Genomic DNA, 72,089 nt, shown 5'->3' on the forward strand with positions numbered 1-72,089 from the left:
CAAACATGCCACCACAAGGAGCCATAGAATTCCTGACAATTCCCTGTGAGCGAGATGCTGAGATCCAGAAATGCATTATTTATCTCTTATTTCAGTGTTACAATGCAGAGATCAAACCCCTCTGTTAATTAAACCAAACACCCAGAAAAGCTCACCTCGCCTCATAATCTGTTAAAATATGAGTGACAGATAACTCCCAAATTCCACTCTTTAAAGAAAGAAAACAATTTATTTTCTTAACTCTAATAGTGAACACTAAGCAACAACTATTCATAAATCCAAACCCCCTTTCTCTTAACTAGTCACCATCTGACCCCAACTCTATTAAAATAAAGCTGTTCCAATAACACACTTATTAAATTCACTTAATTTCAAGACCACACAGTCTCAGTCGTCTCCACTGTCTTCAATTGTCTGGTTGCTGATGTCTCTGGGTTGTCTTCTTTCTTTTTTATTGTGAGTATGTTTTACATGCAAAGGTACCTTTGATAGAGTGTCTTCTAATTTCTTTGAGAGCAAATGTTAGATGGGCAGTTAGCTTTCCAGCTTTCCAGCTCTACAGCTGTTGCTCACTGTTCACCGGCAGTTGCACTCCTTCTAATTTTCAAAATATTGAGTTTGTATACCGCCTATGACACATTAAATTCTTATCATTAGATTGGTTTTCAGGCATCAAAACAATAAAATTCTGAATCCTTTAGCTTCTAGTATCCTGGGATTAATTTAAACTAATTGATTAAGTTTGAACTGTTGTCAAAACAACAACCAAAACTCAGGTATCCATTTAACAGCCAATTGTTACATTTGTAACAGCTCAACCTTTAGCTGGCAGCTGTGGCTATATATTAAATTCAGAAAAGCACTTTCTAGCCTAAAGTGACCTTACATGCTTTCGACTTTGCAACAATATTATTTATGTCTTATTCAGGTCTAGTGTCATGGGCCCCTTGAGATGAAAATATCCTCTATTTATATATGCATGTGAGTGTGTTGTTGGGAGAACATGGAACACACATGGTGCTGTCTGCTTTATCTGACATTCTTCCTTGTAAACAATTCAATTATGGAGATTGCTGCTGAGAAACCCATTGATTTGACAGAGAGGAAAAATTCTGAAGTGACAGTTTAAAATAAATAAGGAGTGTAATCAATACTGTCCAAGTGAATCTTTTTACACATTTCCTTAATACATTTGGGGTCATTTTGACTTTTGTATCCATGAATACAGTCTAAATCTGTTCCAATTGTTTCTTAATGAAGTCAGAATTAGTTCCATATGTTTACAACTGATGCTTATGTGACTTGAATTATTTTGGGTTAGAAAATCTATGCTCGGTTTAACATGAATATTTTGAAATAGTATGCAGGACAAACAGAAGTTAATACCCTCTAATTCCCAAAGTAATATAGATCTCCGAGGAGAAAGTGAGGACTGCAGATGCTGGAGATCAGAGCTGAAAATGTGTTGCTGGAAAAGCGCAGCAGGTCAGGCAGCATCCAAGGATCAGGAGAATCGATGTTTCGGGCATCAGCCCTTCTTCAGCCCTTCTTCTCTCCTGACGTCGATTCTCCTGTTTCTTGGATGCTGCCTGACCTGCTGCGCTTTTCCTGCAACACATTTTCAGCTAATATAGATCTCCATCTTATATTCTGATCAGAAGGTCAATGATCCAGTATTTGTACATGGCTAGAGACAAAAACCTCAGTCTCTCTATAATAACAATTTTTAAAAATCATATTTCAACATAAAGTGGTTGTAGTTATTGTGAATATCTGAAAAAAATGTCAATTTCTTCAGCTTATATCTTTTCATCATAACTTCAATGGATGAGCATCTGAAATCCTGTTTCCACACAATGGGGATTGGAAGCCACTCAAGTGGCTAAGCGAGGCACATTATAAATTCTCAACAGTTTTACTGAAAATGGTGATTTAAAGAACTTATGAACATTAAAATAGCAATTGTCACATGTGGTTCTTGTCATACTCCAGTTCATGATTGTTGCAATCTCAAAGTAATCTGCTCTTCTGATGTTGTAGGCAATTCCTGAATTTTATCAATAATTTTAAAAATATCATATTTTATAGGTAGAAGCTTTCTCCTAAATACAAATGAGGCCAGATGTGAGAACATGATAATTGAAGTTAAGGACAGCAACATTGTGAGAGTTTTAAATGGAAAGAGTTGCTGATAGGTGCCATTCTCAAAGGAAATGCCTGGATATTGAATTAGAGGTGGAATTTGAAGGAATGGCTCGCCAGCTAATAGTCTCAAGGTTAACCCAACAAAATATCCTGCAGCTGATCCATATGTATTTGTGTTTGGAATGAAGAGGGCGCAGACAAATTGTGGAAACAATATGGCATACACTAATTCTGAACTCAGGAACCACAGACCATAAATCGAGTTTGTTAGAAGAGCCAATGTTGTAGCTGCAGCTCCAAATAGAACCACTGCGGTTCGCATAACCCATATCACCTCCTTCTCAGCAGCCTGTAGATTAAATAATTTGCTTGATTAGTAAACTATGACAACATTTTGCTCTTATCATTTAACTTCAGTATGCTGAGTATGATTCATGGCAATTCGTCTCCGTTTCTCAGCCACAGAATGCTTCCCTGCAGGGAAGGCAATGAGAAGGAGCCATCAATCTGTGGCCAGTGTAAGCATTGTAGTGACAGCTTCCTGTTATTTCAGTAAAGGAACATTGTACATGATAACAGCTGGGAATAAAAGAAAATGAGCTCAAATAGGGGCAACACAATTAGAATAATCAAATAACATGTTAGAATGAGATCTTTCTACTACACAATGTTATATTTACTCTTAGAACATGGGCAGCACCAGAAAGTCTATGCTTATTACTGCTCATTCCTAATTAACTTTGAAAACAGGGAGCCAATAGCCTAATAGTATTATCACTGGATTATTAATCCAGACACTCAGGCAATGTTCTGGAGGCCTGGGGGCCAAATCTCATCATGGCAGGTGGTGGAACATGAACTCAAGAAAAATCTGGATTTAAGACTCTAATGATGGTTATGAACAGAGAGCACAGCTGAGAAGCAACTGAGGAGGATTCTGGGAGGAGGTAGTTCAGTCATCAGCGACTGTCTAGGAACAAACAAAAGGGAAGCAAGCTCTGGCAGAGTGGCCATTTTGAGATGGGCTGCTTTGTGGTTGAAGTGTTGCTACAGGTTTAAGTGTGGGTCTTGGTGAGGTAAGGATAAGGTAAGATTCTGTCCTTTGTCTTACCATAAAAGAGTAGAGATGGGAGTTAGGGCAGTGGTGTGCTCTTTCTACCAAATGTGGGAGAAAAGGGAGCAGTCTGATGTTCCTGATGATTATGTCTACAGGAGGTGTGGCTGTCTGCAGCTCCCACAGGTTGCATTGTGGAGTTGGAGATGCAGTTAAACACTAGGGGCATACAGAGGGATAGAGAGAGTGATAGGCACTATTTACAGTGATGTGGTCACACTGCAGTCAGGTAGATAGGTAACCACAAGGAGAGGTAGGCAGGTAGTGTAGGAATCTCTTGTGGCTATTTTCCCCTCCAACAGGTATACTGTTTTGGAGACTGTTGGGGGGATAGCCTGTCAAGGGAGTTTAACAGCAGCAGGCATGCCTGTCAACCAGGACTGGCTCTGCTGTAGGGCAGGGTCAGGCAAGATCAAAGCGAATGTTAGTAGCAGAGGACTCGCTAGTCAGGACAAAGTCAAGCATTTCTGTAGCTGCAATTGACACTCCAGAATGGTGTGTTGGCTCCCTGGTGCCAGGGTCAAGGATATCTCTAAGTGGTTGCATGAAGTTCTTAAGGGGGAGGGTGAGCATTCAGATGTTGTTGTATGTATTGGTACCAATAATATAGGAAGGAGAAAAGGGATGAGGTCCTCAAGAGTGATTATAGGAAGTTAGGTAGAATTTTAAAAGGCAGGATCTCAAGGGTATTAATTTATAGATTACTTCTGGTACCATGTGTTAGCAAGAGTAGGAACAGGAGGATTTGGCAGATGAATAATTGGCTTGAGAGTTGGTGGGGGGAGCAGGGATTCAGCAACTTGGATTATTGGGATCTCTTTTGGGGCAGAGGTGATCTGTACAAGAAGGACGGGTTGCATCTGAACTGGAGCTGTACCATTATCCTGGTGGGGATATTTGCTAGAGACCTTGGGAGAATTTAAACTAGTGTGGCGGGGGGATGGGATCCAAAGGAATAGGGAGACATAAGAGAAAGTTGAGGACAGTGCAGAGATTAATGATAGCAAGTTAAATAGTAAAGGCAGTTTGGTAATCCGAGTACTAGACAGGGCAAGCAAGGGTATGACAGGAAACAAGGAAAGTCTGAATTAAACTGCATTTATTTCAATACAGTCGAAGAGGTCTGACAGGTAAGGCAAATTAACTTGGGGCATAGATGGGTGCATGGGACTGAGATTTTATAACTATTACAGAAACATGACTGAGGGAAGGACAAGACTGGCAGTTCAATGTTGCAGGGTACAGATGCGATAGGAAAGATAGAAGAGGAGGCAAGAGAGGACGGGGAATTGCATTTTTGATTAGGGAAAATATCACGACAGTACAAGAGAAGACATTCTTGAGGATTTGTTCACTGGGTCTATATGGGTAGAATTGAGAAATAAAATGGAGAAGATTACTTTGATAGCATTGTATTTTCGGCCTCCTAAAAGTCAGCAGGGGATTGAGGAGCAAATATGTAAGGAGATCATAGACAGCTCTAAAAATAATAGAGTTTTAATAATAGGAGATTTTAACTTTCCTGACATTGATTGGGACTGCCATATGTTAATGGCATAGATGGAGAGAGTTATTAAATGTGTTCAGAAAGAACTTCATACAGTGTGTAGATGGCCTTACTCAAGAAGGGGCAAAAACTTGACCTCCTGTGGGAATACTGTAGAGTATGTGACAGAAGTGGGGGGGGGGGGGGAGGGTACTTTGGGACCAATGACAATAATTCCATTAGTTTTAAAAAGCTATGATAAAGGATATATCTGGTCCACAAGTTAAAGTTGTAAATTGGAATAGTCCAATTTTGATGATCTTAGCAAAGAATTTTCAAAACTTGATTGGGGGTGGCGGTTTGCAGGCAAAGGGGCGTCTGGCAAATGGGAGGCTTTCAAAAGGGAGTTAATGAAGGTTCAGGGTCAGCATGTTCCTGTTAGAGTGAAAGGTAACTCTGGCAGGGGTTGGGGATCCTGGATGGCTAGAGTCATTGAGGCCCTGGTCTTGAAAATGAAGGTGGCATATAACATGTATAGGCAGGTGGGATCAAGCGAATTTTCTGAGGAGCAGAGAGGGTATCGGAGTCCACTTAAGAAAGAAATTAGGAGGGCTGAAAGAGGATATGCGATGGCATTGGAAGATAAGGTAAAGGAGAATCCAAAGAGATTCTACATGTACATTAGGGATAAAAGAATAATTCAGGTAAGAATAGGGCCTTTTAAAGATCAACAAGGTCATCTACATGCGGAGCCACAGAGATGGCTGAGATTCTAAATGAATATTTCTCATCAGTATTTACGGTCAGGAAAGATATGGATACTAGGGAACATGGGGAAATAGATAGTGATGTCTTGAAGAGTGTCCACATTACAGAAGAGGAGGTGCTTAAAACACATTAAGGTAGACAAATCCCAGGGATTGAATGAAGTGTGTCCCAGGACTTAGTGGGAGGCTCGGGAGGAAATTGTGGGACAACTAGCTGACATATTTGTATCATCAACAGCCATGGCTGAAGTGCCTGAAGATTGGAAAGTGGCTAATGTTGTACCATTACTTTAGAAAGGCTGCAATGAAATTCCTGGGAACTATGGGCCTGTGAGTCTTAAATTTATGGTTGGTAAGTTGTTAGAGGGGATTCTGAGAGTCAGGATCTACAGGCAATTGGAGAGGCAAGGACCCATTTGGGATAGTCAGTAAGGCTTTGTGCTGGGAAAATCATGTCTCACAAATTTGCTTGCGTTCTTTGAAGGGTAACCAAGAATGTAGGTGAAGGCAGTGTGGTAGGCGTTGTTTACATGGACTTTAGCAAGGCCATTGACAAGGAATCGCATGGTAGTTTATTGAGTAAGGTTAAATCTCACCTAGGGATCTAGGGACAGCTAGCCAACTGAATATAAAATTGGCTTGATGGTAGAAAACACAACAGGGTGTTGTTTTTCAGATTGGAGGCTGTGACCATTGATGTGCCATAGGGAACGGTGTTGGGTCCACTGTTCAAAGGTAAGAGTTGGAACGTATTGCTCCTACATTTCCCTCTAAATGATATATGTTGGAACTGTACTTTCCCTAGTTCCTTCATAAATGCCCCCATTTCTCTGTTGTAGATATACCTGGAAGGAGCTGTCCCCTATCTACTGTGGCCAGATCCTGTTATATTTTGATAAAATCTGCCTACCCCCAGTACAAAAATGTCTTTTGCAGGCCATCTTTTCCCTTGTCCAGAACAATTTTGAACTGTACTATATTGTAGTCACTATTGCTAATTAAAGTTAAATTAATTAAATATTTAAGTACTTGAATTCAGATGAGAGTTTGTAATGTTCTCCAAACCCTTTGTATTCAATGCTACACTGGGGCACAGTTAGTATCCAGTGATGCTCTGGATTCCAGTTCAGATATATCAAGCACTCAGCATCATATTTTCAGTCAGACTGAGTAATTAGTAATTAGTTTTCAGAAAAATAATGTTGTCAGGTTCTATGACAATTGCTCTGAGTTGTGGTTCATTTGTGCACTGAGTTGCGCACTTGATGCACTTGAATGTTGTGAATTCAAGTTGCACTCCAAAGAGATTAAATTCTAGGCTGCAAGTCCAGTACTACTCAGTGCAGCACCCCCTTGGTACTGTCAGAGGCCCTGCCTTTTCAGATTGGATGTTAAAATTTGCTATATTGGGTAATTTTGAATACTCCAATGACACTGTATTAAAGAAGAGTTGAGGAAAGGAGTTATCCCCTTATCTTGAGCAATATGTTCAATGTGTAGAAGTGATTCCTTGGTCATCATTATTTTGCTATTTATTGGAGTGTGTTGCACGTAAATCGGCTCCCACATTTCTCACATTAAAATAGTGACTACACTTCAAAAGATTTTCATCGGCAATAAAATGCTGGGACAGTTTGTGGCTGTGAAACGCATGATTTAAATGCAAATCTTTCCTTTTTCTCACTGCATATACCACACCAACCCCAAAAAGATTTTTTAAAAGCCTTCAGATATTGCTAGGATTCACTTCAGTGATGCACAGTATGTCAGGTTAACCAGGGTGGGGGCAAAGGATGTAGCTAATGGGTGTCATGGAATAATTACCCTTCTTTTCTATAGCTTATATTAAGTATAACGTTAGGATCATGAAAGCTTTTCTAATTAATTGCCAATTTGCTTTGTATGAAGATGAGTATTTTTAAGAAGTACATTTGCCGCCCCTTCCAGACAAATTCCTTTTCACATGTCGTAGTTAACAAAAGTCATTTCCAATAATTGCTGGCGCAATACACAATTACAATCTTCTCAGAACTATATACCTGAACAGAATGTAGGAGTCAGCAACCTAAATCCAAAGTTGTTCTGCTATTTCTGATACTGACATTGATATGTTTTACCTTTCTATTAGCATAATCTTTCCAGATAAGTGAAGCAGAAATCTTACATTTTGATTTTCATAACAATGGTTACTTAAGCAATAGTATGCCAAATAGCACTTGTATAACATGGGTCTGCTGTATCAGATTTTCTGTTCATACATTGTCAGCCCATTATGTTCCACCCAATGCCCCTTACGAGTGTTGTTGTAATAAGTAACCTCTATTGTCTATTCATTTTCTAAATAGTTCAAACTGATGCTCACCTTTTTCCTAATAATAGTCTTGTAGAGATTACGTGCAAACATTGAACTTGCTGATAAAAGTGATGAATCTGCTGATGACATAACTGCTGCTGCAATGGCACCAATTCCCAATATGGAAATGTAAATAGGGCACAGATATTGAAGGACAATTGGTAATATCATGCTAGCTTCCTGTCTTTCGTTTGGAGTTGGCAAACCATAGCTTGTCTGATTCCAATCTGGAAGAAATTAGATATTTGCATTTAAAACAGTTTTTATCAGTTACCTCATGTGATATCATGAAACCTGAAAATAATGAATTTTACTTCACTTGTACAAAAACGCCAATGCACTATGTTTTAAGGGTTGGAAGAGGTGTTTGTTCAGGATTATCACACATTATAGGGTAGTATTTAATAAAGGCCTGCCAAATGTAAGCTCCACTATTTAACTGGGCAGATTGGGCTTTCCCCAAGAATATGGACTTTGGATGTTTAAGTTCCCATCTGTTCAGCTGCTGGCCAATCTGAGAGCAGCAATCTTAGATTGATGGCTCCATTAGGAGAGACATTGTCTGCTGCCAGTATCACATGGAACCAGGCACAGGTGAATGATGATGGGAAGGGGTTCATACGTGGGGTCACCAGGGATAGGAATGGTTAGCATCAAGGTCAGACAGATGGCTTCACCAGGGCCCAACTCCTTTACAATCCCTGATTCATTGAATAGACACAAAGGATCCTTTCTGGAAGCCAGCAAGCAAACCTGACAGAGTTTACTTTATAGCATCCGACCCTGTGAGTGACTTGCAGCCTTTGGATGAATGCCAATGGCAGCAAGATCATACCCTTAAGTGGGTAACAATTATCAGCATGGAAGCTGCTTCCATAGGCCTTTCTACCTTGGGCATAATTGGGCAGTAAGAGAAATAGGTTAGGATCTCCACCTGCTATTGTCCAACATTATTAAATGTTCTCTTTCTGTTAAAATGATCAAAAATTGTTTCTAGCCTTATATTAAGGGTCTGGATCAGAGACAACTCTGGTCTCCAGCATCTGCAGTCCTCACTTTCTCCTAGAAGAGTGTAGGCAATTTAAGATTGAGGTGAGAGGTTCCTTCACTTAAAGTAGTGAATCTTTGGAATTCTCTACCCAATTGAGCCTCCACTGCTCCATGAATAAGAAAGAGATCAAGCATATCTTCCCACTCCATCAAGAATATGCAGGTCCTGGGCCTTGCCCTCCCACTCTTTCAAGGACAAGCAGGTCCTGGGCCTCCTCCACCGCCAAATCCATTACCACCTGATGCCTGGAGGAGGAACACCTCATATTCCGTCTTGGCAACCACACAGGATAAATGTGGATTTCAACAGCTTCCTCATTTCCCCTTCCCCCACATTACCCCAGTCCCAAGCCTCCAACTCGGCACCAGCCTCTGGACCCATCCATCACTGTCCCCTCTGACCTGTCACCTTCTCCCTCACCTTCATCCACCTATCACTTTCTCAGCTGCCTCCACCAACCTCACCTCCTCTCCCATTTATCTCTCAGCCCCGACGTATAAGCCTCATTCCTGATGAAGGGCTTATGCCCGAAACGTCAATTCTCCTGCTCCTCAGATGCTGCCTGACTGGCTGTGCTTTTCCAGCACAGCATTCTGGCCTATACTCTTCCCCTATCTAAACTTACCAACCAGAGAAATCATCCATTTGACATCCACCCCATCAAGCCCACATTTTGAAAGTTTCAAATGAGACCAAATCTCATTCTTCAAAACTCTGAGACCCAAATTTCTCAATCTCTCCTCATAAGACAAATGCTTCATCCAGTAATTAGTCAGGCAAACATTTGTGCACTTCTATGGTAACTATGTTCTTTTTCAGATACAGAAACCAAAAATGTACACAATACTCCAGATGTGATCTTACCAAGGCTCAATGCAATTGCAACAAACCAACATTACATCTATACTCAAATCCCCTGTGGTGAAGGCCAACACACCATTTATCTGACTTACTGATTGTTGCTTCTATATGCTAGCTTTTTACTGACCCATGAATAAGGACACCCACATCTTTTTGGATTTAAAAATAAATGTATCTTTTGAATGAGTGTTTACATGCTTCTTACAAAAGTTGTGAATGTCGTAAATTCACTAGAGATGGATTGGCAGCCGCCTCCTTCAGCTTTCAGCCCAATTCAATTACAGCTTGGGAGGTGGACCAAACATCTATAGTTCAGCAGCAAAGCTAATAAATTAGGTGTGGGGGGAGGTTGGGGGTGAGGGTGGGCGGGGGGGGGGGGGGGGGAGCAGGGGATAAGGAGATTATTTCATATTAAAAATCCCTAAGATTTCCTTGCCCATTGCACTTGGGTTAACCTGAGCCATTGTGACTTCGTCCTGGCACAACTGTTATATTTACTGCTTATCTTCGCTAAATCACAGATTTGACTATATATTTTGGTCACATCAATTCACTTCCATGAGACTTCAAGGAAAATTTAAATAGTGACAGTTTGAAGAGCTTTACGGTCACCTGCAAATTTGTAAACCTCACCCACAGCAAAGAATGGACTGGATAGCATTGCCTTCAACACAAAGGTTTCACTTCCTGCAATGATGAAGTTAGATCTTGTGATCAAAGGGGAATAACTGAAGACAATGGCAAAATTAAAGGAAGAGAACTATTCACAATCATCCCCTACCCCAGACAATTCTTGTTAGTGTATGAGCAAAGGCTTCAGGATTCCTTTTATACTACACAAAGGAAATTATGGTGACCACATGCCAGCCTCTATACACAGATGTGTAGTCTGGCCAAACAATTCAATTAAAGTGGCACTCTTTTATGAAATTGGACAAAATTTAACTTGAGTGTTACAAAGGCTCATCATTCACTATGAAGTCTATTGGCACCTGCACTAACTCCATATCTGTAGGCTCTGATACTGTTCCTAATTGTTAGCAGAGATTCTGCCAGTGGTACTCCCAGCACTCCTGAGATGATTTAATTCCTGCATTGCTCTAACTCAGGTGTATATTCTGCCCGTGAGAGCTGACAACTGCTCACAGACCAACTGGTGTATGAACCGGCATCCATTTTATGAGGACCATGATAAGGCTAGAGTCAAGAAGTAGCATGAAAGGATCATGGGTTTCTAAGAGTTCAGAAGCAATAAATGGGATCCAGATTTTACTAAGAACCAATTGAATTTCCTAAATAGAAAATGATTCCATATCTTAGATGTTCAAATGACTATCACCAGAAAGAGCAAAGCCTTTACATCAGAAGAAGGTTTGTAGGGACTTTGCAATTATTTTACAATGCGGTTGTCCAGTCTCAGGTCTATACAGAAAGGATAGTTAAAGATTTGCTTGACCAAAATTCACCTTTACATGTAATAAGTGCACTTTATTTTGAATGCAAATATGGGCATTACACAAAAGTTATGGAGTTTTAGACAGAAAGCTCTGTAAACCTGGCATCCCTGCATGCTTTGGAATTTAAACTCCTTAGTATTCAGCTTTAATTTTTGACATGTTCTAAACCTGAAATTCAGCCTGATTGATAATATTGGTCTCTAATCTGGTGGGGAAAACTCTGGAGCAGGACATTGGACCAGGAAGGCTTGAATGCCAATTCTGGGGAGAGAGACATAGGACCAAGATCTGAAGTCTAACCAATGCTTTCAACGCTGGGTGGAATATGATCCTCAATTTAACCTGACTGTGAGAGAAATCCAGAAGTAGATGAATAGAGATACATTCTACTTGATTAAAACAATGATCTATCATTATATCTCCCTAACATATCATGCTTGCAACAATGCTAAACTGAAATTCTCCTCAGCAAGAGATCTTACATGCAATGCTGTCTGGACAGACAAATACAGCATTTCAGTTGGCTATGCTACTGGCACTTGGCCCACCTTCAAAATTTCCATTGATCAAAGATGAACTAATCGAATGGTTCCTACTAGCTTCTGAAAATAATGAGTTACTTGTAACCTGATTTCAAGCAATTGAAGATGAGAAAGCTGTCCTCTTTCAAATCCATTCTTATGATCTCAAAGGACTGAACTCTACCCTTATAAAATTAACTGCCTATATAACTACTATAGATAGCTCAGACTAACTTAGAGGATCCATAATACCCAAATGAACAGGTGATGGTAACAGTTATTTCCTTAGCACCCCTTTTTCAGATTTTTGAATTTTTCTGATACTGACCTGGAGACAAGATCACCCTTGCTATTTCCCTCCAGTTGGCTCTGGTTACTTCCTTCAGGTTTCTCCCATGCAGCCCCAACAATCACTTACAGAGCTATTTCCTCTTTGAGGATCACATGATGTACATCAGAACAAAAGCACTTGAACCTTCCAGCATGTTAGACAATCCATACTTTAGAACACCTTCCAACTTACAAACAAGAGAAACAATTCATGAAAGGATAGAATAGACTGGAACTGCCTTCCATGAATTGATGGGAATGAAATTATATGTGTTGGATCCTGAAAATTCTTATGCTGTTGTTAAAATGGTCTTCAGAAACTCAGAATTGTTTGGTAATAATTTGTTATAGTTCAACACACTGACTGAAGTTAAATGAAAGTAAATTGTTTGTTTATCCTTCAAGAAGCTGCCATATCTGGAGGTACTACAGACTTAAATTCTCTCCTCCGAGTCCAGTAGGCCAGTAGTGGAGGAAGAAGAGCAAAAGGATGGCGATTTACTTATAGGTGATGTTCTTCAATGGACTTGTGCCTTTGACTCATCGGCCATTATGGAAAAGGTTGACCTTTATTTAAAGTGATAGTCTCAGCTATGCATTGAAGTGGTAGATGGCACGGGGCAGGGTAACACTAGACACACGGACACATAAGATGTCAGCTGGACCACAATATGCAGAGAGACACAGATACTGCCTGGGGCCATCAAAATGCCAGCACAAGGCACTCACAACCTAGTTGATTAGTTTAAGGTGGATGGGAGAGAGAATACACATAAGTAGCGTATACTGGGTGGCACGGCGGCTCAGTGGTTAGCACTGCTGCCTCACAGCACCAGGTTTGATTCCAGCCTTGGATGACTTTCTGTGTGGAGTTTGCACATTCTCCCAGTGTCTGCGTGGGTTTCCTCCGGGTGCTCTGGTTTCCTCCCACAGTCCAAAGATGCACAGGCCAGGTGAATTGACCATTTTAAATTGCCCATAGTTTTAGATGCATTAGTCAGAGGGAAATGTGTTTGGGTGGGTTACTCTTTGGAGGGTCAGTGTGGACTTGTTGGGCCAAAGGGCCTGTTTCCACACTGTAGGGAATCTAATCTACTGCCCACTGAGGTGTCTGGGTACAGCCAACACTTTTGATAGAATTGCTAACTGTTTGATATGGACTCAATACAAAGTGCTAATAGCCAGGAGTGCAATAATCATCCTTCTCAGGAAGAGTGATTAGTACCCATTACTGCAGTAATGGACTTTCATCCAGACAATGAAACTGACAATGTCTGCACTGAAACTGACAATGACCGTGCTGAAATGAACAAAGGCAGCGCTGGAACTGACAATGACTGCATTGAAACTATCAACGATTCTGCAAAGTTTACAACAACCAAACTACGTTACAGAGACAATAACCTCATCACTGACTGATTATATCACAAAATGTATGAAAGTATCTTGACATCTGCTCTGGGTTGAGAGAAGACTCACAGCTGACCACTCTGCTGATGGTGTCTTTCTTTCCCCAGAGCTCTGGTATTTCCTTGTACAATCAACTCTCTCATTGAACCCTGACTCTTACTCCGAGGCTGGTGATTTTCCCCACAACAACACCATCATAATTCATATCTTGTGCAGATACTTATATATCTTATGCCAGTACTTATATAACTATATAATATCATGGATTATATTTCATACCTGTAGAAACTGCAACGGCACCAATAATGATGGAAGGTAAAGATAAAATGAAGCAGAGAACACCAGCAACATAAGAAGTTTTTTGTGCTTGAGAAACTGATGAAGCAGCAAGAACCCTCTGAAAATATACTTGCCAAGGAATACCTCCCAGACTCTGAAAGAAATTGAAGACAAGCTCACATTTTAGAACAAATTAAAGACAAAGAGGAATTCAATTATTTAGCAATTATTATGTCTCAAACATAAGACAATTACCAATGAGCAAATTTAAATTCCAGATGAACCTGACAAATGTAACAACGCCATCTCTTCTCTGTCAATGTTTTGTATAAATGCTTTACATCCATGATTGTTACATACTAATATATAAATTAGGAGCAGGAGTAGGTCATTTGGCTCTTTGATCCCGCTCTGTCATTCAGTAAAATCATGAATGATCTGATTATGGCCTGAACACATTGTTTGCCATTGTAACACACTTTAGCTCAAAAGTTTGAACATTTTCAATTATGGAATGTGGAGAAGACCTTCAATACAAATATTTGATTTGTACAGACAGTTATGGAGCAGGCCAGACCCTCTCAAAATATTTCAAGAAAGTAGCCCGGACCTTAACTTTGCTGGTTGTTTTAAGCAGGTGATTAGTAGATATTCCAGGACTGATAAAGCTGATCAAACAACTTAGTTTTAAACAAAACAAAATTTATTTACAAGATTACTGAATTAAACACAAACTAAAAAGAACAGAACATAGATTATCTGAAAACCCAACAGAGTAGCCCAACTTAATGATACGGTTCCAAATACTTGTGACAAGAAGCCACTGGCAAAAAAAGATAAAATCAACACAGGGTCTTACAGGAGAGAGAGAGATGGCAGAGAGAAATTCAGTATGGAATTTCTTCCATGTAGCTGTTTCTTGGACCAGCTTAAACTTTGGAATTTGGTAAGCAGTTACAAGAAAATGTTCTGATTTCAGTATGTGGATGTACCTACAAGAGACAGTGCAAAACTTGACCTGCTTCTGTGAAATAAGGCAGGGCAGGTGACTGAGGTGTCAGTGGGGGAGCACTTTGGGGCCAGTGACCATAATTCTATCAGTTTTAAAATAGTGATGGTGAGGATCTAAAATTTGAATTTAGGCTGTTGTCAAAGCAACAAGATGTAGATTTTTATTAACCACAAAATGGCTTTTCAATTTAAAATAACACAACAAAATGGCTGCAAGTAATGATTTGACTCTGTGAAGTTGAACTGATGCTTTGCTAATTTGGTTGTATTTAGAGATAAGAGAAAACAATGGAGTTTTCATAATATGAATCATAAGATGATTCATATGATTTGGTGCTTGAACTAACCTTGAACTGATACCATGACATGACGATTTATGTAATTAAGACCCCTTTCCCAGGGAATATCATTGGATTAGCCTGCTGTCAATCATGTCACGTTATTATATTTGATTGGTTTTTTTTGTAATTAAGGCTGTACTGTCTCTTAAAAAACATATAAGTAATGTGTAATTTTCAAATGTAATTGCGCCATTTCTCCACAAAATACAAAAGCTTTCAACCTCTGTGTTGCTGGACAAATCTGCGCCAGGCTGCCTTAATTTATTAAACTGGCAACCTTGCTTTTAACCGACCATACTCCTGGTGATTCTTTTGACCGATCTCCAAACAAGAGACCCCTTTGGAGGGGTCTAGATCTTCAATAGAAAAAGATAGACCATATCTAAAAGTTGGAGCTCTAAATTGGAGGAAGGCTAATTTAAATGGTATTAGGCAAGAATTTTCAAAAGCTGATTGGGCACAGATGTTCGCAGGTAAAGGGACACCTGGAAAATGGAAAGCCTTCAGAAATGAGATAATGAGAATCCAGAGACAGTATATTCCTGTTAGGGTAAAAGGAAAGACTGGGAGGGATAGAGAGCGCTGGAAGACTAAAGATTTTGAGGGGTTGGTTAAGAAAAAGAAGGAAGCATATGTCAGGTATAGACAGGATAGATTGAGTATAAAAGCAGTAGGAATATACTTAACAGGGAAATCAGGAGGGCAAAAAAGGGACATGAGATAGTTTTGGCAAATAGAGTTAAGGAGAATCTAAAGGGCTTTTACAAATACATTAAGGACAAAAGGATAACTAGGGAGAGAATAGGGCCTCTCAAAGATCAGTAAGGCAGCCTTTGTGTGGAGCTGCAGGAGATAGGGGAGATACTAAATGAGTATTTTGCATCGGTGTTTACTGTGGAAAAGGACATGTAAGAAATAGAATGTGTGGAAATAGATGTTGACATCTTGAAAAATGTCCATATTATAGAGGAGGAAGTGCTGGATGTCTTGAAATGCATAAAAGTGGATAAATCCCCAGGACCTGATCAGGTGTACCCTAGAACTCTGTGGGAAGCTAGAGAAGCTGGGCCTTTTGCTGAAATACTTGTATCACTGATAGTCACAGGTGAGGTGCCAGAAGACTGGAAGTTGGCTAATGTCATGCCACTGTTTAGGAGAGGTGGTAAGGACAAGCCAGGGAACTACAGATCGGTGAGCCTGACGTCGGTGGTGCATAAGTTATTGGAGGGAATCCTGAGGAACAGAATGTACGTGTATTTGGAAAGGTAGGGACTGATTAGGGATTGTCAGCATGGCTTTGTGCATGGGAAATTATGTCTCACAAACTTGAATGAGTTTTTTGAAGAAGTAACAAAGAGGATTGATGAGGGTAGAGCAGTAGATGTGATCTCTGTGGACTTCAGTAAAGCATTTGACAAGAACTAGAGGGCATAGGTTTAGGGTGAGAGGGGAAAGATATAAAAAAACCTAAGGGGCAATGTTTTCATGCAGGGGGTGGTACGTATCTAGAATGAGCTGCCAGAGGAAGTGGTAGAGCCTAGTACAATTGAAACATTTAAAAGGCATCTGGCTGGCTAATTAAACAGAAAGGGTTTGGAGGGATATGGGCCGGGTGCTGGCAGGTGGGACTAGATTGGGTTGGGATATCTGGTCGGCATGTTCAAGTTGGACCGAAAGGTCTGTTTCCGTGTTGCACATCTCTATGACTCTATGACTATGACAAAACTGATTGACAGCTATCAATGAACAGCCAGAGTGCTAAAACTTAATTAAACCAGAGAAAAGCTGAACTAGGAAAACTGGCCACTCCCCTTTCATTGTACAAATTTTTTTTAAAACTTGCAAGTGTTTTCTCTGAGGCAGTATCTGTTTGCTATAATCAAACTGGCCCTAAAACCCTTTAAACTTAGACTTTTCAGAATCACAGTTATGATCTCTCTGAAGGAAAAGCCATGAAGAGCATAATCTTATTAACGGAGCAGCATCGTCATACCTTGCCCCCTTAAAAAAAAAATTGATATCCAAAGATGGCTTTATTTTAAAACCCCTTAATCTTAAATTGTTAGTACTCTCGAACACACATATACGTTGACAATAATCATGCAAATATGAAGTACTATATTCTGTTTCAGTCTGTTTTACTCCTGCCACCGAATGCCTCTGTTTCTCATTCAAGTCTTGACAATATGTCGGCAATCATGTTTTCTCATTCTGCCCCTTGCACAATTTTAAAATTGAATGGCTACAACAACAAGCTCCATTTAAAAAGTCTGGAATTTTTGTCCTCAAATTTTTCCACAAACTTCAAAGGATTATGATCAGCGTATCTATATATATATCATTTCAAGTATATTATTGGTGACATAACCATTGAAATGTTGTAATGGCAACAGCAAACTCAAAGTCTCCTTCTCAACTGTCGAATATTTCTGCTGATGAATGTTCAATTTCCTGGGTAAATACCCATGCATCTTCACGTCATCTTCCAGCAAGTGCACAGCACCGATACTCACGTCACTTGCATTGATAGCCACCTTGAATGGCTTTGTGTGATTGGGTGTGTCTAATACGGGAGCAGTGGTTAACACAGCTTTCAGGCTGCCAAATGCCTTCTGACAGTCCGCTGTCCACTGAAACCTCTTGCCTTTCTTTAGCAATTCAGTGAGTGGAGCATTGGTAACATTGGTACAAGTCTCCAATAAAATCCACTCAATCCCTGGAAACGTAGTACTGCTCTTTTCATCGATGACATGGGAAACTCCCCAATTACCTTTGTTTTTGCATTTCATAGAGCCATTTGTCCATGTTCAATAACATGGCCCAGGAAGGTGACTTGGGCTTTGGCAAATTCACTTTTAACCAGGCTTATCACCAAGCCTGCCTTCCAAAGTTGATTGAACAAGTCTGATAAATGTTGCAAATGTTCATTCCATGTGTGACTAACAATCACTAATATATAGGACACAACTGGGTAATCTGGCAATGATCTTATTGGTTAGTCTTTGAAATGTGGCTGGCGCACTTTTCATACCAAAAGGCATGACTTTAAACTGATACAGTCCATTTGGTGTTTCGCAAGCCGAAATGTCTTTGTTCTTTTGGACAAAGGTCCAAACTTCAAGTCCAACTTCAAACTATAAGCCGCTTGTCCCATCTTTTCAACACAGTCTTCCAAACATAGAATTGGATAGGCATCAGTCTTTGTAAATGTGTTGACTTTGCGATAGTCCATACATAACCATTGGATACCATTTGGTTTTTGCACCATTACTATGGGTGAGCTTTAATCACTGTAACTCACTTCAATTATGTCATCTTGGAGGATGTGTTTAATCTCCTTTTAAACCTGTGCCAACATTCGAGGATTATGCCTATAAGAATATTGCTTAATCAGAACAGCATCTCCTATACCTACATCATGCATATTTAGGTTAGTATTACCCCGCTTATTTCTGCATACCTCCCATGTGATAGTAATAATTCTTTCAGGTCATTTTGATTTTTCTCTGGAAGGTAGCTCAATAATTTATCCCAATTTTTGACAACTTCCTCATTGTCCAATTTAATTTGAGGAATGCTCAATTCAGAATCCTCTGAACTTGATTCTCCCTTCTGTGTTGCAACCAACAGCATAATCTCTTTCGCTTTTCTTCCCTGTCAAAATACCTTTTGAGCATATTCACATGACACACTCTGAGATTTCTTTCTGTCTCGAGTCCTTATCAAATAGTTGACCTTACTCAATTTTCTTTTGACTTGATAAAGTCCACTAAACTATGCTTTTAAAGGTTCACCTCTCACTGGAAGTAAAACCTTATCCCCGATAGCAAAATTGTGTGTTTTTGATTTTTTAATTTGCTTCCTGTTTCATTGTAGGCTGTGAACTTTTAAATGCTGTCTACCCAACTCCTCCGCTCTATTTAATCATTCTCTAAAATTTGGCACATAATCCAAATATGTGGTTTCTGAATTCTGACTCTCCAATTTCCCCTTAATCAATTTTAGTGGTCCTCTAACTTCATGCCCAAAAACATAATTCCTCATCTTTCAACATCACAGATTGAGAGGATCCTGTATCTCTTAATATTATAACGTGCCACTCCTAGCCTATGCGAGTAAACTCTACCTTTGTATAGGTACATAGTTTAAGAAGATCTAACACTTCTTCCTTAACCAACCTCCGACCAGGTTGTACATTCTGGTTCAGCTTTCTAACCTCCAATGTGCTTTCTGTTACCACTCCAACAAAACTGACTGGTTTATCCTATTTTCCTACATCTGGCTTCCCAGTACTTTTCCTAACCCACCAACATTGTGATTTCATGTGGCCTACTTTATTGCAGTGAAAATACCAGAGCTTCTTTTTCCCCTTTAAGAGTTTCCTTTTTACCCTGTTGTAAGTTCGCTCTGTGATCTTCACCAAGATCTACCTTTCCCTTTTCATATAAGGATTTCTCTTTTCCACAACTTCCGTCCTTCATGGACTGAAATTGATTTTGGAAGCCAAACTTTGATTTATGAACCAACTCATAATCATCAACCATTTCAGCTGCTCATCTTGCTGTTTTAACTCTCTGCTCTTTCACTAGTTCTCATTATTTCAGGAAGTGAATTTTTAAACTCCTACCTAAGTACCAACTTCTGAAGTTAAAACTCCCTCTCTGGCTTCCTTTCCTCTCTCTGTTTTTCTCTCTCTTCTCGCCCTCCTTCTCTCACTCTTTCTCTCTCTTCTCTCTCTCTTTCCTCTGCTTTTAACCATAATTCAAATTGTTTAATTTCTGTAGCGCTTTTCTTGTCTTTTGCCTCTAACTCAAGGTGCTTCATCTTCAATTGAACTTCAGCCATCTCAAAAGATTCTGATGGCGTTTCCAGCAAATTTAAATGCTGAGCTATTGCTGTAATTATCTTTCCTTTCCGTACAGTTTGGCCTTATTCACCTTTTGCAAAACCCCTAAAGTCACTTCTTCCATCCCCAGAAAACTCTTGTTGACTGAAAGAGCCATTGGTATCCCAAATACTGTTTTAAATAACTGAATTCAACACCCAGAACAAAAGACACTAACACCTAACACCACCTTTGAGTCCAACAACTCTAATCCCAATTTGGAACTATAGAACAAATCCCACAAAGACTCCCAGTCTGTTATGGACCAGTCCAGACCCCCTCGAAACATTTCAACAAAGTAGCCCAGACCTTAACTTTGCTAGTTGTAAAGAGGTGTAAAGCAGATATTCCAGGAGTGATGTGGATGGTCAAACTAGTTAGTTTAAAACAAAACAGAATTTATTTACAAGATTACTGAATAAAATACAAACAAAAGAGAACAGAACATAGAATAATTTAACCTAAACAAAAACCCAACAGATCATCCCAACTTAATGATGCTGCAGTCACAGGTGAGGTGCCAGAAGACTGGAGGTTGGCAAACATGGTGCCACTGTTTAAGAAGGGCGGTGAAGACAAGCCAGGGAATTATAGACCAGTGAGCCTGACCTCGGTGGTGGGCAAGTTGTTGGAGGGAATCCTGAGGGTCAGGATATACACGTATTTGGAAAGGCAAGGACTGATTTGGGATAGTCAACATGGCTTTGTGTGTGGGAAATGATGTCTCACAAACCTGATTGAGTTTTTTGAGGAAGTAGCAAAGAAGATTGATGAGGCAGAACAGTAGATGTGATCTATATGGACTTCAGTAAGGCGTTCAACAAGGTTCCCCATGGGAAACTGATTAGCAAGGTTAGATCTCATGGAATACAGGGAGAACTAGCCATTTGGATACAGAACTGGTTCAAAGGTAGAAGACAGAGGGTGGTGGTGGAGGGTTGTTTTTCAGACTGGAGGCCTGTGACCGGTGGAGTGCCACAACGATTGGTGCTAGGCCATCTACTTTTTATCATTTACATAAATAATTTGGATGCGAGCATGAGAGGTACAGTTGATAAGTTTGCAGATGACACCAAATTGGAAATGTAGTGGACAGTGAAGAGGGTTACCTCAGATTACAACAGGATCTGGACCAGATGGGCCAATGGGCTGAGAAGTGACAGATGGAGTTTAATTCAGATAAATGTGAGATGCTGCATTTTGGGAAAGCAAATCTTAGCAGGACTTATACACTTAATGGTAAGGTCCTAGGGAGTACTGCTGAACAAAGAGACCTTGGAGTGCAGGTTCATAGCTCCTTGAAAGTGGAGTTGCAGGTAGATAAGATAGTGAAGAAGGCGGTTGGTATGCTTTCCTTTATTGGTCAGAGTATTGAGTACAGGAGTTGGGAGGTCATGTTGCGGCTGTACAGGTCATTGGTCAGGCCACTGTTGGAATATTGCATGCAATTCTGGTCTCCTTCCTATTGGAAAGATGTTGTGAAACTTGAAAGGGTTCAGAAAAGATTTACAAGGATGTTGCCAGGGTTGGAGGATTTGAGCTACAGGGAGAGGCTGAACAGGCTGGGGCTGTTTTCCTTGGAGCCTTGGAGGCTGAGGGGCGACCTTATAGAGGTTTACAAAACTATGATGGGCATGGATAGGATAAATAAACAAAATCTTTTCCCTGGGGTCGGGGAGTCCAGAACTAGAGGGCATAGGTTTAGGGTGAGAGGGGAAAGATATAAAAGAGACCTTTTCACGCAGAGGGTAGTACGTGTATGGAATGAGCTGCCAGATGAAGTGGTGAAGGCTGGTACAATTGCAACATTTAAGAGGCATTTGGATGGGTATATGAATAGGAAGGGTTTGGAGGGATATTGGCCGGATGCTGGTAGGTGGGAGTAGATTGGGTTGGGATATCTGGTCGACATGGATGGGTTGGACCGAAGGGTCTGTTTCTATGCTGTACATCGCTATGACTCTATGACTCTATGTTCCAAACACTTACAACTATCCCCTTAAAATCCCCCTGGCAAAAAAAGGAATCTTACAAGAGAGAGAGAAGTTAACAGAGAGATTCAGCATGGAACACCTTTTTCCATGTAACTGTTTCTTGGGCCAGCTTAATCTCAAATTTGACTGATTGCTTTCAATGAATAGCCAGACTGCTAAAAACCAAACCAAGCCAGAGAGAAGCTGAGCTGGGAGAATTGGCCACTCCCCTTTCATTGTACACTTTTTTTAAAACTTGAAAACTTGAGGCAGTATCTGTTAGCTATACTCAAACTTCCCCCAAAAACCCTTCAAATGTAGACTTCTCAGAATCACTGCTTTTATGACTTCTCTGAAAACAATAGCCAAGGACAGCATAACCCTGTTAATGCAGCAGCATCGTCACAAGAGTTCTTACCATATAAAGTAAATCATCGATCCATCGGCCAATCTGCTTCACTTCTATTTTACCAATCCATGGGCTCTGGTAATGTTCATTTACCATTGTATATTTGATGTCTACAACTGCTGGATTTTTAATGGTGAAAGGCACACAAAGCCACTAGTTAAGGAAAACAAGAAAGCATAATTTTAAGTTTTGCATAGTACACATAATCACAAGTTACCATTAACACACTTTTTAATGTATTATTCTATCATCAAACAGCCATAGGATTTTTCACAGCAGCATAGGAGGTTGAGGGGTGAACTTATAAAGGTTAAAAAAATCGTGAGGGCAAAGATAAGATGAATAGCAAGGGCCTTTTCCCTAGGGTGGGGCTGTACAAAATTAGGGAGCATATCTTTAAGATGAGAGGAGAAAGATTTGAAAGGGACTGGGGGCAGGGAGGTACATGAATAGGAAAGGTTCAGAAGGATATGTGCCATATGCAGGAATTTGGGACTAGCTATTTGAGGTTACACTAGGGTGGACCAAGTCAAAAGCCAGGTTATAGTCCAACAGTTTATTTGAAATCACAAGCTGATGTAGTACTGTTCCTTTGTCAGATGCAGTGTATCTTGCAGATATCAACACATTGCTGCTACTGAGCATCAGTGGTGGAGGGACTGAATGCTTATGTGTGAATCTGCAGGGTATTAGAAGAGTGGTAGAAGAGTACCTCTCTTTGGTCTTCACTCTGGAAAAGGACAATGTATGTATGGAATTCAGAAAAAGGAACTTGCAGTTTGATAGAGAAAATGGGAAAATATTAGAGACTCTGTCAGGCTTAAAACAGACAAATTCCCTGGCCCAGATGAATTACATCCCAGAGCTAGGCGGCTCTGATAGAACCCAAACTGGGCATCAATGAGCAATTGCCGAGAAGATGTTGCTTGATAGCACTGTTGATGGCATCTTCCATCACTTTACTGAAAACAGTAAGGAGATTTAATGGGGTGATAATTGGTTGGGTTGGATTTGTCCTGCTTTTTGTGTACAGGAAATACCTAGGCAATTCTCCATATTGTCAGGTTGATACTAGTGTTGTAATCATACTGGAAGAGCTTGGCTAGGGGAATGGCAAGTTCTGGAGAACAAGCCTTCAGTATTATTGCCAGTATATTGTCAAGGGCCTTGGCTTTTCATCATCCAGTGCTTCCAACTGTATTTTGTTATCCTGTGAGGCAAATCGAATTGGCTGAAAACTGGTATCTGTAATGGTCCACTGGAGGAAGTCATGTTGGATCATCCACTCAATGCTTCTGGCTGAGATTGCTGCAAACGCTTCAACTTTATCTTTGCACTGATGTATTGAACTCATCTATCATTGAGGATGGGAATAATTGTGGAGTGAGTTGTTTATTTATCCATTACCATTCGCGACAGGATGTGGCAGGATTGCAGAGCTTAGATCTGATTTGGTGGTAGTTATATGCTTAGCTCTGTCTCTCACCTGCTACTTATGCTGTTTGGCATGCATGTAGCCATGTTTGGTAGTTTCCCAGGTTGACACCTCATTTTTAGGTTTGTCTGGTGCTGCTCCTCACATGCCCCCCTGAACTCTTCATTGAACCAGGGCTGATCTCCTGGCATGATGGTAATGGTTGAGTGGGAGATATGCCTGGTCATGAGGTTCCAGATTGTGCTAGAGTACCATTCTGCTGCTGGTGAATGCCACGACAACTTATGAATGCCCAGTCTTGAGTTGCTAGATCTGTTTGAAGTCTGTCTTATTTAGCACAGTGATAGTACCACACAACATAATGGAGGGTATTCTCAATGTGAAGGTGAGACTTTGTCTCCACACGGAATATGCAGTGGTCATCCTTACCAAGACTGTTAAAACCAGATGCATCTGCAGCTGGCAGATTGGTAAGGATGAGGCTGAGTACATTTTTCCCACTTGTTGGTTCACTCACAAGCTGCTGCGGATCCAGCTTAAGAGCTATGTACTTTAGGACCCAACCAGCTCAATCAGTAGTGCTGATACTGAGCCACTCTGGTGATGGACATTGAAATCCCCCACCCAGATTACTTTTGCATCCTTGTCACCCTCAGTGCTTCCTCCAAGTGGTGTTAATTATGGAGGAATACTGATTCATCAGTTGAGGGAAGATGACAACTTACAGAAGGTTCCCTTGCCCATGTTTAACTTGAAGGCATGAGACCTCAAGGGGTCTGGAGCCAACGTTGAGGACTTCCAGAATAACACCTTTCCAACTGTATACCACTGTGCTGTCATGTTTGCTGGGTCTGTCTTGCCAGTGGAACATATCATATCCAGGGATGGTTGGTGGTATCTAGAACATTATCTATAAGGTATAATTCCATGAGTATGACTATGTCAGGCTGTGCTTGACTAGTCTGTGAGACATCTATCACAGATACTAGCAAGGAGAACTTTGCAGGTTGACACAGCTCTTTTTGCCATTTTCTTTTTCACTGCTTAAGTCAATGCCAGCTGTCCATCAAGTTTCATTTCTTTGTTGAGACTTTTCAGTGATTGAGACAAGTAAGTGGCTTCCTAGGCCATTTCAGAGGACAGTTGAGAGTCAACCATATAGCTTTGACTCCAGAGATGCATGTAGGTCCAACCAAGTGAGATGTCTTTTTATAAAACTCTAATAACTAAATTTAAAACAAATCTTTCAACATTTCTTGTCAATCATGCTCCAATGATTTTGGTGTTGTGATCTGGTGTTTAAGTGAGAAAATTAGCCCATTTATAAATGGTGTTAAACATAGTTGCTAAGCACAGTTTTACACTGTCCCCACTGCACTTCTGCAAAAGCATTCTATAGTGGACCCACAGTTACACATTGACTTTAGATGTCTACAGATTGTGATCACAAAGTCTGTGGGGCCAGGAGGAAAGCTTCAAGTTTTTATGGGCCATTATGGCTTGATCTGTTTGCACTGACCTGCCCCATGCTACAAAATACTACAGCTTGCCAATTTGGGGTTTCTGAGCTCTCCTGGGATCTAACTCTTATTTTCTCCTTTATAAAGAGTGTTAGGAGTTTATGTAACACATGTTGTTCTTTCTTTGATAATCCAAGCTATTCCATAACCTTGATCTCTGGTGAAACCTACTTGCACACATCTGGTGGTCATGCATTTCATTTCACTCTATGTACAGACCTGCAGTCTCTTGGAGTAGTGGGTCCCCCTCGTCTTCAAATCCTGAAGACCACTCCTTGAAGTGATTTTTTTTTAAGTAGTGAGTGAAGGTTAGTAAAGGCATCCCAAAGTCGGCAGGCTGCTAAAACAATGGGTTACTTTTTAACTGCTTCTGCAGAATCTCTAAATGGCATTCAAAGTAAATTAGTGAGGCAACATCCCTGTTAATGGGTTCCTTAAGTTATGTTTTAGCTGATTGCTGAAAATCATTGTTAACTGCAAAATTGTAATCTTACCAAATATAACATTATTAGATTAATTGTAAAAGCATACTTGAAAGAGAACTTGTTATTTTAACAAAACCGGAGAGAATGTGAGATCTTCTCTTAAGCTTATCATTTTGGAAAGAGTTTTGCAACTAAATCAATGCTGGATGGTGGAGTTTTGATCGAGGTTTTCAAAACAGCAGAATTTTTTTCTGTTGAGAAAAGTGGTTGTAGGAATTTGAGAATTTATTAGACTTTTTATGGTGTTAATATGGAAATAGTACCATGTGGCCTATTCGATTTGCCTCAGCATATTATTCCTCGTGTCATGTGTTCAAATGTTTTGTTGAAATAGGTAGCTATTAGTCCGTAATTGTAGGCAGTCTTGCTTTGAACAAAGAACAAAGAGCAATACAGCACAGGAACAGGCCCTTCGGCCCTCCAAACCTGCACTGACACATTGTATTGTGATTGCATGGTAATACCTATATTCTCAAGTCTGAATATGATGTTTACGTAACACATTACCGCTTTAATCGTGTTAGAGTTGGATGCTCTTCACTTTGAAAGCTTCTGTAATTGTCAACTTGTGTTGTATTCTAATCACACTTTGAACATTTTAAAATGTTCCATAGCTTTCCTAATATGCAAAATTCCTGCAAACTATTGAAGCATGGAATCTACGAAAGTGTCGAACTTCAGATTAAAAACAAAGGAGGAAAGAGTAGGAACGAAGGGAAGTTTTGTTAAAATGTTTGGAGGTGGGTAATAGTGTCCCTATTCAGTTCTGAGACTGTTGATGTTCAATTATGAATATCAATGTTTTAGATATAGGGATTGAAGGCATCTTTTTCCTTCATTCTCTGCCATCTCTAGTGACATGAGACAGATGAAGCACTTGCTTCTGTCTGTTTCCATGACTAGTTTCTCCTGCCAGAGGTTGCTAGCCTGCTGCCAGAGGCTATGGCATGAGTGGTGTCACTCGAAATCCAACATGGTTGCCAGGAGACTTTCTTATTTTCACTGCCTATCATGGGCACTTTGGGAGGAATTACAGGTTGATAATCATCGTGCTTAGTCACATTATGGATGGCCTTCTGTGGCCAACAAGGCATGAAGTTGGACTTGAACCCAGATCATCTGGATGCTATGCATTTCATTACACAAACTCTTGCGAGAGAGAATAGATATTGCTAAAATAATTGTTGGTATATAATTATGGGAAACAAGGGAAGTTGCCAGGGTATTATGATAAAATGATGGAATGGGGAAAAAAGTAAAACGTTCAAACTTTAAAAATTTGAAACGGTGCATTTTAATTGATAAAATACAGGCTGGGAATTATACTTAGTTGAAAATGTGGGTTATTTAGAAGTGTAGAACATTATGGGGGTTCATATTCACAGAATTTTAAAGCAAAACCTTAAATTTTACATTTAAAAATGTAAAATTGGGCTTTGTTGCAAGAATATACAATATAAGATTCAAGATTTAATTGTACGAAACCTTAGCAAGAGGACAGCTAGGGTATTATATGTAGTTTTGGGCTCTGCACTATATGAAGCATATGGAGATGACAGAAAAAGTAATAAGGAAGTACAAGTAGGATACTCCCTTGTCTGATCAAATACAAATAAAAAGAGCTTTTAACATGGTTGTTTTAAAATAGAGAAGGTTCCAAATTGTTTTAAAAGCTGTTTAAAATCATGAAGAGATGAGAGAGTACACAGATGTACAATACTTGAATGGTTGAAGAATTTACAATAAGAGGATATAGAAGTAAAATCAAATGTAAAAAATTAAGGATTGAGATTAGGCGAATTTTGAAGTTGCAAAACCCATGATCAGAATTGATGATTGAAGCAATTACCTTAACACCTTAATTCTTAACATTTAAGAATTGTTATCTAGATCAATGAAGGAATGGAGAGTAAAGGAAATTGAGGAAAGGGCAGGCAGATCTGGAAGGTAAATATTGAGCATAAATTTGCCAGGAAACATAGTAATCTTTGGTAATTAACTATAGTGCACGAAGGACATAGGCAACTGTCCATTCGAGAAAAACAGGCAGAAGTGGCTACTGCAGATGCTGGAGATTAGAGTCAAAATAAGAGTAGTGCTGGAAAAGCACAGCAGGTCAGGCAGCATCTGAGGAGCAGGAAAATCGATGTTTCTGGCAAAAGCCCTTCATCAGGAATGTGCTTTTCCAGCATCACTCTCATCTTGACATTAGAGAAAAATGCCTTGTTGTAAAGAATAGAGGGGTGCCACTCCGAAAGTGTGGGGCAAGGTAAGACATCAGATCTCCATGAACTTCCACATTTGATACAGAAATTGAACTGGTACCAGTTCTATAATACTTAACCACACTTTAGTTGTCTAGTCAAATGGGGAAAATTGATTTTTCTCTAATATTGAAATTTTTATTTAACTATGGATAACATTAATAATGAATATTGGGTCTTGGCAATAATAACAATCTGAAGGACTAGGGCAAAATGGCAAAGGTATAATTAAAGGACATACGGATAAATTGTGTGGAGGAAAATTTATGCAATAGCCTCAGATGGATTTTCCCACTTTCATGTGGAAAGTAGATAGACCTGCTCCTTTATCATTATGCAAATCAACATTGGACTTGCACCTGTAATAAGGCTAGCTGAGCAAATTTAGTCCATAGAAAAATACAGCGCAGTACAGGCCCTTCGGCCCTTGATGTTGCGCCGACCTAAGCCTACCTAACCTACACTAGCCCAATAACCACCATATGCTTGTCCAATGCCCGCTTAAATGACCATAAAGAGGGAGAGTCCACCACTGCTACTGGCAGGGCATTCCATGAACTCACAACCCGCTGAGTAAAAAATCTACCCCTAACATCTGTCCTATACCTACCACCCCTTAATTTAAAGCTGTGTCCCCTAGTAACAGCTGACTTCATTAGCGGAAAAAGGTTCTCACTGTCAACCCTATCTAAACCCCTAATCATCTTGTACACCTCTATCAAATCTCCCCTAAACCTTCTTTTCTCCAATGAGAAAAGCCCCAAGTGCCTCAGCCTTTCCTCATACGATCTTCCTACCATGCCAGGCAACATCCTGGTAAACCTCCTCTGCACCCGTTCCAATGCCTCCACATCCTTCCTATAATATGGCGACCAAACCTGCACACAATACTCCAGATGAGGCCGCACCAGAGTCTTATACAACTGCAACATGACCTCAGGACTCCGGAACTCAATTCCTCTACCAATAAAGCCCAGTACACCATATGCCGTCTTCACAGCACTATTTACCTGGGTGGCAACTTTCAAAGATCTGTGTACATGGACACCAAGATCCCTCTGCTCATCCACACTACCAAGTAGTCTACCATTAGCCCAGTAATCCATCTTCTTGTTACTCCTACCAAAGTGAATGACTTCACACTTAGCAACATTGAATTCCATTTGCCACCTTACTGCCCAGCTCTGCAACTTATCTATATCCCGCTGTAACCTGCCACATCCTTCTTCGCTGTCCACAACTCCACCGACTTTCGTGTCATCCGCAAACTTGCTCACCCAGCCGTCAAGCCCCTCCTCCAGGTCATTTATAAAAATGACAAACAGCAATGGTCCCAAAACAGATCCTTGTGGAACACCGCTATTAAATGCGCTCCAAGATGAACCTATACCATCAACTACTACCCTCTGTCTCCTTCCAGCCAGCCAATTCCTAATCCAAACCTCTAATGCACCTTCAATGCCATACCTCCGTAGTTTTTGCATTAGCCTGCCATGGGGTACCTTATCGAACACCATGCTAAAATCCATATACACCACATCTACTGCTTTACCCTCGTCCACTTCCTTGGTCACCTTCTCAAAGAATTCAATAAGGTTTGTGAGGCACGACCTGCCCTTCACAAAACCATACTGACTATCCTTGATCACATTATTCCTATCCAGATGTTAAATAAATCCTATCCCTTACAATTGTCTCTAAGACTTTGCCCACAACAGAAGTGAGACTCACTGGCCTATAGTTACTAGGGCTGTCCCTTCTCTCCCCTCTTGAACAAGGGGACCACATTCGCTATCCTCCAGTCTTCTGGGACTATTCCCGTAGACAACGATGACATAAAAATCAAGGCCAATGGCTCCGCTATCTCCTCCCTAGCTTCCCAGAGGATCCTAGGATAAATGCCATCAGGCCCAGGGGACTTATCTACTTTCATCCTTTCCAGAATTTCCAACACCTCTTCCCTACATACCTCAAGGCCATCCATTCTAATTAATTGTGACTCAGTATTCACATCGGCAAAAATGTCCTGTTCCTGAGTGAATACTGACGAAAAGTATTGATTTAGTGTCTCACCAATCTCCTCCGCCTCCACACACAACTTCCCACTACTATCCTTGACTGGACCGATACCTACCCTAATCATCCTTTTCTTCCTGACATACCTATAGAAAGCCTTTGGGTTTTCCCTAATCCTACCAACTAAGGACTTTTCATGTCCCCTTCTCGCTGCTCTTAGCTCTCTCTTCAGATCCTTCCTGGCTACCTTATAACTCTCAATCGCCCTAACTGAACCTTCACGCCTCATCTTTACATAGGCCGCCCTCTTCCCTTTCACAAGGGATTCCAATTCCTTGTTAAACCACGGCTCCCTCACAAGACCCTTTACTCCCTGCCTGACTGGTACATACTTATCAAGGACACCCATTAGCTGTTCCTTGAACAATCTCCACATATCATTTGTGTTCTTCCCTTGAAGCCTATTTTTCCAATCCACGCATCCTAAGTCATGCTTCACTGCATCATAATTTCCCTGCCCCCAGCTATAACCGTTGTCCTGCAGTGCACACTTATCCCTCTCCATTACTAGAGTAAAAGTCACCGAGTTGTGGTCACTGCCCCCGAAGTGCTCACCTACCTCCAAGTCTAACACCTGGCCTGGTTCATTACCTAGAACCAAATCCAGTATAGCCTCACCTCTTGTTGGCCTGTCTACATATTGTGTCAGGAAACCCTCCTGCACACATTGGACAAACACTGACCCATCTAACAAACTCGAGCTATAGCTTTCCCAGTCAATATCTGGGAAGTTAAAGTCCCCCATAACAACCACCCTGCTACTTTCACTCTTCTCCTGAATCATCCTCGCAATACTTTCCTCTACTTCTCTCAGACTATTAGGAGGCCTGTAGAAAACTCCTAACAGGGTGACCTCACCTTTCCTATTTCTAATCTCCGCCCAAACTACCTCAGATGGCAAGTCTTCCTCCATCACCCTTTCTACTGCTGTAATACTATTCTTGACAAGCAATTCCACACCTCCCCCTCTTTTATCCCCATATCTGACCCTACTAAAACATTTAAACCCTGGAACCTTGCAACAGCCATTCCTGTCCCTGTTCTACCCATGTCTCTGTAATGGCCACAACATCGAAGTCCCAGGTACCAACCCATGCTGCAAGCTCACCTACCTTATTTCTTATACTTCTGGCATTGAAGTATACACACTTCAAGCCACCTTCCTGTTTACAGGCACCCTCCTTCGAGATCGATGCCATGTTCCTAACCTCCCTACACACAAGGTCCTGTACCCTAAAGCTACAGTCCAGGTTCCCATGCCCCTGCAGAGTTAGTTTAAACCCTCCCAAAGAGTACTAGCAAACCTCACCCCAAGGATACTGGTGCCCCTCAGGTTCAGGTGTAGACCATCCTGTTTATAGAGGTCCCACCTTCCCCAGAAAGAACCCCAGTTATCCAAATACCGGAATCCCTCCCTTCTGCACTACCCCTGTAGCCACGCATTTAACTCTTCTCTCTCCCTATTCCTCGACTCTCTATCACGTGGCATGGGTAACAAACCAGAGACAACAACTCTGTTCGTTCTAGCTCTGAGCTTCCAACCTAGCTCCCTGAAAGCCTGTCTAACATCCTCACCCCTCTTCCTACCTATGTCATTGGTGCCAACGTGGACCACGATCTGGGGCTGCTTCCCCTTCCCCCTTAAAAACCCGGAAAACACGATCAGAGACATCACGTACCCTTGCACCTGGGAGGCAACATACCAATCGTGAATCTCTGTCGCCCCCGCAAAACCGCCTATCTGTGCCCCTCACTATTGAGTCCCCAATAACTATCCCTCTACCTTTCACCACCCTTCCCTTCTGAGCAACGGGGACAGGCTCCGTGCCAGAGGCCTGAACCTCGTTGCTTACCCCTGGTAAGTCATCTCCCCCACAAGTATCCAAAATGGTATACTTGTTCTTGAGGGGAATGACCGCAGGGGGTCCCTGCACTGGCTGCTTCCTCCCACTCCCCCTCACTGTCACCCATCTCTCTATAACTTTCGGAGTAACTACTTCCCTAAAGCTCTGATCTATGACCACCTCTGCCTCCCGAATGATCCACAGTTCATCCAACTCCAGCTCCAGTTCCCTAACACGGTCTTGGAGGAGCTGGAGATGGGTGCACTTCTTGCAAGTGTAATCAGGAGGGACCCGAATGGCTTCTCTCACCTGATACATGTTGCAAGAGGAACATTGCACTGCCTTCGCTGCCATCGCTCTAAAAGGTAAACTTTAAAAACTAGATCTAAAGAAACAAACAAGCAAAATGCAGCACTTACCTGCTTATTACAACAGGTCATATTATTAGGTTAGAGGAGGAGGGCGGGTGGGAGGCTCTACCCCTGTAGTGCCTCGGGTTCCTCGCCTGCGCGCTTTTATAAGAAGGAAAACCTTCCCAGGTAAGCTAGCACGACACCAGCTTCCGGGTCCGCTAGGCGCTTAAAAAAAACTTTAAATTTTGGCCGTTAAAAAAACAATAACTGGACTATACTGCGACTTTTAAAAACACCACCAGACAGCCGTTACCTGCTCCGCCCAGAGAGTGAGGCCTATAAATTCCCCAACAAAAATTATTAGGTCAATTCACTTGAGAGATGCTCTGTTCCAGTCCTTAGCTAACTGCCTGCTGATACTTCATCTTGTACCATTGTGTTAGCAGTTTTTGTCCATGGTGATTTGCCTTTGTATTTCACTGTCAGAAATAGGGCTTCAAGACAGGCCCCAAGTCAACCTCAGCTAGAATTAAAATTGAACCCATGCTGTTTGTATTATTTTAAGGTGCTGTCATACGAGCCTTGGTGAGTTACTGCAGTGCATCTTGTTAATAGTACATACTGCCATTGTGCATTATGGTGAAGCTGATTGATGGAATGCCAAGCAGACAGGCTGCTTTGGCCTGAAAGATGTCAAGCTCCTTGTATTGTTAGGGTTGCGTCCAGTTAGGCCTGTGTAAAGTATTCCATAACATACTGATGTGCCTTGTAGTTGGTGGACAGGCTTTGGGAGACAGGAAATGGTTTACTCGACACAGCATTCCTAACCATTGACCTGCTCTTGTAGCCACAGTATTAATATGGCTAGTCCAATTTGGTTTCTAGTCATTGGTAATTCCTAGGCTGTTGGTAGTGGGTATTCAGTAATGCTAATGCTGTTGAATATCAAGGGGTGATGGTTGGATTCTTTCTTGTTGAACTGGCCATTGCCTAGAGCTTGTGTGGTGTAAGCATTATTTGTCACTTATTAGGGAGAAAGAGAGGACTGCAGATGCTGGAGTTCAGCATCAAACCTGGACAACAGATCTGAGCTAATAAGTGGCAAGAGTCAACAAGTGTGTTGCTGCAAAAGCATAGCCAGTCAGGCAGCATCCGAGGAGCAGGTGAGTCAATGTTTTCTCCTCTCCCGCTGACCCAACCAGTACCCTTACACTGACACACTCACTCGATTGGCTGAACTGGTCTTCGCCCTCAACAATTTCTCCTTTGAATCCTCCCACTTCCACCAAACCAAAAGGGTAGCCATGGACACCCGTATGTGCCTCAGCTATGTCTGCCTCTTTGTTGGGTACATGGAACAGTCCACCTTCCACAGCTACATTGGCACCATTTCCCACCTTTTCTTCTGTTACATCGATGACTCTATCGGCACCACCATGTGCTCCCATGAAGAGGTTGAACAGTTCATCAACTTCACAAATACCTTCCACCCTGATGTAAAGTTCACCTGGACCATCTTGGACATCTCCCTCCCCTTTCTGGACCTCTCCACCTCCATTTCCAGTGACCAACTGAACACGGACATCTACATCAAAACGCATTGTCTCCCAAGCTACCTGGACTACACCTCAGCCCACCCAATCTCCTGTAAAAATGCTATCCCTTACTCCCAATTCCTCCACCTTCACTGTATCTGCTCCCAGGAGGACCAATTCCACTCCAGAACATCCCAGATGGCCTCATACTTCAAGGACCACAATTTCCCCTCCCACGTGGTCAACAATGCCCTCCATCTCATCTCTTCAACGTCTTGCACCTCCACCCTTAAAATCCACCCTGCCAACCACAACGAGGACAGAACACCCCCTGGTCCTCACCCTCCACCCCACCAACCTTCAGATCCAATGCATCATCCTCCACCCTTTCTGCCACCTACAAACAGACCTCACCACTAGAGTTATATATTTCCCACCCCCTCCCTATCTGTGTTCCACAGAGACCATTTCCTCCGTGAATCCCTTGTTAGGTCCACATGCCCCACCACCCTACCATCCACTCCTGGAACCTTCCCTTGCCACCACCAAAGGTGTAAAACCTGTGCCACCACCTACCCCCTCACCTCCATCCAAGGCCCAAATGATCCTTCCACTTCTGACAGAAATTTTCCTGCACCTCCACACATGTCACCTACTGTGTCTGTAGCTCCTGATGTGGTCTCTTCTACATCGGGGAGACAGAACACCAAATTGTGGAACATTTTAGAGAACATCTCTGGGACACATGCTCCAAACAGCCCCACTGCCCTGTGCCTTTGATTCCCCTTCCCACTCTACCAAGGAAATGCAAGTCCTGGGCCTCTTCTACCACCAAATTCTAGCCATCTGACACCTGAAGGAAGGGTGCCTTATCTCCCGCCTCCAACCACACGGGATCAATGTTGATTTCACTAGTTTCGTCATCTCCCCTACCCCCATCTTATCCCAGAACCAACCCTCCAACTTGGCACCACCCTCTTGAATTGACCTACCTGTCCATCTTCCTTTCCACCTATCTGCTCCACCTCCACACCACTCCTGTCACCGTCACTACCCACCTTCATCTACCTTTCTCATTCCTGGCTATCTTCCCCCAGACACACCCTCTCCCATTTATCTCTCAACCCCCTTAGGCCCCTCTCCCCCAACATTCCTGATGAAGAGCTTATGCTCGAAATGTCAACTCTTCTGCTCCTTAGATGCTGCCTGACCGGCTGTGCTTTTCCAGCATCACACTTTTTGACTCTTGCCATATATTAGCCCAGATCTGATTGTTGTCCAGGTCTTGCTGACAATGGATATTTCAGTATCTGAGGAGTCACAAGTGATGTTGAACAATCATCAGGAAACACCCACACTTCTGTTCTTAAGATGAAGGGGATGTCATTGATGAGGTAGCTGGGACACTACCCTGAGGAACACCTACATTAATGCCCTATGGCTGAGATGATTGACTTCCAACAATTGGAACATCTTTCTTTTGAGCTAGGTATGACTCCAAACTAGCAGCAAGTGTGCACCCCGATCCTGATTAACTCCAGTTCTGCTATGGCTCCTTGATGCCACACTTGGTCAAATGCTACCTTGATGTCAAGGACTGTTACCCTCTCACCAATTTCAATGTTCAGTTTGTTCGTCCACATTTTGACCAAAGTTGTCATGACATTAGGAGCTGAGTAGCACTGGCAAAACCCAAACTGAGCGTCCATAAATAGATTATTGCTGAGTAAGTGCTGCATAATAACACCATTAATGATACTTTCAATTACTTTACTTTTGCCTGAGACAATGATTGGGACTGTCAACACTATCAATAAATTGCTGAATTAAAACTGTTAACAATGCTCAGGTTTGCAGAATTCCTGTTGGAATAAACCATCGTAAGAATTATGTTGGATCATTGGTTTCCCAAACTATCATTTTCACAATGGGTGCTCCTATCTTGATAGATAGTTCAAACTGTTTGTAGAGTAGAAAAGATTATTTGCACAAGGGATTTATTTAAGTGAAGTATATGTTTTAATGTGGTAATAGTTGAAGGAGTTTGCAACAACATAAACAGCCAGCTAACAATTTTTTTGTCAATGTCCCTCCTAAGGAATGCCCAAGCTGAATGATTAATGAGTTAACATGGAGAGAAAAGGGTAAAGGCTAGGAGGTGGATTATGAGTTGGCACATGTTGGCATGGCAGCTATGAAAAGCTATGGGGATCACTGAGGGGCATGGAGTTAGTATGAGGAACCATGGGAGATAGGTAGATGGACACACATTGGTACAAGAGAAATGAGGCACCATGAGGGATAGATACATATGTATTGGTAGGCACAGGAGGTACGAAGACCATGAGAGGTGAATAGATGGACATATGCTGGCAGCAGCAGAGATGGCTGGCTATGGAAGCCATAGGGCAGAGGGGCATAGGTTCACATAGAGGTTGAGGGGGCCATGGAATGGGAACAGGGTATTAGGTAGAATGATGCCTGGAGAATAACAGAGTGATGGGATGAAAATATTAGGGTTGTTTTATGCTTTAATCTATATTTTTAAAATTTGAACACTGTATTGAACACCCGTGCATGTAGGTTTCCATCCACTCCATATAGAGAACAGACAATCTTTTCCTAGATTTCTTGGCCTGACTCACAATCTAGCAAAACTCTCTGGTCTGAAAACATGAAGTGTCAGCATTAGTTTTTTAAGTTAAAAATCACACAACACCAAGTTATAGTCCAACAGGTTTAATTGAAAGCACACTAGCTTTCGGAGCGACGCTCCTTCATCAGATGACAATCACCTGATGAAGGAGCATCGCTCCGAAAGCTAGTGTGCTTCCAATTAAACCTGTTGGACTATAACCTGGTGTTGTGTGATTTTTAACTTTGTACACCCCAGTCCAACACTGGCATCTCCGAATCATTAGTTTTTTAAAGTTGTATTCATCGGGCCAGGATTTTGTCTGCCTTTTCATACAAGACCTAGAAATGAAAATTGGGTCTAATCTTTTTGTTGTGCAAATATTCACAGTAATTGACTAAGATTGTTCTGCACAAATTCTGCTTTTAATTTTATCTCCTTGCAAAGGAATAGTCTGAAGGTTAGTCATCCTTCAAATTTATTTTTAAAAGATGAATGATTTTTGCTAGCAGATGATTTTAACTCGCTGTTTTTTCAGTGGATTTTAATTGAATTCATGTGATCATGCCTGTGTACCTGAGAACCAGCAAGCAATTTAATGACATCTTAACATACAAGTGCAACTGGAAGTGACTTGTGTCTCAGTGCTAGAGGTATGATTTTTTTATGAATTCAACTCAAACTTTGGAGTGGCTCAGTGGTTAGCAGTGCTGCCTCACAGCACCAGGGATGTGGGTTCAGTTCTAGCCTTGGGTGACTATGTGGAGTTTGCACATTCTCCCTGTGTCGGTGTGGGCTTCCTCCCACAGTCCAATGCCATGCAAGTCAGGTGAATTGGCTATGCTAAATTGCCCATAGTGTTAGGTGTATTGGTCTGGGAGGGTTGATTGGAACTTGTTGGGCTGAATGGCCTGTCTCCACATTGTATGGAACCTAATCAAAATTTGACTGTAAGTGCAAACAAAAATAGTTTTTTTATATGTTCATGTTTTTGCAATTCTTTATTTTGTTTGACTTACATTCACCCACAATGAAACTCTGGGGCAACCTTTTTTTAAAAATGTGATACAGTTTCAGAATTTCTGAAATTGGATAATACATAGAAAATACTTACTAGACTGATGATGATAAAAATCATTTGCATTACATCTGTATATGCCACAGAGTAGAGACCACCCAATAATGTGTATATTATAACTACACAAGCCGATATAAGGATTGTCAAATAGGTTTCAATATCCAAAATTACCGTCATTGTAGCACCTATAATAGATATGAATCCTTGTTAGTAAATTATGGAATAATAATTCTGTACAATAATATATATAATTTCAGCAAACTTTTGATATTTACCTAATGCTGCAAGAATAGCAGCTGACCAGAAAATATCTCCTAATATAGCTGGGATCAAAAGGAGGCTACTCATAACTTTACCAAATTTAATCTGCAGTGGGTCCATCATGGTGACGTATTGATTGGTCCTCATTGGTTTTGCAAAGAAAAGGCCACCTACATTAAAAGTAAAACAGCTGTTATATTTGAGGACAGAAAGTCTATACAATTCTGTTAGTTTTGCCATGATCTGTTTTGCTAATGCCCTCAAAAGTTGACCCAGCCAAACATTGGGACAATTGATGGTTCATCTTATGACTAGGGCACCAATGGTGCAAAACAAAGTGCATGGAACTTAAATCTTAATCCTTCCCTGCAAATGACCAACCAAACCCCAGCCACCTATCCAAACCCAGTTATTGACTCTTACACAACATTTTCCATAAAGATTCTAACCTAATTAAACATTTTTAAGAAGGAGAATTGCTCTCTTCAGGTGCCATGCTGTTGGGATCCATTTTTCTCCTCTTGGACTTGGTATGGTTCAATTTATTCAGCACTAGCGCATCCAGTATCATCTGAGAATAAACAGTGGGAACATATGGTTGAGCTGATCTCTGCTCCTTGCTCTGACTTTTCTTTCTTATTTGATTTAAAAGTGAAAGGAAGCATTCCACGCCCTTACCACTCTCTGCGTAAAGAACCTGCCTCTGACATCCGTCTTAAATCTATCACCCCTCAATTTGTAGTTATGCCCCCTGGTACAAGCTGACGTCACCATTCTCGGAAAAAGACTTTCATTGACTACCCTATCTAATCCTCAGATCATCTTGTATGTCTCAAATCCCCTCTTAGCCTTCTTCTTTCCAATGCGAACAGACTCAAGTCTCTCAGCCTTTCCTCATAAGACCTTGGCTCCAGACCAGGCAACATCCTGGTAAATCTCTGCACCTTTTCCAATGCTTCCTCATCCTTCCTGAAATATGGGGACCAGAACTGTACACAATATTCCAAGTGTGGCCGCACCAGCTCTTTGTATAGTTGCAGCATGATACTGCGGTTCCGGAACTCAATCCCTCTATGAATGAAAGCTAACACACCATATACCTTCTTAACAGCAGTATCCACCTGGATGGCAGCTTTCAGGGATTTATGTACATGGACTGCAAAATCCCTCTGCACATCCACACTACCAAGAATCTTTCCATTGACCCAGTACTCTGCCTTCCTGTTATCCTTCCCAAAGTGCATCACCTCACATTTAGCTGCATTGAACTCCATTTGTCACCTCTCAGCCCAATTCTGCAGTTTATCCAAGTCCCCCTGCAACCTGTAACATTCTTCCACACTGTCCACTACTCCATCAACTTTAGTATCATCTGCAAATTTACTAATCCATCCACCTATGCCTGCGTCTAAGTCATTTATAAAAATGACAAACAGCAGTGGTCCCAAAACAGATCCTTGTGGCACATCACTAGTAACTGGACTCCAGACTGAATATTTTCCATCAACCACCACTCGCTGCCTTCTTTCAGAAAGCCAGTTTCTAATCCAAACTGCTAATTCACCCTCAATTCCATGCCTCTGCATTTTCTCCAACAGCCTGAACAACTGAAGTCCGTGTATACCACGTCAACTGCCCTACCCTCATCTACATGCTTAGTCACCTTCTCAAAAAAACTCAATGAGGTTTGTGAGACACGACCTGCCCTTGACAAAACCACGTTGATTATCTGAAATCAAATTGTTGCTTGCTAGATGATTATAAATCTTGTCTCTTATAATTCTTTCCAAAGCCTTTCCTACAACAGAAGTAAGGTTCACTAGTTAATAATTACTTGAGTCATCTCTACTGCCCTTCTTGAACAAGGGCACAACATTTGCAATCCTCCAGTCCTCTAGTACTAAACCTGTAGACATTGACAACTCAAATATGAGAGCCATAGGCTCTGCTATCTCCTCAGTAGCTTCCCAGAGAATCCTCAGATAAATCCCATCTGGCCCAGGGGACTTGTCTACTTTCACTCCTTCTAGAATTGATAACACCTGTTCGTAACTAACCTCGATCCTTTCTAGTCTAATATTTTGTACCTCATTCTTCTCCTTTACAATATTCTCCTTTTCCTGAGTGAAAACTGATGAGTAATGTTCATTTAACACCTCTCCAATCTCCACAGGGTCCACACTCAACTTCCCACTTCTGTCTTCTATTCCTACCCTAATCATCCTTTTATTCCTCACATACCCATAAAAGCTTTAGGATTCTCCTTTATTATATTTGCCAAAGACTGCTCGTGTCCTCTCTTTGCTCTTCTTAACTTTTCCTGTGGAAAATGTCTGGTCTTCACCAATGTAATCATGGTTATACAGCTGAGGTCATTAACTTACTAATTAGAAGATTAAAAGATGAAAGCCTGTGTCCTAATGGTATGTGGCAAAACATTTTAACGTGAATACTGTCACTAACTTTGTAAATTACTGGATCATCATTTTTGTTTGTGCTTTTGGTATTCAATGGGCTTTGAAGTGTTGTTTCATTTAAACCAATTCATCTTATGAACATGCTCAATAGGTAAATGATACACTTATTTTTGATCAAGAGGGTTGCATCCTTGCTTAAATGTAAATTATCTTGCTGGGTGAGTCTTGTACCATTTTGATTTCTAGCTCTTACCTAAAATAAGATTCAAACAATAAGTTATGGGTGCCTGTGCCCAGCTTAGACCACGATGTGGCAGATAAACTATTTCAGCAATTCCATTGATGAAGCCTCCTCCAACCCATGTTGCTGTAATAAGTAAAGATGGAAAGTAAGATTATTTACATGAACTCATTGTAAAATAGCACCATCGTTAAAAGAGCTAACCCTACATTTGCACATTTCTCAAATTAGCATACATTGACATGTTATATGGCTTAAAATTGTGTCCAGTTTGACTTTCATTGCATTGTTTAAGATGCTTGTGAAAAATTCTTATGTTTGTAATTATAAGTTGCTAACCCATTCCAAATCATTATAGAATCACTTTTCCTCCGTTACAACAATACATACACTTTAAAATCTTCAGGATGTTCAAAGGTAAGGAAAAGTGCAAGATTAATCTGTCTTTCTGTGCATTATGGTTCTTTGTGGACAGTTTAGCAGAAGAATGTGCTTGTTGTACTGTCTTTTTACATGGAACTTTGCTCCAGCTTGACTAAATCTGGTTAGTTCCTCTATCAAACTTATTGTGTGGATGATGAAAATGTGTAAAATCAGGCTCAAATTGATTGTTATTTCCTTTGTTTCAAAAGGGCTAGAGAATCAACAGAGTGCAGATTCATAGCTCCTTGAAAGTAGAGTTGTAGGTAGATCGGATAGTGTAGAAGGCATTTGGTATGCTTTCCTTTATTGGTCAGAGTATTGAGTACAGGAGTTGTGAGTTGTGGCTGTACAGGACATTGGTTAGGCCACTTTTGGAATATTGTGTGCAGTTCTGGTCTCCTTCCTATTGGAAGGATGTTGTGAAACTTGAAAGGATTCAGAAAAGATTTACAAGGATGTTGCCAGGGTTGGAGGATTTGAGCTATAGGGAGAAGTTGAGTAAGCTGGGGCTGTTTTCCCTGGAGCGTTGGAGGCTAAGGGGTGACCTTATAGAGGTTTATAAAATAATGAGGAGCATGGATAGGGGTGGGGAATCCAGAACTAGAGTGCATAAGTTTAGGGTGAAAGGGGAAAGGTATCAAAGAGACCTAAGGGGCAACTTTTTCATGCAGAGGGTGGTACTTGAGTGGAATGGGCTGCCAGAGGAAGTGGTGGAGGCTCATAAAATTGCAACATTTAAGAGGCATCTGGATGGGTATATGAACAGCCAGGGTTTTGAGGGAAATGGGCCAGGTGCTGGCAGATGGGACTAGACAGGTTGGGATATCTGGTCAGCATGGACAAGTTGGACCGAAGGGTCTGTTTCCATGCTATACATCTCTTTGACTGTATGACTCTATCTACCTGACAATGTGAAATACTATCTAGATGTGCACTGTTCACAAAAAATGGGCAAATTCCAATCTGACCAACAGCATAATTTCAAATTATTCTTGATCTTCAGCTAAGTGATGGAAAGAGGCATTAACAGTGGTGTCAAAGGGTAATTCTTCACTAATAGCCTACTCACCAATACTTAATTTGGGTTCTGTCAGGCGTACTTGGTTCCAGACCTTATTATACAGACCTATTATGCATTGGAACAAAGTACTGAATTCTAGAATTGAATTGTGAGTGAGAAATTAATTTTAAAAAGACACTTGTGACAGAAGGTGCAATCACTTAGCTTGACATATATTTCAAACATTCTTCATCCATATTTTTAGTATGGAAACAGTTTTCCTTGCTGCAAAAATGTTTATATAGTGAGAATTTCAGCAAGTTCTAATTTACAATAATTTGAGAATGCTATAAGGTTACTCATTGTTTTTGCTTTTCATGAACTGTTTTCCAGAAAGATTGAATGTTGGGTTTTGACATAAAAAGATGAAATGCATCATTACTGTTATTCCCTTTCAACATAACATAGAAAATGAAGATGAAATTGCAGGAATTTCTTAAGTTGTGGAGGCATGAAAACATTGAAGTTACAGAATAATTCACAAAGATGGGTACAGTTGAGCTCATTTAACATGACTATTTCATTCTTTATGGAAAATCCCTTTTACATAGCATGTAACTATTTTACTTCTTGCCTCTAATCCCACCTCAACCCTATGTTACTGAAATTTGTATGCATCTATTTGTAACTCCAAACTTAACTACTGCAATGCATTTTAACTGCTGTCCAAGATACCATTCAAAGGTGTGAGATTATTGTGGATTTGTCACAGTATTTGCAGATTCTTGAAGATTGGACACAAGATCAACTATTAATAATCTACTACCAGTTGCAATGAGAGCATATTGATCTTCAGGATTATGTCCTTTTTTTTGCAGAAAGGAAAATGCACAATTTGCATGACTGCAAGAATTTAGAGAAGACTTTGGTTCTGCCAGTAAAGTCGAGACAAAATTGGAAATCTGTAACATCCCTAATTGGAAAATAAAATGTCAGGTGGTGCAGGTACACTTTTTAAACCTCCTTTCCTACGCTGTGGCAATTTTGGAAAATATATGTTTCTGTGAATGAATCACGAGGTCACACATCTTTGGTCAAATGTATCTGAGAATCCCACACCTTCCAGCTTTGTATGGCTTTTGGAGAACTCTTACCAGGTGAGAATTTGCAAGATTCCTACTGCAGCCCTTTAGGAAAAGGTACTTTTCTGTTGTTCAGGGAGGATCCAGGAGAGACCTTCATTTGATCAGAGGTTCCCTTGCTCCACCAAAGATTTTAAAGTTTTTAATTAGTTCTTCCATAACCTTCACTATACCAGTGAAGTAGTGCCAACTATGTCAAAAATTTCCAGTGAACTGCAATGTGCTAGCCTCACAGATGTAAATTATGATGTTTCCATAATTTAGGATGAGGTCTGAACATTTGCATTTAGCCAGACTATTTTCATGCTATCACATTTGATGAATGGCCTTACGTGAATTTCAAGTTCCTTTATCAATCCCTTACGCCCAACAGTTTTTCACACAAAAAATACCAACAGAGTTCCTGTGCTGACTTCAATATTTGTTTCAAACCTTTTGATATATGATGTTTCCACAACAAATGCTTTTCTCTGCTTCTGGATGCCAGTATAAACATGAGTGATGTTCAGCTTTAGAGAGGTTCAGAATTGAAGTGCCATTGGATAAGTTATATTTGTTCTATAATAATAGACATATGAAATAGTTAAGAGAAGTTTTGATTGGTGTTAATCATATAAAAGCAAAATATTGCGAATAGGGAAATCTGAAACAAATAAACTTCTGCTATGAAAAGTTCTGAAGAAGTCATAATCATGCTGAAAACATTAACTCTGTTTCTCTCTCCACAGACGCTGCCAGATTTTTGAGTTTCTCCAGCATCCTCTGTGCTTGTTTCAGGATTCTGGATCATACTTTCCAGACTTTGTTTAGCTATCTGTGTCAGAGGAATTTTGTAGAAAGAATGAAATGGGTGAAGCAGAGGAAAAGGGTCAAATGCTCTAGAATGGTTGAGTTCCTGGAATTGTTCAGTAGGTAACTCATGTTGGACAAATATAATGTGGACAGTTTCAGTTACCAAGAGTAAGGTGATTGAGAACAACTTGGCATTATGAGGAGAAATGGAAGCAGAGAATTGAAGCTATGGAGAAAGTTATAGTCATGGTATTGACTAAGAGTGTTGAAAAATGTATTTCCTCACTGGCACTACATTGAAAAGCATCGTAGATTGGATTGAAACACATCTGGAAAAAGAAACAGAGTAGCCAAAAGTCATGCTTCATAGAGGAGCCAATGAATTGAATAGAATTTTATTTAATGACATGCACAATGAGTTTCAGATATTAGACACGTACATGAGAAAAGGAATTCAAGGATGATAGACCTCTGATTGTTTCCCATGCCTGATGCTGGAAATCTGAAATAGAAACAGAAAATGCTGAAAATGTTCAGCAAGGGTATCTTAATCTAATCTCAGCGATGGTGACCCATAAAACACGATCATCCACTGTTGTAAAAATCTATCTGTATCACAGATGTTCCTTAGATAAGTGAGATCAGTTCTCCTTATCGGAACTTTTGTACATGTAATTGCGGAACCAGAGTAATATGGTTGACTTTAAAAAGCGCTTTGAAATGGCCAAGTAAGACACTCCATTCAAGAGAAATTTAGAATGGGTAAATAATGTTGCCCAGCATACTATAATAGAATAATGATAGAAAAATGTCAGGCCGCATCTCAGAAATTGGCTTCCAGATGTGACACTGATTCAAATTCAAGATTTTAAGTTTGAGAAACTCTTAAACGGTAGAGAAAATAGTTATCTTGCCAATTAGAGCTAGTGGAGGATGGCCAGGTCAATTAGGAGATACATTTATAATACATTCCTCATGATAGGCAACTTTGAGGAAGTCAGTTGTTGTGAGGGAGAAATCTGTGGCGTGTGTCAAAATTTTTCACTGTACTGGAGGGATGTGAGATGTCACAGGAAACTGGAGGCCTGACACCTTTAGCAGGGATACCCCGCATTTCATCAATACCCAAGAGGGAAACAATAAAAATGGGCTCAATGTTTGGGCTCCCAAAATCAGGATTAAAGAAAAAAAAACCTGGGGCTGGGTCCATGTCAATTTAAGTTTTAAACAATCATCAAGGCTTTGGAATGATGGACCAGAAATCCCTGTAGCTTTCCAATTAAAACTAGCTTAAAAATTTAGGAACTTGTCAAGGTTTGAAGTTTAATTTTTTTAAGAGATGTAGAGGTCTCTCATCTTCAGCGAAAGATCAGCTCAGGGGACATAGGTAGAAAGTGGGAGACTTTCAAGACTGCCCCAAGGCATCACTATGAGCATAAGAGAGACAAGAGTGCAAAGGGGAATTTCACTACTTGAAAATGGGGTGGCTCTGGTTCTGTAGTAAGAAGGAGCAGTTAACTTGGATCAGAAGCGACACTGCTTTGCACTCCAGAGGTCAAGGAGCCATTGGCAAGGTGCCAAGGACACATCCAAAACACAATCAATGCCACCCTCTCAGTAAAACGGTCATTAAAATGAACACTGGGTGTCTGAGGGTGCAGATCCAGTGCTTTGTCTAGCTGAATGTGTCAATATGCAACACACTTGCAAGAGTCCTAATTTCTGTGGTGATCTTTGAGTTCTTCATAACTCCAGAGGGGTGTGCACTTGAATAGTGAGGTCCTGGAAACTGATAGTTCATTGTTAGGGCTGAACAAAGAGATGCCTCCTCCTCCCACTTCTTCCTTCTTACAATCCCCTGCATTGGACCTAAGTTGATATTGATGAATTGAGAAGCAGCTTGCTGCAGATACCAAGATTCCAGCTTCCCCTGGAATCTCACTTCCCTCTGGTGTAGTAGAAAGCTTTGACACAAACCACAAAACTCCCCCTTAGGACAATCGGTAGTCTCCATAGAACATAGAACATAGAAAAGTGCAGCGCAGACAGGCCCTTTGGCCCACGATGTTGTGCCGAGGTTTAATTCTAATATAATAACTTAACCTACACACCCCTCAACTCACTGCTGTCCATGTGCATGTCCAGCAGTCACTTAAATGTCCCCAATGACACTGCTTCCACCACCAAAGCTGGTGGAAGCAGATAACTGTTATGGGCTGTTGATCAGAAAATGTGTTTCCCACTTCAGCTGACCCAACTCCACTGGCTGTAAGTGCACAGGAAACCAACCTCCTTATCAATTAAACATTTATCTAATTACAAATTGTAACATAAATCTATTGCCTACTGGAGGCCGATTTATGGCCCAAAAACAAACCCATCTTCTGTTTCTTATCTCTATGGCTAAAATTCAGTCTAATGTTTCACATTGACGCTCTTTCACTAGAACTTTTCTGATTAAAAGGCATCAATCTGAAGCTTTAAATTTGCTTCTTTCTGCATAGCTGTTACTTCAGTGAGCGGGCTGTTGGTGAATAAGCATTGCTTGCTAACATGATTGGTGTTTTCTTTCGTCTCTTTGATGATTGAGTGTGGAGTATTGGAGCATTATTTCACCAGATTAGATTTGTTCCCTATATTTTTTGGTTGTGGGATTGTTTAGGTAGTCTGTTCAGTGCTGTTTCTTCTGTGGAGATTACAGGCGACCTTTTGTTGTAGCTTCATCAGTTTGACATTTCATTATTAGGTACATTTCATGCGGCACTTGGAATACTTCTCTGCTTTTTACTGAGCAGTACCCACCAAAGCAGGGGACTGGGCATCTATAAAGCAACTCTTATTTACACTAGTTGGGTGATTCATCCTTTCTGCCTGAGGAGAGGTCCAAACCATAATTATGACCTCAATCAAACATAGGTTAAGGATTAAAGTCTCAAAACGACCCCAGCCAGAATGGGGTTGGACTCTGTACTAATGGCATTAAACCAATTGTCCAGCTGAGCTACTTACAAGAAGTCTAAGACACACACTTTTACATGCATGTCATAGCCTGGGAAATGGATAGTGGTGTTAGTGACTCTAATTTCGTTCTGCCACACAGTTGATAGGATCTCTCCTGTTCTTACAGCCTGCCTTTTACAAGATGATTCTCAACCTGTTTGATTAAATTATGAATACATTGGGGTAGCATGGTGGCTCAGTGATCAGCACAGCTGCATCACAGAGCCAGGGACCTGGGTTTGATTCCACTCTCAGTCTTTGTGGAGTTTGCACATTCTCTCTGTGTCTGTGTGGGTTTCTTCCAGGTGCTCCCATAGTCTAAAATATGCAGATTAGGTGGATTGGCCATGCTAAATTACCCCATATTGTAAAGGGATGTGCAGACTAGGTGAATTAGCCACAGAAAATGCAGGGTTACAGAGATGGGGTAGGAGTGTAATGCTCTTCAGAGGTTCAATATGGACTCAAGGGGCCAAATGGCCTGTTTCCACACCGTAGGAATTCTATGATCTCTTTGGCCGTCATTTCTGAGTGTGGTGCTTCTGACACATAGATGTTACTTTTATGCCAAAAGATGTCAACCAGTATTATAGATTAATTACTTTAAAAATAGGTGCATAAGATTTACTATGGTGGCTTTCTGCACTTAGCCAAGTGTTGCTGCATTTGAGGGGAAAGTTTGGGTGTACAACTGCTCCACCCTATAAATGTTTGAAATTTGTATTTTACAACTTTTGATATCTAAATTATTTTTATTTAGCAACTAAAGTGGCAATTGAGCAGTTTTATTTTTACAGATTTACCTGTCATTGTGAAAATTCCAACTAAGGTTCCAATATTTCTCCCTCCAATCATGGCCACCTCACTTTTGGCTCCAGAGCATTTTTTCTCTTCCCGCTTTGATTTTCGAGATGCCCAAATTCCAGTTGCAAGAATTACGATATAGAAGACAACAACTGCCACAAGTCCAGGGATGTTCACAGCCATCTTCCTCAGTAACCTTTTAGATTTAAAAAATAAAGTTGTTGTTACAGCCTTTCACAAGGAGTCCTCAAACTTTTCATCATGTCTCTCTGCATTGGTTATTCAAATCTACCTGACAATGTTTATATTTTTTTAATGGAAGAAAATTCTGATTATTTCACACTCTAAAGTATAAAGGTGTCTTTTAAAATTCTCACTGGAACAATAATCCAGTATTTTGTTTATCAGGTTCTTTGTTAAAATATGATTGCATATAATGAGCACAAAGAGTACAGTGCAGGACCATGCCTTTTGCCCACAACATTTATTGATCAGTATTGATTTTAAGTTCACTAACATCAAAAGTAATCTTCAACTGTAAATAATCAGAAGATTAGCAACCATTTTATTCATAATGAGCAAGATATGTGAGGGAAATGCTTGATGTCAATCAATATGCTTTGAATGTGTTATTCTTGGTAAAGCTGACACTTCAACTTGAAACTGAGGGACTCTTAAATTGTTTGAAAGACTATAATATTAATCTACATCCCTAATCTATCTTCATGATAATTCAAACCTGACAATTCTAGACAGCCAAATTTGAAATTAGATCTATGACTTCAAATTAAACTATTTCAGATAATCCTGTATAATGTGAGCTAAATTACATTAGTTCAAGGCAAGTGTAAATTTGTAGGAATGAAGGACGAAGAAGCACAGTCAAAGACAATTTGTATGATCATGTAGCATAAAATGAACTTTTTTAGGTTTTAGACATAAGATCCTAACAGTGTGGAAACAGGCTATTTGGCCCAACAAGTCCATACCAACTCTCTGAAGGGCAACACATCCTAACTATCCTACTATTGAAACCCTACATTTCCCATGACTAATCCATCTAACCGACACATCCCTGGACACTTTGGGCAATTTAGCATTACCAATCCACCTATACTATACATCTTTAGACTGTGGGAGGAAATCAGAGCACTTAGAGGAAACCCACTCAGACATAGGGAGAATGCGCAAACTCTATGCTGATAATTGCCTGAGGCTAGAATTGAACTCAGGTCCGTAGCACTGTGAGGCAGCAATGCTAACCACTGAGCCACCAGGCTGCCCCTGAAGTAGCAGTAGCTTTAGTAGCAGTGAGTGTGCAACAGATCTACATGATAGTGGTAAGCTTCACAAGACAATGGAGTAGTATTAGCTCCGACCCATTAGAAAATTTGATAGCCTTAATAAGCACCATTTGGACTTCCACTCCATCTGCTGAAAGGAGGTCCACCCTCTGTAGTCAATGTGATTAATTAGCAACACTGTCAGCCTCAGCTGCACTAGTAGTGGCATTGCTAGGATTGCAAGTGGTTCAATGAGATGGCAACACAAATACCTGTCGGGGGTATCTCCTGTATTTTTGGGTGGGTGGGATTGGGTATGGTGAGAAGAAAAGAAACATAAGCATTAAAAACATGCAAGAATAGGCCATTTGGCCCTTCAAGCCTATGCTCCCATTCAATATGATAATGGCTGATCATGCAATTTCATTGTCCCACTCCCACTCTCTCTCATATCTCTTGATCCCTTTCCAGTGGCCTCTTGAATTTATGTAATATGTAATAAAGCATTCTGTGGGAGAGAATTCAACAGATTCACAACTCTGAGTGAAGAATTTCTTCCTCATCTCAGTCCTGAATGGCTTACCCCTTATTCTTAGACTGTGACCCCTTTTCTGGACTTTCCTAATATTGGGAACATTCTTCCTGCCCAGTCCCATCAGGATTTCAGATGTTTCTATGAGATCCCCCCTCTTTCTTCTAAATTGCAGTGAGTACAAGCTCAGTCGATCCAATCATTTTTCATATGTCAGTCCTGCCATCCTGGGAATCTGTCTGCTGAACCTTCGCTGGACTCGCTCAATAGCAAGAAAGTCCTTCACACATCAGGAAACCAAAACTGCACACAATACCCAAGGCCCTGCATAATTGCAGCAAGACATCCTTGCACCTATATTCAAATCCCCTCGCTATGAAGACTAGCACCTTTCTTCACTGCTGGCTGCACCTGTGTGTGCCAATCTGACTGTTCTACCACAACAGTCATCAAAACATCTGGCACTGGGAAAGCACAGCAGGTCAGGCAGTATCCCTGGAGCAGGGGAGTCAATGTTTCGGGCATAATTCCTTCATCAGGAATGATCATCAGGGCATTCCTGATGAAGGGCTTTTGCCTGAAATGTCGACTCTCCTCCTCCTCAGATGTTGCCTGACCTGCTGTGCTTTTCCAGTGCCACACCTTTTGACTCTGATCGCCAGCATCTACAGTCCTCACTTACTTCTGTTCTACCGTGATACCCCAATCTCATTGCACCTCATCTCTTCGTAAACTGCTACCATTCAGATAATAATCTGACTTCCTGTTTTTGCTAGCAAAATAGATAACATCATATTTATCCGCATTGTACTGCATTTCCCAAGTATTTGCCCATGTATCCAGCCTGTCTAAGTCGCCCTGTAGCCTCTTGGGGTCCTCCTCACAGCACATACTGCCACCCAGCTGAATGTTGTTTGCAAATTCGGAAATATTGTACTCAGTTCTTTTGATCAAATCATTAATACTTGTTGTGAACAGCTGTGGTCCCCAGCATCAAACCCTGCAGTACCCCACTGATCGTTACCTGCCACTCTGAAAAGGACCCATTTACTCCAACTCTCTGTTTCCTGTCTGCCAACCAGTCCTCTACCTACATCAATACATTACCTCCGAAACCATATGCTTTAATTTTGCTTACTAATCGCTTGTGTGGGATGTTGTCAAAAGCTTTTTGAAAGTCCAGATACACAACACCCACTAATTCACTCTTGTCCACTCCACTGATCACATCCTCAAATTATTACAGAAGATTTGTCAAGCATGATTTCCCTTTGATGAATCCATACTGAGTTGGACTGATCCTGTCACCACTTCCAAATGCTTAGTCATTATATCTTTAATAATTGACTCTAACATTTTTCCCACCGCCGATGCCAGGCTAACTGGCCTATAACACCCTATTTTCCCTCTCCCTCCTTTTTTAAAAAGTTGGGTTACATTAGCTACACTCCTCTCCTTTGGAACACTTCCAGATTCTGTAGAATGCTGGAAAATTATCAGCAATGCGTCCACTATTTCTTGAGTCACTTCTTTAAATACTCTGGGATGCAGACCATCAGGCCCTAGGAACTTATTGTGTTTTAATCCCATCAATTTCCCCAAATCCATTTCCTGACTTGTAAAGATTCCTTCAGTTTCTCCTTCATGCTCAACCCTCTGTCCTCTAGCATTACTGGAAGGATTTTTGTGTCCTTCTCAGTGAAGACAGATGCAAAGTATTTGTTCAACTGATCTACTGTCTCTTGAAGTGGGAAGAATTTTATCATTTTGAAGCCTAAGGACCAGGCACAAAAGTAGGCCATGTAATCATAACTTTGGTATTTAAAGATACCAAAACATGCAAGACTGAATAGGTGTGCTGTCAGAGAACTGGAATTGTGGCACAAAGGTGTTGTGATGTAATCAGGATGGGCAAAGGCTACACCTCCTTCGTGGATGCTTCTCTGGATGCACTGCGAAGACTCTGAGGAGCCTAAGAGTGGCTGGTTCATTCCTTCAGAGGAAGAACCTTGTGGTGGGAGAAGAAATGTGTAGTTGAAGTTTCTGAGGCAGTCCTAGACCCATTGCAGAAAGGAATTTAATGACCAAACATGATAGGAAAGATGAGAACAATGCCAAGTTCACCTAATCCTCTGTGCATGTCACACAATCCAATTAATCTGCATTTGGAGATGCCGGTGTTGGACTGGGGTGTACAAAGTTAAAAATCACACAACACCAGGTTATAGTTGGACTATAACCTGGTGTTGTGTGATTTTTAACTTTGTACACTTAATCTGCCTTTGCAAATCTAATTCACCCCACCACACCTCACAACTACTAAGCTGCGGTACTCCGATCGTCCTCTTTCTTATACACCCATCTATGCATGTATTACATTTGACCTTTGATGCCATGCTTGCCCTTTATAGATGCCATCACCAAGAGCACTGAATACACGTCATCACTCATAATCTTTTATAGGAGAATGAAACGTTGAAGCCCAGGAATGGAACTAGAGGTGGCCTTTCATAGATCATGCAGCTGACAACTATTGAGGAGAACACACTTGAGATCAGTGATGTTATGATCTCCCTGGTTGTTAAACCTGATAAACCTACAATTCAACAAAAGCTGCCTATACATCAGTCATATTGGGCTCTCAGTCATATTGACTTGGTTTCGACAGTGAATTAAATGTGATGATCACCAAATAACAATGTTATTTCTTTGCCAGTACTAATCCTGGCAAATTCTTGTAACTGCCCAAGGATGTCAATGTGTTCAATGGGAGTCAATAGACATGCAGGCAATGAGTTCTCTGATGAGTTGTGTTCTTCTGAGGGTGCACCATCGTAAAATAAACTTTGATGGGATCAATGTCGCAGAGAATTGTATTTCCACATAATGACTTCACAAATGAGGAAGAGTAGATGGTGGACACTGGGCCAAAGATTCCATATCAGAAGATGTACCTGTCTCAGCTGAACATGGCTGCTGTACCTTTGGCAGGTGGGTGCATCAAGGAAGAGGAGAATGAATGAGCAATGTGAGATGCATTGACAGGCCTACAATGTATATCCACCACAATTGCCGAGTGATTGGAGGACTTCATCTCATGTAAGAAGGGTGATGTAACACACCATTAAAATTAAGCATTTTTCCACTAATAGTGTGGCTAGTGTCACATGTGTCAATATGTATATGTCTGGAACCACACTGCAAACTTTGGAGACAAACATGTCTGACACCATAAGTAGCGTTTAGTCTCAGCCTGCACTGATCTGCACCAAAGCACACCCTCATATGATGGAAGCAATGAAGTGCAAATGGGCAACCAGGGAGAGATGGTGAAAAGGTTTATGGAGTTGTTTTCTGGCCAAAACACATCATCTTTCCCCTATAATCACAAGCCAGTCAGTAACATGTTTCCTCATGTCTTGAAATCTGAGTCTGTCTCAGCACAGATGTTGGTGGAGTGGTCTTTAGGAGGACTCCCACAATCTCCAAAATACAGAGGGCATAGCAGGTCAAGCAGCAGCAGAAGAGCATGGGAGTTGACATTTTGGGCAAGACCCTTCATCATGACTGGGGAGAGGAAGGTGGCTGAGAAATAAATAGAGGGATGGGGTGGGTCTCGGGGAAAGATAGGTGGGATGGTGATAGATGGATGCAGGTAGGAGGTGAATGAGATTGGTCAGTCGGAAGGGTGGAGCGGATTGGTGGGACAGAAGATGGACAAGTTAGGGCAGATCAAGGGGTCAGGGCGGAGAGGGAGGGGTGGACCTGAGATGAGGTGGAGGTTGAGGAGGTTTGGAAGCTGGTGAATTGTATGTTGAGGCCATAAGTTGTCAATTCCCCAGCTGGAAGATGAGGTGTTCTTCCTCCAGTTTGTGTGTGACTTTATTTTGATGGTGGAGGATACCTAGGATGGCTGGCAACTGGGAGGTGGGGCTGATTGGAGCATGCAGACCGTAGATGTTGCCAAGAGCAACTCTGGAGACAGAGCAGGGATCTGGAGACGCTGTCTTTACCCTTGCTTCATCCACATCAGTTGTGTCATAGAAATGTAAGCATATTTGTGTTGGAGTCTCTCTAAATAAATGCTGATTTGATAATACCTTGGTTCTTTATTTAGTTCATGTAAATTCTTTGGCACTACTTTTCCAGCCTGTCAATTCTTGACTATTGGTTGGTAAATGAACATTTAGCTTGTTTGATTGTTTTTTTTTGTCAGTGACATTAATTGGTGAAGAGGGAATTATCAAGAGTGACATGGTTCCGCTGGTTGAGGCTAAGCGAAACATGCATTAACGAAGGCATTCTTAACATCCCCAGCAGAAAAGCAGTGCATTATCATCATTACCCTCTTCTTTCTCTTAATTCTCATTCCTCTCCAAATCATCTAAGGAGCATCTGAGCTTTTGACTTTCTTCCTGCAGAGCAAAATATCCCCATTCTAGAAACCCTAGCTGCTGCATACTGAAGGGTGACTAAGCATTTTGATGATGATATGCCGATGACTTGTTCATTTCTGGGAGTGATGTGCATTCATTGTGCTTTTGATGTTCAATAGCTGGGATGGAATCTTATGAAGGCAATTGGGGTCTTACATGTCAACTGAAAAGCCAGCGAGAACTCATTGAACCTTGAGACATTCAGACAGTGCAGAAGTCAGCAGAGGGCTTTTCCACAGAATCAGGACCTCAGCCTGGAAAAGCAATAAGAAAGACACCCACTGGAGACTCAGGATCAGGGAACAGCCTGAACCACAGTTAGTAATTTGGAAAGGTTGAGATCACAGGGTCATAGGGTACAAGGCAGGGAGGTGGACTTTTTTTTAGATTAGATTCCGTACAGTATGGAAACAGGCCCTTCGGCACAACAAGTCCACACTGACCTTCTGAAGAGTAACCCACCCAGACCCATTTCCCTCTGACTAATGCACCTAACACTATGGGTAATTTAGCATGGCCAATCTACCTGACCTGCACATCTTTGATCTGTGGGAGGAAACTGGAGCACCCGGAGGCGCAGACACAGGGAGAATGTGCAAACTCCACACAGACAGTCGGCCGAGGCTGGAATCGAACCTGGATCCCTGGAGCTGTGAGGCTGCAGTGCTAACCACTGAGCCACCGTGCCGCCCCTTGATATTATGTCTCTTTGTCAGATATAGAGTGCCTTTTGAATGTGGAAACCATCCCAACCCACCCAACTCCCACAAAAACGACAGTATGCACAGTTTTCCTCATGGTGAATACCACAGAGTGACAAGCCCAACTGCAGCTGGATCGACACCAGTAGGGATCGTACGAAACCTTAAAGTGACCATTACTCATCCATACTTGGGTTTTTATTGATAGTGGGGCAGGAAGACCAATTACAACACTCCTATTCAAACTTAATCGTAACAGAGGTATACAAGCGATGGAGCTCACCCATCACCCTCCTACATAACTAGATGCCCTCCTTCCTCTATTAGTTCCTAGAAAAAGGCAGAACATGTCACCCAAGGTTTCTGACAGGCGTTATGAATCACGTTTGCAACAGAAATCTCTTGTTGTCCAGCAGTTCTCCCTTCAAGGTGTGAAGAGATCAGTGATGATAGACTGATGTATAAGACCATCATTGCAGCTCACTGGGGATTTTGATGCACTGTTGCATAAACAGTTCAGTGAGCAGCAGCTGGCTACAGGTGCTCTTGTTGGTTATCTTGGTCCTTATCCAATGAAAGGCAGTGTGGCCCCCACTCTCAGGAGAAACAAGAAATCTTCAGATTGCAGCAAGTAACTTTCAAAGAAGTTGAAATGTGATTGAACCAATTGCATACATGCTGGAGATGCAACAACAGGTAACATGCTGGGAATTCTGCAGCCAGTATTCACATCTTGACTCCCCAAAGCCCATAAAGTACAAACCAGGTATCTGATGGAATATTGACCACTTGTCCAAATGAATACAGCTCCAACAGCACTCAAGATTCTCATCAAGGGGAAAGTTGCACAGTTGATGCATACTTCATTCAATAGTGAATCATCAGCAGCACACTGTGACTACAGTATTTATCATCTATAAATTGCACAGCAGCAACTTACTGAGACTTATTTGACAACATGTTCCAACTGACAATCTCTACCAAGGATAGCAGGCACATGGAAACACAACCACTTACAGATACCCTTTCCAAACAAAATCAATGCTGATTTGGAACAATATCATTGTTTCTTCATCATCACTGGGTCAATATCCTGGAATTGCTTTCTGAATAGTACTCTTAATGGATCTACATCGCATGAAATGCAATGATTTAAGAAGGCAGCTCACCAGCACAGTTCAAGGGCAATTGGTGATCAAAAAGAAATACTGCCCTCACCAGGTGCCGCACGCAACAATGAATGAACTTAAATAATAATCTTCAAGTGTCTGAAAAGAACCTCCTAGAATTGTGAAACATTGTAATCTATTTTCCCATTAGCAGGTAAGAAACTGGTACTGCTGAGTATTTTATTGGCATTTCTTTCTCTGAGATTGGTTCGATCCCTTTCAATAGCTGTTATGTTTTCTCATTTCTTCCACTAACCACTTTCAAGAAGCTTCAGGAACCCTTGCTCTTGGCCCAAAGATAAAAATCTCTGTCAATATTGGTCACATTCATTGATGCCATACGTTAATTTTTGATCTACCTTTCCTGACATTCTGCTGAAGACAGAAACTGGCGGACTGGACCCATCCTCCTCGCCACACATTTGTCCTGACCTAAGCTCCGAAACACACCAAAACCCACGTGCACTTCCAGGTTACAATTTAGCTCATTTTTTTTCAACTGAAGCCTACTTAGTGCCTTTGAAATTATTAACATAATGTCTTTGCTTTGTACTATTTGTTTCTATTTAATAAAGTCTAGGATTCTGTATGCTTTTCAACAAACTTATCAACTCATCCTGCCACTTTTATGGATTTGTGTATGTGAACTTTGGATCTCTCTGTTCCTGTAACCTCAGTAAAATTGTGATGTAACTGTTCCTTTATCACAAGTGCTGCCTGACCTGCTGAATATTTTCAGCATTTCCTTTTTTTATTCGGACCCCACTGCTGCTTGTTTAAGTTTTTATAAGCACACACCAAGCTGTCACTGAGGCTCCCACAAACAGTATTTATGGAGCTGATTAACGTTGAAACTGGATTCAAACAAATATTCTTCAATATACTTTATAGTTTATTGGAAATCAAATCACAGATCTTACTGGGGAGAGCTTAAGAAGCTTGGTGTGGTTTTTGCAACATAGGTTACACTCTTGCTTGAAGAGTGAAGTAGCAGAAAGTCAGATTAGAACATAGAAAATAGAACATAGAACATAGAACAATACAGCGCAGAACAGGCTCTTCGGCCCTCGATGTTGCACCAACCTGTGGACTTTTCTCAGCTAGTCCCCCTACATTATCCCAAAATCATCCATGAGCTTATCTAAGAATTGTTTAAATCTCCTTAATGTGGCTGAGTTGATTACATAAGCAGGTAGGGCATTCCGCATCCTTACCACTCTCTGTGTAAAGAACTTGCCTCTGACATCTGTCTTTAATCTATCACCTCTCAATTGTAGTTATGCCCTCTGTACAAGTTGACGTCATCATCCTAGGGAAAAGTCTTTCTCTGTCTACCCTATCTAATCCTCTGATCATTCTGTATGTCTCAATCAAATCCCCCCTTAGTCTTCTTCTTTCCAATGAGAAAAGACCCAAGTCTCTCAGCCTTTCCTCATAAGACCTTCCCTCCAGACCAGGCAACATCCTGGTAAATCTCCTCTGCACCTTTTCCAATGCTTCCTCATCCTTTTTGTAATGGGGTGACCAGAACTATACACAATATTCCAAGTGCGGCCGCACCAGCGTTTTGTATAGTTGCAGCATGACATTGCAGTTCCGGAACTCAATCCCTCTACCAATGAAACCTAACACACTGTATGCCTTCTTAACAGCACTATCCACCTGGATTGCAACTTTCAGGGATCTATGCACATGGACTTCAAGATCCCTCTGTACATCCACACTACCAAGAATCCTTCCATTGACCAAGTACTCTGCCATCTTGTTATTCTTCCCAAAGTGCATCAACTCACATTTAGCTGCATTGAACTCCATTTGCCACCTCAGCCCAATTCTGCAGTTTATCCAAATCCCACTGCAACCTGTAACATTTTTCCAAACTGTCCACTACTCCACCAACTTTAGTGTCGTCTGCAAATTTACTAATCCATCTACCATCTACAATTTACTATGCCTGCGTCTAAGTCATTTATAAAAATGACAAACAGCAGTGGTCCCAAACAGATCCTTGTGGAACACCACTAGTAACTGGACTCCAGGTGAATATTTTAGGTTAAAAAAAATGCAACTAAATACATCCAAAGATTCCAGGCAGATGATGTTAATTTTCAAAAATGATTACTGTTTATCAAAAGTACATACCTCAATTTTATATATCTTCTCAAGCATAAACCAAATTCATTTTGATGCTAGAGTTGCTTTTGTTTCGAATTACTGCTATAAAGCAAGAAGGCAGCTTACTTTTATATTCTGTATTGATATCTTATCTCCTCAGTTTAGTTCAAAGGTATTTGCAATTCAGGTGAAAAGTCAAAGACTTGTTTTGATTATTTGTAAACTTTACAGCTCGAAGATAATACTGTGTGATAAAGGATCATGAAAAATGAGAAATAAAAAATATATTGATGATTCATTTTATTCATGGATGACTTATTTCTATAGCTTGCAACACACAAAAGTCTGTTTTCACTTTTACTATATATGATGGGTTTACAGGCTTGTGTTGTTGACTAACAAGGTCAACAACTGGCAGAACTGGCTCAAAGGTAGAAGACAGAGGGTGGTGGTAGAGGGTTGCTTTTCAGACTGAAGGCCTGTGACCAGTGGAGTGCCACAAGGATTGATGCTAGGCCCTCTACTTTTTGTCATTTACATAAATGATTTGGATGTGTGCATAAGAGGTACAGTTAATAAGTTGTTGACTAACAACGAAAGCTTTGATTTGTACACACCTTTGCTAGAGGAAGGTGTTCAAAATGTGTAGCGATGTTTTTAAAAAAAAAATCTACTTTTCTCATCAACCTGTTCAGGGATGTTGTTATATTCCTCTGGAGCAGGTGGGACTTGAATCTGGTCCAGGGCAGAGACACTACCACTGAGCCACAAGAGGGCTCCAATATCCATAATGCAAGGAAATACAGGTATTTGGATCAGGTTGCTGAAATTATTTGGGGTGATCATGAACTCATCTACCAGTGAGAAACTGTTGGGGCTGGATTAGGCACATTTTTTAAATGCTTCTGCAGTGATTACACATCAATTGATATTGATAACTTAAAGCAAAAATGATCATGTGCTAAATGAAGAAAGAAGCAAACTGGCATTTCAGAACTGCCTTAGGCTTTAGTGGAACTCTTGATTCATCTGATTAGAATGGTGCCACTGTTTAAGATGTGTGGTAAGGACAAGCCAGGGAACTATAGACCAGTGAGCCTGATGTTGGTGGTGGGCATGTTGTTGGAGAGAATCCTGAGGGACAGGATGTACATTTATTTGGAAAGGCAAGGATTGATTAGAGATAGTCAACATGGCCTTGTGCATGGGAAATCATGTCTAACAAACTTCATTGAGTTTTTTGAGGAAGTAACAAAGAGGATTGATGAGGGCAGAGCGGTAGATGTGATCTATATGGACTTCAGTAAGGCATTCGACAAGGTTTCCCATGGGAGACTGATTAGCAAAATTAGATCTCATGGAATACAGGGATAACTAGCCATTTGGATACAGAACTGGCTCAAAGATAGAAGGCAGAGGGTGGTGGTAGAGGGTTGCTTTTCAGACTGAAGGCCTGTGGCCAGTGGAGTGCCACAAGGATCGGTGCTGGGTCCTCTACTTTTTGTCATTTACATAAATGATTTGGATGTGAGCATAAGAGGTACAGTTAATAAGTTTGCAGATGACACCAAAATTGGAGGTGTAGTGGACAGCGAAGAGGGTTACCTCAGATTGCAACAGGATCTGGACCAGATGGGCCAATGGACTGAGAAGTGGCAGATGGAGTTTAATTCAGATAAATGCGAGGTGCTGCATTTTGGGAAAGCAGATCTTAACAGGACTTATACACTTAATAGCAAGGTCTTAGGGAGTGTTGCTGAACAAAGAGACCTTGGAGTGCAGGTTCATAGCTCCTTGAAAGTGGAGTTGCAGATAGATAGGATAGTGAAGAAGGCGGTTGGTATGCTTTCCTTTATTGGTCAGAGTATTGAGTACAGGAGTTGTGGGTGTACAGGACATTGATTAGTCCACTGTTGGAATATTGCATGCAATTCTGGTCTCCTTCCTATAGGAAAGATGTTGTGAAACTTGAAAGGGTTCAAAAGAGATTTACAAGGATGTTGCCAGGGTTGGAGGATTTGAGCTATAGGGAGACACTGAACAGGCTGGGGCTGTTTTCCCTTGAGCGTTGGAGGCTGAGGGGTGACCTTATAGAGATTTACAAAATTATGAGGGGCATGGATAGGATAAATAGACAAAGTCCTTTCCCTGGGATAGGGGAGTCCAGAACTAGAGGGCATAGGTTTAAGGTGAAAGGGGAAAGACATAAAAGAGACCTAAGGAGCAACCTTTTCACACAGAGGGTGGTATGTGTAAGCTTCCAGAAGAAGTGGTGGAGGCTGGTAAAATTGCAACATTTAAAAGGCATTTGGATGGGTATATGAATAGGAAGGGTTTGGAGGGATATTGGTCGAGTGCTGGCAGGTGGGACTAGATTAGATTATGATTTGGAGATGCTGGTGTTGGACTGGGCTGTACAAAGTTAAAAATCACACAACACCAGGTTATAGTCCAACAGGAAGCACACTAGCTTTCGGAGCACTCCTTCATCAGGTGTTTGTGGAGGATACAATTGTAAGACACAGAATTTATAGCAAAAGTTTACAGTGTGATGTAACTGAAATTATACATTGATAAATACCTTGATTGTTTGCGGAGTCTTTCATCTGTTTGAATACCATGATAGTTTCACTTCCTTCATATGTAAATCACAAAACTTATTTTAAAAAGTTGCATTTTCAGGTTAACTGTAACAATTGGTGTTAGGTAGACAATATGTTGAAAGTATTAGTCCACTGTGTTTTCTGTCTGTGCCATAATGTTCAGATACTGAATAAAGATCTGCCAATAGCAACGATTCTCCAACATTCAATATAATCCAGCAATGATCTCAAAATCCTTTCATCTCAGAGTTTACAATTGATCTTAGCCTAAAGGCCATCTTGAGTTACTGAAGAATCTGAGGGTAAAATTTGCAGAGGCTTTTACCACAATCTTCCAATCCTCCTTGTGGGTTTGGAATCAGTGGTTTGCAATTGTTAGATTTTTATTATTCAGGTGAGAGTGTTAAGCCATCAATACAGGCCTATCAACCTAAGATTAAAGAGAAAAAATTTAGAGACATGAAACTGGGACAAAATTAATTGTCATTTGGAAAAATATGGAAAAATGAATGAAAGTCATGTGAATCTGTTACAGGGAAATCATGTTTGACTGACTTGATCAAAATCTTTGAATTAGAGAGTATTGATGAGAGGAAGGTTGCGAAATTGGATAGATTGGGAAGCAGGAAGCTAGAATTTGGTACTTGTAAAGTGCAAGGAGGGAAAGCATTGCGTGGTCTTTTTAAAAGATCGTGTACTTTTAGTGTGTTTTGAGATTTAAAATGAATGTCTGCGAGCAGCAGCTCGAAAGTTTGCGGGTATACTCCCAAATTGAAACATTTATATCGGAAGGCTATACAGTTAGCACGCCAAGCATTAATTTTACCAAGCTTTTGAATTTAGTCAATCAATTTGAATCAAGTACTTAGATACCAAAAACCTATTAAATTTAAATCTGATGCTTTTGACAACATAGGACTAATCCTATTGTAAGAAATATTGACATGTCATCATGGGTATAAAAGAAAGGGGCAGTTGGACAAAGACCCAAGAGCAAGTTGCCATTCACCAAAGCTAATAACTCTTAGCTCTCAAGAGAGAATCATTAGCTCTCACAGCCTATTTATGTCTTAGAAAAAGCACCATCTAAATAACAATGGTACCAATGACAGAGAAGGCATTACTGAGAGAAGGATCAATGGAGAAGGCACAGAACATTCCAAAAGGCACGTAACCTGGTTGTAATTTCAAGAGACTATAAACCTTTTTATTCCTGATGAAGGGCTTTTGCCTGAAACATCGATTTCGAAGCTACTTGGATGCTGCCTGAACTGCTGTGCTCTTCCAGCACCACTAATCCACAATCTAGTCTTTGTTATATGAGTGGAATTTAGATTTATTGGAACAGCATACCATTAAAATCTTGTTTTATTTGGGAATAGTTAGTAGTTAGAAGGGATTTACTCAGTTTGTAAATAGTTTAGTTAATTTGTTCACTGTTAGAGTAAGATAAATAAATTGTTAGTTGTTGATTTTAAAGTGAATGTCAGGGATTTATTTTGTTTAACCCCTAAACATTTCTGAAAAGCAGGTTACATTACTTTCCACATTTCTTTTACAGATTGTAGGGAAAGGTGCTCCTCTTGGGGTGTTTTGGTTGTAGTTCTCATGGGGTATCCACCTTCGTTTCATAACAGTAGCGTGTTCAATGTATTTATGGACTTTCTAAAGACGATTGACCAGATGCCACATAATAGACTTAATAGTAGTATTGAAACCTAGAGGGGCAGTGACAGCAGAGGTACAAAACTAAGGGCCATAAAACCCAAAATGTAGTGGTAGGTCATTGCTTATTAGACTGGGTGCAGGTATATATTGATGTCCTACATGCATCAATTTTAGAATCAGAATTTCTTTTGATGTAATCCAGATTTGAACAGGGGGGGTATAATTTCGAAGTTGCCAGGTAACACAAAACTCAGAATTATAATGAGGATGGACAGATAGACTAGCCAACTAGGTAAGCATATAGAAAACTAAAGATAATAAGAGTGAAGTTTAATTGTTGTTGTTTACAAGGAAACGAGGAAAGATAGTGTATACTAAATATCACAATTTTAAGCAAGTGCAGGAACAGTTCACATGCATAAATCTTTGAAGAAAGCAGGAAAAGTAGATTAAGCTGCTAGTTAAAATAGATAATTGTGTTTATAAGTTGATCTGTGGAATACATACGAAAGAAAGTTAGAATAAACTCTAGACTAATACCAATTGTATAGACATGTAAAGGTCTGAAAGGGTTCATGTTGAGGACTGCATCACACCCCATCAATATGATAATACCATGAGCTCTTTATTGGGAGAATAACTTTGGACTTCAAATGAACAAGACCTAAAATTAAGGTCTCCCTCAAAGGTTCTGTATTAATGTGTTCCATTTTAATATACCTAGTGGATATTATTCAATAAACCACATCTTGTTGAAGATGAGGACCATTACTCATTAGAAAACCAAGTGGTATTCCTCTACCACATCAGACTAACCTACCTAGTAGACAAGTAACAGGAAAGAGTATGATGGTAACAGTTCTACCAGGTGGCTCATTATGATGAGTTGTGTTTAGAATTCATCTTACACCACACCTGTTTTGACAAAAGTCACAGACCTGAAATGTTAACTCTTCTTTGTCCACAGATAGTGCCAGATGTGCTGACTATTCCGTGTTTTCTCATTTTATTTTAGAGATAAAACTTCTTAAAGTTTGTACATTTTTTGTGGTCTGAATATACTGCCTGGAAAGGTTGTGGACGCTTATTCAAAGACAATTGCAAAGTACTTGAGGGGAGAAAAATATAGTGCTTCGGGGAAAGGGAGATGTGATTTCTCAAAGAACTGGCACTTCAAAATGGTCTGAATGCCCTCATCCTGTACAGTATCATTCAACAATTCAATGGTGCCACAGTGTCACTAAGGGTAGCCCAATTTTGTTTCAGTCTTGGGTCTTGGACAACTTCTTTTTGTCTTCACAAATATTGCAGGCAATGTAGATATGTTGTGTCATGTTTGATACTCTGTTTTGTACTTGAAAAATGGTAAATGCCTTGAGTTGTGAAACCTTACTGTATCTGATTCTAACCACAGCTGGTCCATCCAAATACATAAATTTGCACAATTTGTTTATTCTTAAGGGTTGGTTTCTAGCTGACACTAATACACATATTCTTACTTTATCTGCTGGTTGAACATTATTTGGAAAAGTTTGATAATAGAAATAGCACCAGTACTGAAGCATGATTTGTCTAGGCTTGTGTGCGAGTGTCCGAATAAGGTAAACCTTAATACGTCTTCAATTAACCAGCCTCTTGTTATTAAATAATAATCAGGCTTCACAAATCAAAATCAAAGGTGAATGCCCTCTTTTCAGGATCCATAAAATTTTTACTACTTTCTCTGCATTTTAAAATTATTTTTAATAGTCCAATTCTTAGCATTAAATCACTCCTTTAAAATGACAATGTTAATGCTGATAAATTAGGTTCTTATTTCTGCAACTTACTTTCTTTCCTATATTCTCAAATATTTTTTATCTTAATGATTCTCCATCTCTCACCAATAACAACTATAATAAAAAATGTGTACTTATTTAGGTATCAGAGGACTGGAAACCAGTGTAGGTTAGCAAGAACCAAAGCGATGGGTAAACAGGATGTGGTTTGTGATACAATTTAGACAGCAGAGTTTTGAATGAGCTAATGTTTATAATGGAAATGTGAGACTGGCTAGAAGAACTTTGGAACAGTTGAGTTTGGAGGTGACAAAAGGCATGAATAAGTATTTCAGCGGCAAAGAGGAAATGGATGATGTAGAAATCGAAACCATAATGATGATAACATGGGTTCAGTAGCTCAATTTGGAGTCCAATTAAATAATGAGGTTGCAAGTTTGAGATGGTTACCAGGGAAGGGTTTGAAATCATTGGCAAGTATAAAGCATGTCATTGGATTTGTCATTGACACATATGGTCTTCTCAAAATTTAGTTGGCAGAAATTGTAGCTCATTCAGGATTAGATGTCAGACAAGCAGCCTGGTGGCACTGAGGCAGTGGAAGATCAAGAGAGCTGGTGGAGATGGAACAAATTTGACAGTAGCCAAGTGAAGTGATAGCAAGGAGTTGCCTGTGGTTATTAGGAAGGAATGGTCAGTCTCGGGGTAAATCTTTGCTGTTTGAGGATGGATGAATCACTATCTGATGAAGGAGCAGTGCTCCAAAAGCTAGTACTTCCAAATAAACCTGCTGGACTATAACTTGGTTTTGTGTACTTTTTAACTTTGCCCACCCAGTCGAACACTGGCTCCTCCACGTCAAGGATGAATAGAACAGACCAGGACCAGTTATCTTACAGATATAGTTTGGAGGATCTCAGGATCAGCCTGTAATAGAGTTGGTTAAACATAACACTTTCCACAGAAAGATAAAGGCTTTTTCTTTTTCAGGAAATAAATTACTTCCCAGCTCAGGAAGTCACAGAATAAGGAAGCAACAGCACCATCTTCTCAAGTTTGAAGGATTCAATTAGAAATAAGTTAAAATTAATAGATAAGCTTAAGCCAAATAGAAATCAAACAAAACAGAAATAGTCTGATAGAAATATAGACAATAGGAAATCATGACCTTTAGAGCAAACGTGTACAAACCCAACTCTTTCAAGATATCAATAGAAGACGTTCGTGATAATGGTTGTAGGGAGTCAGAATACACAATGCTTTATCAAAATGTTTCTGCCATTTTAAGAAGGCATATAAAAATGACTGTATAAGTCAAATCTCACTTTTATTATTATTTTCTCTTGTGAAATGTGGTCTTGGTACTATGCGAGAATTTGTGTGGTTGCGTGGGGAAAACACTACTGCCTGTATAGTACAGTCTGAGTGCTGTCTGATTTGTTCGCACATGCACAAAGTCTGGATTCTTATTGAGCCAAATGTCTTGAAACAATTTTATTAAGTTAAATTGCTATATTCTAATAGATCTGTACCAGCTTTGGCTTCTGTGCTAACTGATGTTGCTTTACATTACAGATACATAACTGACTGAGCACATGTCACAGCATCCACTGTACTAAGTGTATGACTGAAGGTGAGATGAGAATCTTAATACCAGAACATCAAATGTCTTGATGTAATGTAATTGTCTTAAAAGTACAATTCTGTCTCGTCCGAAATCTACGCAATACCACAACAAAAACTGAGTATGAGTAGTTTTTATTACATAATATAAATACATATATTTCTTTATCCATCGAGAAATGTTTAATTCCTTGCTTTTTTTTAAAACCGTGAATGCAATGAAAAATATTTTTGAGTTGCATTGGAAGATATCTGGGACATGAAAATGCACAGAAAATGCTGTTAGTAATTAGTTGTACTGGATTCTACCTATGATGCTTTTGGTACTGGCCATGTGGAGAGGTCCATGTCAGAAGGAATACACTTCATTTTCTGGGGTTAGCAGGTATCCACAACACTGTGGCTGCATCTTGGTTACCTACCAGCATTGGATAACAGAACGTTGGCATCAACTTGGGAGTTCACTGGCTTTCCTCCCTTAGCCATACCAACCTTTAATAGAGATGGTTAAACATATCATTGTCCACAAAAGAAAAGGTATTTTCTATTTCTGAGATCTAAGTAAATTCCCAAGACTGAAAATGCACCTCCTAACTAATTGTATATTCTCTGCCTTCCGGAGATTGTTAAGTCACTTCTCATGGTGTGTTGGTATCAAGACAAATGTCAGGATCCATCTGAATTGGAGAAGTCGGAAATTGTATCACAGTGAGTGTCTGCCCCCACCTTCCCTCTCCGTCTCTCCTGCATCAGTGTCTTCATAAGGAGCAAATGCAAAACCATAACTTACTTTGAAATCTGGTATATTGCCATAATCAATTTGCACATTTTGTGGCAAATTGATAATGCAGCACCATCTGGTGACCAGAGCTTGCAAGTGTTTGCCACCTCAAATCAATAAGAGAGTGAAAATCTACTGGGTAACTGGCAGTGAGTATGGTGTCAGGTAAACCAGTGAAATCATAAAGAGAAGCTGAAAAAGCAGCCCTAAATCTTCCTTCTTCCCTCTGGATTTCCCAGGAGGCAACTGACAGTGTGATCAGAAATGCCTCTGGATGGATTGTTCAGCCTTACATAATACACTATTTAAGGCTTTTAAAGAGACTTTAGTCCCTTTGCAATGGCTCCCATGTTGCAAATCAAGTTGACAATCCAGCAAGGTAAGGAAGAAGACTGCACAGTAGAAAAGTATTGAATCAAGCTGACAGCATTGCAGCGCTTATAGATGGATCAGCCATAGTGTAAAACCACCGCTAACAGGAGCCGTTATTTTGGAAATTTTGCATTAAAAGAGACTTTGTGTCATTGCATTCAGGCCATTTTGATAGATAAAAGACACCACTGGCATTAAAACCTGTGTCCCTTCTTATGATTCCAATGCAAACCATTGACACTTTGCATATATGAGTTTCCCAGTGACTAATGAAAATAATACTCTGACAAAATCTCACATTTTGCAATTGCTTCTGTGATGAACTAAAATGAACATCAACATTGACTGAACATTGTTTGGTTGGCAACTATTATATCAAACTAATTTCCTAGAACTTAGAAGACAGAACTTAGAATGGGACAATGCTAGCACAGGCCCTTTGGCCCACCATGTCTGTACTGACCATGATGCCAAACTAATCCCATCTGTCTGCTCATGGTCTGTATTCCTCTGATCCCTGCTTGATCATGTGTTTATCTAAATATCTCTTAGACCTTGTTAATGCATCTGTCTCTATCACTTCTCTGGGAGTGCATTTCAGACATTTACAACTCTCTTTGTAAAAACTTGCTTCGCACATCTCCTTTAAACTTGCCCCCTCTCACCTAAAATGTATGCCTCCAATATTTGATATTTCCACCAAAACAAAACCTCTGATATGCAAGCAAAACGATCCATGTTTGTCCAACATCTCTTGTGGGTAATACACTCCAAACTGGACAACATCCATTTCTTCCTGGCAAAAAAGGCCTGAAACATCCCCATCCATTACCACTCCCCTCCACCTGGCTGAGCTAATCTTCACTTTGAACGTGGGTAGGACAGTGGCTCAGTGGTTAGCATTGCTGCCTCACAGCGCCAGGGACCTGGGTTTGATTCCAGCCTCAGTCAACTCTCTGTGTGGAGTTTGCACATTCTCCCCATGGATGCGTGGGTTTCCTTCGGGTGCCCGGGTTTCCTCCCACAGTCCAGAGACGTGCAGGTCAGAATTGGCCATGCTAAATTGTTCATACTGTTTAGGGATGTGTGGGTTAGGTGCATTAGTTAGAAGTAAATGTAGAGTAATAGGGGAGGGAATTGGTCTGGGTGGGTTACTCTTCGGAGGGTAAATGTGTACTTGTTGAGCCAAATGGTCGGTTCCTAAACTGTAGGGATTTTATGGTAACTCCTCTCACTTTCTTCAGGGCAAAGAAGTAACCATGGGTACCCAGACGAGCCCCAGTTATGGGGGGCAGTTGAACACACTTTGTTCCATCCTACTTGGGCCTCCACCCACAACTCTTTCTCCAGTATACTGATGACCTCATTGGTGTTGCTTCTCTCTCTCATCTGGAATTGGAAAAGTTTATCAATTTGACTTCCAATTTCCACCCTGCTCTCACCTTCACCTTCTCCAAATCCGATTCCTCTTTTCCCATTCTTCCCAGCACTGACCCTTGCAGAACACCACTGCTCACAGATCTCTAGTCAGAAAAATCACCCACACACAACTGCCCTCTGTCTTCTATGACCAAATCAATTTCATATGCAACTTACTAACTCACCATGTATCCCATGTGACTTAATCTTCAGGGACCTTGTCAAATGCTTGAGTAAAGTCCATTTAGACAACATCCACTGCCGTACCTCATTAGTTATCTTTGTCACTTCCTCAGAACCTCAAACAACTTTGTAAGACAAACTTCCCCTTTCCAAAGCCATGCTGACTATCCCTAATAACTCCATTATTTTCCATATGTGAGTAAATCTTGTCCCTAAGAATCTTCTTCCATAATTTTCCTACCACTGATGTAAGGCCGAATGTCTTATTATTTCCTGGATTATCCTTGCTGCCCTTCTTCAACAAAAGAATAACATTAACTATTCTCCAGCCTTGTGGGACCTCATCTGTAGACAAAGAGGATATAAAGATCATTATCAAGGGCCCAATAGTCTCTTCTGTTGCCTCTCTCAATATGCTGGGACAGATCCCATCAGTCATATCAACTTAAATATCTTAATGCTTTTCAAGATGCCCAACACCACCTCTCTTAATTAACTTGGCATGGAATATCAACATATCCAACCCTAATCTTACCATAATGCCATGTCTTAATGGATATCTAGTCTTGTCAATTATATCTTAAACTATTCTGGTTTTCTACCAGGTTCCCCTCTCCCTTTACAATTGGGATATTAGTTCTGCATCAATTGTGTTGAGGTGGAGGTGAAAGCTTCAAGTTCCTAGGAGTAAGTTCCATCAACAATCTGTCCTGGTCCACCCAAGTCGGCATAACTGTCAAGAAAGCATAACAATGCCTGTAATTCCTCAGAATGTTAAGGAAATTTGGCATGTTCACCATGATTCTTACCAATTTTTGTAGATGCACCGTAGAAAACATCCATGATGTGGAGAAGCTGGTTTTAGACTCGGGTGCACAAAGTTAAAAGTGCACACCGATATCTCCACATCATGGCCCCTTTCATACATAGAAGCAGAATGTGACCTAAGATGATCTAGAGATCTCCAGCTGATGAACAGACACTCGAGCAATACAGAAACTTTAGCTGTGGTTAAGAGAGAATGGAATGTTATGTCTCCCTTGTTTGTCTCTATATGCCAGAGCTACTAAGTCTAACTAAGTTTGGAATTTCTGCCAAATGTCTGTCAATTGCAAAAGTAGATGTGACCCTATTAATGCAAAAGCTAATCATTATTGTTCAAAACCTGGTGTTCTGTGATTTTTAACTTTGTACAATAGGAGCCCACTCTGAGGCCTTGTAGTCAGGTTGTAATAATGGAAACCTACAACTCTGCTCTTAGCCTCTTTTGGCTTCCTCCAGCATCTCTTTCAGGCACTCAACATTGTCTCTTTCCAGAATGAATAAGCCCCTTGTGAATATGTTGTAGATCATTACATTGATTAAGAAGGCATATACCATCGGCTGGGCATGGAGTGCAAGAGTTGGCAAACCATGCTTTGGCTATTTAAGACCCTTGTTAAGCCGCATTTGGAATTCTGAATGCAGTTTTGGTCGCCACACTACCAGAAGGACGTGGAAGCTTTCGAGAGAGAGTGCAGAGAAGGTTTACCAAGAATGTTGCCTGGTCTTGGGGACATTGGCTATGATGAAAGGTTAAAGAGACTAGATTGTTTTCACTGGAAAGACAGTGGCTGAGAGGAGACCTGATAGAGGTCTACAAAATTATGAGAGGCATAGATAGGGTGGAAGTCAGAGGTTTTTTTCCAGGGTTGAAGTTTCAATCACAAAGGGGCACAGGTTCAAGGTGAGTGGGGGGAAGATTAAGGAAAATGTGTGAGGGAAGTTTTTCACGCAGAGAGTAGTAGGAGCATGGAGAGGTGATGAAAGCAGGCACATTGGTGACATTTAAAAGACATCTGGATGGTTACATGAATAGGGAGGGAATAGAGGGATATGGACTGAATAAGGGTAGAAAGTTTGTTTTTTTATTTTGTTAAGGTATGATGATTGGTATGGGTTTGGACGGCTGAAGGGCCTGTTCCTGTGTTGCACTTCTCTTTGTTCTTTGTTTTCTTTATAGACATCATGGCCTTGACAAAAATAGGACTGATACATGAAACTAAATTCTGATATTTTGTTACACTGTCGTTGGAATCCCTGGATCATTGCAGATGCTGGAAAGCTGAAACAAAACAGAAAGTGCTGCAGAAATGCAAAAGGTCTGGTAACATTTATTGAGAGGAAAACTGAGTTAACATTTTGTGTCCAGTGACCCTTTGAAAGAAATGACAATAGCTGGCAATGGGCAGCATTTATCTTGATGATGCATGTGGTGAATGTGGGGGGGAGGGGGAGGAAAGGCAAGGAGAATGAATAGATGGAGCCCAAAGAGAGAAAATGGGAGAAGCAAACAAAGAGATTGCTGCTGATGATAAACCAAGAGAGAAATAAATGCTGGGTAGTGTGCAAGTGAGAACTGTGAGTAGTTAAAAATGGGCAGGGAACAACCCATAGCACACAGGAACCAAGTGTGGGGATAGAGTAACTGACATGGAACAGCATGATCACATTCTGAAGTTATTGAACTCAATGTTGAGTCCTGAAGGCTGTAAGGTACCTAGCTGAAAGATGAGGTGTTGTTCCTCCAGCTTGTATTGAACCTCGCTGGAGCAATGCAGCAGACCTAAGACAAAAACGTTGGCATGGGAACATGGTGCTGTGTTAAAGTAACAGGCAACTGGGAACTTGGCCATTTATATGGACAAAATGTAGGTATTCAACAAAGCAATCATCCAGTCTTTATTTTGTACCCCCAGCATAAGGGAGATTACATTGTGAACATGAATACAGTAGATTAGATTGAATGAAGTGTTGGTAAATAGGGAGTGGTAAATAGGAATAGGGAGTGGGGTGACGGCGGGGGGTGGGGGGGAGCGGTGGCAGAAGCGAATGCAGGTGGCGTGTGCTCAATGTCCAAATTTCAGATAGGTCTAAAAGGAAAAGTCACATGTGCACCTATTTTTGGTAAAAAGTGCTTATATTTGTGAACTGGGGATTTTTCATTATTAAGTTGCAAATAGGTGGCAAAAGGAGAAAGTGAGGACTGAAGATGCTGGAGACCAGAGTTGAAAATTGTGGTGCTGGAAAAACACAGCAGGCCAGGCAGCATCTGAGGAGCGGGAGAATTGACGTTTCAGGCATAAGCCCTTCTTCAGGAATGAGGCTGGTGTGCCAAGCAGGCTGAGATAAAAGGTAGGGGGGAGGGAATTTGGGGGAGGGGCGCTGGGAATACAATAGGTGGAAGGAGGTGAGGGTGAGGGTGATAGGCCAGAGAGGGGGTGGGGGCGGAGAGGTCAGGAAGAAGATTGCAGGTCAAGAGGGCGGTGCTGAATCCGGGGTTGGGACTGAGATAAGGTGGGGGGAGGGGAAATGAGGAAGCTGGAGAAATCTTGCTACAAACCAAGTTTTAATATGTGGTGAGCTGCTTAACCAGTGGCCATTTTAAAGGATCATTGGTAATGGCACAGAAAGCCTCAAAAATATTTTGGGAAATTTTAGGACGGCACAGTGGCTCAGTGGTTAGCATTGTTGCCTCACAGCACCAGGGTTTCTGGTTTGATTCCAGTCTTGGGTGACTGTCTGTGGGTTTCCTCCGGGTGCTCCAGTTTCCTCCCACAGTCCAAAGATGTGTAGGTCAGGTGAATTGGCCATGCTTAATTGCCCATAGTGTTAGGTGCATTAGTCAGAGGGAAATGTGTCTGGGTGGGTTACTTGTCGGAGGGTTGGTGTGGACTTGTTGGGCTGAA

The 72,089-nt window shown here is 40.8% G+C and overlaps 1 protein-coding gene across 2 annotated transcripts; it reads right to left on the reverse strand.

Moving 5' to 3' along the window:
* Window positions 1-1,642: 1,642 nt before the first annotated feature.
* LOC140481012 (high affinity choline transporter 1-like) lies at window positions 1,643-58,005 on the reverse strand. 2 transcript variants are annotated; one of them, XM_072576621.1, is made up of 9 exons: window positions 57,962-58,005; window positions 47,698-47,894; window positions 40,550-40,663; window positions 37,894-38,049; window positions 37,655-37,803; window positions 22,403-22,546; window positions 13,775-13,928; window positions 7,875-8,092; window positions 1,643-2,494 (listed from the first exon to the last, which is right to left on the reverse strand). In XM_072576621.1, exons 2-9 carry the CDS (start codon window positions 47,879-47,881, stop codon window positions 1,994-1,996), a joined length of 1,620 nt encoding a protein of 539 aa, XP_072432722.1. In that variant the 5' UTR covers window positions 47,882-47,894; window positions 57,962-58,005; the 3' UTR covers window positions 1,643-1,993. The 2 variants fall into 2 exon arrangements, with proteins under 2 accessions (XP_072432722.1, XP_072432723.1); XM_072576622.1 differs by lacking the exon at window positions 57,962-58,005 and adding an exon at window positions 43,535-43,660 and having other exon boundaries at window positions 47,698-47,751.
* Between the last annotated feature and the right edge of the window lie 14,084 nt (window positions 58,006-72,089).

Source organism: Chiloscyllium punctatum, chromosome 9, assembly GCF_047496795.1.
Source record: "Chiloscyllium punctatum isolate Juve2018m chromosome 9, sChiPun1.3, whole genome shotgun sequence".
Taxonomy (NCBI): domain Eukaryota; kingdom Metazoa; phylum Chordata; class Chondrichthyes; order Orectolobiformes; family Hemiscylliidae; genus Chiloscyllium; species Chiloscyllium punctatum.

Bases quoted from the DNA above. Each gene is read 5' to 3' on its own strand.
- LOC140481012 (XM_072576621.1), bottom strand. From the start codon at position 47,881: ATGGCTGTGAACATCCCTGGACTTGTGGCAGTTGTTGTCTTCTATATC. The intron at 37,804-37,893 runs GTAAATATCAAA...TATCTATTATAG, and splicing joins TGCTATTCTTGCAGCATTAG to GTGCTACAATGACGGTAATT. The intron at 13,929-22,402 runs GTAAGAACTCTT...AATTTCTTTCAG, and splicing joins TCGATGATTTACTTTATATG to AGTCTGGGAGGTATTCCTTG.